The sequence below is a fragment of the Microtus pennsylvanicus genome, chromosome 7, assembly GCF_037038515.1.
Source record: "Microtus pennsylvanicus isolate mMicPen1 chromosome 7, mMicPen1.hap1, whole genome shotgun sequence".
NCBI lineage: Eukaryota > Metazoa > Chordata > Mammalia > Rodentia > Cricetidae > Microtus > Microtus pennsylvanicus.
In genome coordinates, this window is record NC_134585.1 from 107,483,111 (window position 1) to 107,545,719 (window position 62,609).

The 62,609-nt window shown below is 49.1% G+C and overlaps 1 protein-coding gene across 4 annotated transcripts; it reads left to right on the forward strand.

The window, feature by feature from the left end:
• The first annotated feature begins 10,160 nt into the window (after positions 1–10,160).
• Positions 10,161–59,097, forward strand: Slc6a17 (solute carrier family 6 member 17). 4 transcript variants are annotated; one of them, XM_075981644.1, is made up of 12 exons: positions 10,161–10,299; positions 28,024–28,395; positions 33,449–33,606; positions 35,032–35,158; positions 35,812–35,993; positions 37,435–37,545; positions 49,021–49,262; positions 49,520–49,712; positions 51,821–52,013; positions 52,597–52,756; positions 54,510–54,672; positions 55,143–59,097. In XM_075981644.1, exons 2-12 carry the CDS (start codon positions 28,110–28,112, stop codon positions 55,509–55,511), a joined length of 2,184 nt encoding a protein of 727 aa, XP_075837759.1. In that variant the 5' UTR covers positions 10,161–10,299; positions 28,024–28,109; the 3' UTR covers positions 55,512–59,097. The 4 variants fall into 4 exon arrangements, with proteins under 4 accessions (XP_075837759.1, XP_075837760.1, XP_075837761.1 ...); XM_075981645.1 differs by having other exon boundaries at positions 10,210–10,299; positions 28,015–28,395; XM_075981646.1 differs by lacking the exon at positions 10,161–10,299 and adding an exon at positions 10,486–10,758.
• Positions 59,098–62,609: the final 3,512 nt, after the last annotated feature.

The following is a 62,609-nucleotide window of genomic DNA, read 5'->3' on the forward strand; positions in this document are numbered from 1 at the left end:
TTGATATTTAGAGACCATGTAGTCAATCAATCAATCAATCAATCAATCAATCAATCAATCAATCACTCTCTCTGACTCTCTGTCTGTCTGTCTGTCTGTCTGTCTGTTTCAGGCCCATTCACTCGCTTGCTCTTGTTCTCTCCGTAGTCTGGAACTCACAATCCTGGCTCTGCCTCCCGTGTGCTAAGTTTATAGATGTGGGATGTCATGCCTAAATTCGAAGGATAAACTTCTGGCAAGCCTTCCAGCCGTACCATTGCTTGTTCATGTCTTCACCTTCCCTACTATCTCCAGCATCTCCTTCCTTCTATCTGTTTGGGTCTGCTTTGTGTTTTTTTTCCCTGGGGTTTGAAATGGTTGCTTGACTCATTGATTTTTCAGCCTTTCTTCCTTGCTAATAGACCTATCGGAGGCTATAAGATCTCTCCAGGTCCTGCTCATGATGTGCAACTGTGGCTTAGGTTTTTACATTCATCAATATTGGCCCATCTATAATTTATGGTGATATAAGGAGCGAGGTAAGGATTCAGATTTATTTTTGCTTCAGATGGCCAAACCAATATAATTTATTAAAATACATTTCTGCCCATTTTAAATACAATCTTTACTGTAGCTCAAAACTTCTTACCTGAGATTTTCTGAGCTTTATTGCTGCTTCCTGTGTTTCTCTTGATTTGGACTACATCCATTTCAATAGTTTTAGAATATACTCTCGCTTGTGGGCTAATTCTTTGCATATCTCCATTTTCATAATTACTTGGCTAATTTTGTTTTTTTTTCTCTCTCTGAACCTCAGGATCAACTTGTCAAGAAAAAAATTGTTATTTGTTGTAGTTTTTTTTTAATCAGTTGGAGAGAATAAACATGCTTACTATGTTTTGTCTTCGAGAAACATTTCCTCCACAGACCACAGTCTTTTGTTGTTGTTTATGGTTTTGAGACATTTTTAATATGTAGCGGGGGTTGGTCTCACGCTTTCAGCCCTGCCTCACCAGCTCCCCAGGGGCTGAGATTACAGTTATGGCTCATTCAACCATTACCACTTCCTTCCTTATATTCAAGCCATCTTTTGGAACCTCTTGGTTTTTATTTGGACTCTTTTTCATATTGATTCTCTACGTATCTTTAATTTATACTCCTGTTTTTCTTTTTAATTGCTGTTGCTACGGTAACAGAATCATTTCTTGAGCTCTCTGCCTGGTGGCTGTGGATCGGAAGGTTATGCACTTTTAGTTTGCTAATTTTTGTAACCAAACGTTGCCGAATGGTTTTCATTAGTTTTTTTTTTTAGTTAGGTTACTTTTCAAATGAAGCTTTTAGCCTTCAAGGGGAGCATGCACTATGTATTTTAAAACTCCTGGAGCAAATGGCTATTTAATGATTTAATGGTTTGTAACATTAAATGTTAAGTTGCCCAGAGCAGTGCTTGGTGCATCTTAAGCGCTCCTTCTGACAGCAGCTGTGGCAGACTGCCTTGAGTTTGTGCACTTCCCTGACCCTTACAGCATCCAGGCGAGCTCAGGGCACAGAGTACCGTTTCCATTTCTTCCCCATTTTTTACATGCCCATGCACATGAGTGTGTGTGTGTGATTGTGTGCACGTGTGTGTGTGTGTGCATGTGGACGCGTGTGTGTGCTCACGCGTGCATGTGCGTGTGTGTGTGCGCGCATGCATGTGCATGTGTGTGTGCGTGTGTATGTGTGTGCGTGTGTATGTGTATGTGGATGCGTGTGTGTGTGTGCTCGCGCGTGCATGTGCACGTGTGTGTGCGCGTGCATGTGCACGCGTGTGTGTAAAGTGCCTGAGTGCTCCTGTGTGTGTACAGAGGACATTGGGTGTCCTGTCCTGTCACTGTCCACCTTATTCCTTTGGGAACTTGGAGATCACTATTTTTACCTAGGCTGGCTGGCCAGGTATCCTTCGATCTTCCGTTCCTCTAACCCCTGGCGCTGGCTACAGGTACACGCATGCCTAGCTTTTATGTGGGTGCCCTGGAACTCAGCTCTCATGCTTTCGCCCCATGGTCTTACCCACCAAGCAATCTCCCCATCCCATTTCCATTCCTTTTTTTCAGATAAAGAGTATGACGTTCATAGAAACTGAACAATCTATCAGAGGTTGTTTGGGTAGTGTGCAGGTAGTGCCAGCATCAGAACCTCATTTTACCTAGCTCTGCACTGCAGTCCAGGGCCACAGAGCAGATCCTTTCCTGCAGTGAGATGTGTGCCTACAATCCTGCCCTAGCGTATTTGTTCCCAAAGGTCTGCTCTGGGTTTGGTTCTGGATGGTGACGGTGGCGTGGTGAGCTGGGATGCCCATCCTGCCCAGAAAGGACTCTCTGAAATCAGGTTCTCTAGGGGTCTTGTTTCCTGCCATTGACTTCCAAGACACAAAGGAATCAGACAACGCAGCCTGCGTGGTACATCTTGTTCCTGTGAAGGGCTGTGCATTCATATCTCCACCACCAGCACGATGGCCTTGTGTTGCCATGGGAGATAAGGAACAAAGCCATTCAGCGGCTCCTCTGAGTCACGGGCGGAGGAACCTGAGGTGGCAGGCAGGAAATAGAGGCCTCCATTAGTTCTCTCTGTGTGTCATCCTCCGCTCTCTTTCTCTGGTCTCAATTCCATTCCCATTTCTTTGCCATTTCCCCCCAAACCTGTTTGTCACTGGAGTCCATTTTAGGAATCTTCCTCAGGTCTCAAGGCGAGGCTATTATGAAACACACAAAGTCAATGATGAAGAACTTCCTAGAAGCTACCATGAGTGGACTCTTCTGAAAAAGAAGGATATTTCTGAAGACGTCTGGGGTAACCACCTCACAACTAAACCTAGCTACGTCCTTGCCATGATGCCTTTTTCCATGCTATTAAACTTTCAATAGCTCACTATTGTTTTTTGATACTATATCAAAATACTCCCTGTTATAGTTTGACTGTCATTGGCCCCTATAAGCTCAAAGGGAGTGCTACTATTAGGAGGTGTGGCTTTGTTGGAGTAGGTATGGCCTTCCAGCAAGGGCAGTAAGTCACTGTAGGGTGGACTTTGAGGTCTCATAAATAGTCAAGCCATGCCCAGTGCCTCGGTCTACTTATTGTAGCCTTCTGATCAAGATGTAGCCAGCACTATGTCTGCCTGCACACTGCCATACTTCCCACCATGATTATGGACTGGACTGCTGAACTGTAAGTAGCCACCTCAATTAAATGTTTTACTTTATAAGAGTTGCCATTGTCGTGGTGTCTCTTCATAGCCATAGATATCCTAAGACATCCCTCTTGTGCCTGTGAATGCACTCGTGTGTGGTGTATGTGTATGTGGTACATACACACGTGTACATGCTGATACACTCATACAGAATCAGAGGAAAAGGTTCAGTGTACTATTGTACCAGTCTTTTTTCTATTTCTTTGAGATAGGGCATCTCGCTGATAGCTAAGCTAAGGGCCAACACAGTCCAGCAGTAATCTTCTGGTCCCCATGCCCACGGTTCTGGGCTTACAGGCATATATAGCTTTACATTGTTGCTAAGGATTTGAACTCAGGATCTCCTGCTTATGTAGCAAGATCTCATACCCAGTGGGCTATCTCCCTATTTCCTAAGTAGAAGCTGCTAGGCCTGACATGTCCCATTTCTATATTAGAGAACTAAATTCATCTTCTAGCTTTTCCCCCTGCTTGTTCCTTAAGCCTAGAAATGTAAATGGCCTCAGTGGACCCACACCTGCCTGTGAGATCAAGGACAAAGCTGCTGTGGAGGAATCCATTTGTATACTGTAAAGATTTGTCACTCAAATTGGTTTAATAAAAAGATGACTGGCCAGTAGCCAGGCAGGAAGTATAGATGGGACAACCCAACTAAGGATGCTGGGATGAAGAAGGACAGAGTCAGAGGAGATGCCAGCAGATGCGGAGGAAACAGGACATGTAGAAAATGAGGTAAGAAGCCAGGAGCTGCATGGTAGGACTTAGATAAGAAATATGGATTAGTTTAAAATGTAAGAGTTAGCTAGTAATAAGCCTGAGCTGTCGGCTGAACATTTACAATGAATATTAAGTCTCCGTGTCTTTTATTTGGGAACTGGTGGGCAAGGAAGAAAAGTCGACTTACACAAAGTAAATTCCTTATTGCCCTCATTTGTGCTTACTCCTATAAAGAGACACCTAGGAGGGTTTGTTCTACCCCTGCCTTCCCCTGAAAACCATAATTCTGCTAATAAGGCTCAACCTTCAGTAGCTATGTGCTGTGGTTTGCATCTGGAATATCCCTCCATCCCGTAGCCTAAGAGTTAAAAGCCTGGTCCCCAGCCTAGCACTACTGGAAAGTGATAGAAATTATGAGATGGAATCTAATTGAAGAATTCCAGGTCATTTGGGTGTGCCCTTGGAGGGATCTTTGAAACCCTACCTATCCTACCCCCACGCAGCATGAGGTACATGGTTCTACTCTGCCACATTTTCCTGTCTGGATGCCATACCACAGGCACAAGACAATGAGGCCAATGGACCATGGGCTAGAACCTCTCCACAACTGAGCTGCAATAGAGGCTTTGTCTGGACAAATGGATTATCTCACATATTTGTTATGCTGACAGTCAGGTGACTTGGCACTGTTTTATCAGCCATTTCACACTGTTATCTCTTTCTTTATCTCAATGTAAGTTAAGACTCTAGGTTTCCGTGTTTATTTTCACGATCCAGGCTGCTGCCAGCTGATATGGGCAGGGAGGAATCTTTTGCAGTGGTATCGATAACTGCAGACTCAAAATTGAGAATAAGAGGTGTTCTTTCCCTGTCCCTCCCCCAAAGAAAATAGTCCAGACATGAAGCTATTAAAGAGAGTCCTTAAGAATGGTGATAAAGATGCAGAACTCTTCACAGTTGATGGCTTCCGGTGGGGATCAAGGGTGGGTAGGAGGACTCCGTTCTCTTTAAGGGGATGGGAGTTTGACCATGCTCCAGTGAGTATATGGGTAACACAAGCTGTATTTGCTTTTTCTTTCTTGGGGGTGGGGTGGGAGAGTGGAACACACTGGGAAGCAAGAGTGTTCAGGGTGCATTGTATTAAATTTCCAAATAATTAATAAAACATGATGTTATGTGTGTGTGTGTGCGAGAGAGAGACAGAGAGAAATAAACCATTTCTTGCCCCTCCCCCAAAGACTCTAGGTTTCTATTTTCTATAATCTTAGAAATAATCTCCATTATTGAAAATTTCAGAGCGCGGTGGTGGCACTATGGGAATAACTTACACATCTTTGCTTGGGAGGTGGGACCAAGTTCCCTTAAGAAATACCAGGATTTCTTAGAGGAAATCTCAATGTCTATTTCTAGGTTCTACCTTAAAGAGAAGAAAAAAGAAAAGCCTCTAGGAGTGTTTTTTTTCTTTTTGTATAAATAATGAAATATTTATTTATATTAGCACTACTGGGAAGTGATAGAAATTATGAGGTGGGATCTAATTGAAATTAGAATGCAATATGAATGAAAATAAATCAATTAGATTTCTTCTAAAACACAGACCAAGAATTGACTGGAACACCCCTGCCCCAACCACTGGGTGTTAACAAATATCCTGTTTCTTGCAATGGAAGCATTGCTTTCCTTGATCTAGGTGAAGTTCAGCACTCTCTTCTCACCACACAGGCTGCTTTGGGACGTTTACTAGGTTCTGGCCTATTACAGAGGGAAGCACCCCAACCACCTCCCGGGTGTTCTTGACTGGTGCATCAGCCATTCCTCTGAGATATGCCAGAAACTGAGCGCCTTGCATGGCAGAGAGATGTTCCCCATGTGTCGTTGATTTGCACTTGAAACCCAGAGCGTACTATGTGACAACAGGAGGAGGTAAGCGCTGAGCCATAGGAAGACCTGCCATCCCCAAGGCTGGTCCAAGCGGCCATGTGAGGAGGAGCAGCTGCCACTCTGTGCTGTCTCTGCTCATGGAAGTCCCCTCCCCTTTTGGTGGTGGTGTCCTCTTGTGGACAGGCTGAGCTCTTTCCCCTCTCAGAGCTCCATTCTGTGTACACAGGGTCACAGGAAGAAGAGCACCCCCCACTTCTAGAGCCTACCATGTCCTCCCTGCATCACCATCCCCGTTTCCATCTCATCTCCGTTGCTGAAGCTGCAGCACCTCACACGGATGGAAGCCTGACCAGGCACCCGCTGCTGTTAGAAATGTATTGCCACATCTTTAAATACCTCATCACGGTGTGACAAAGTCTACAGAGGGAATGTACCCACCTGAGAGGCTGGCATTATTCTTCTGCACAGTCAGAAGGGTGTGCAGGATTCTGTTGGGTGAGTGGACAGGAAGCAAGGGGAGAGGAGGAGGGGCTACCACGGATTCCTGGCAGAGGGGGCAGATGGGCCGAAGCTTGAGCCAGGAAAGCGTGGGAAGAGTGGAGAGAGCAGAGAGAAGGCTGATGGAGCTAGTGGGCTGCAGGGAAGTCAGGGAGGGAGGAGTGGCAGATGAAGCTGGAGACAAGCAAGGGCCTCACGGCACCGCAGGCTTGAGAAGGGCACCAGAACATTGCACTTCTGAAAAGATTTCTCTTGTAGTCAGGTGTGGTGGCTCTCACCTTTAATCCCAGTGCTCAGGATCTCTGAGTTTGAGGCCAACCTGGTCTACATAGTGAGTTCTAGGACAGCCAGGGCTACACAGAGAAACCGTATCTTGGGAAGACATTTAAAAATTCCTCTTGTATGGGGCAAAGGGATGAACCTGGTATTTGAGTCAGGAGATTCTGAAGGTCCAGGTGGTATAGTTTGAACTAAGATTGCGACAATACAATGAGAGAGAAGTGACCAGACACTCACGGTCTTTAGGAGCTAAGACCTCCAGGATTTAATGCTGCCTATCATGAAGAGATAAGAAGGAGGGGCTTGCAAAGTGATGGCTGGTTTTCTGTGAGGGAGACTTGGAGGTGGAACGGAAAGAAAAATGTTGACTGTTTTGCAGGCTGGGTCTCTGGATAAGGAGGTGACTCTGAGACCTGTCTGGACCGGTGGAGTGAGTGAGTGTGCAGGGCACAGGAGACTCTGGAATGAAGATGGCAGCAGGAGAGAGGGTGGTTTAGGAGAACGATCTTGAGGGACAAAGGGACAGGGATCTGGGAAGCCCAATATATAAAGGTCAGCAGAAGAACTACAGGGATGACCAGAGGCCAGAGGGAGATAAAGACGGGGACTTAAAGAAGGAGAGAAGTCCAAGGAAGTACTATAGAGGATAAGAACGGGAGGACTGGGAAAATGTCCTGCAGATTTAGTGAATCAGAGGTCATTGCTGACATCCATCTTGACGTCATGAGAGTGCAGGGTGGGTTAAGAAGTGAAGGGGAGAGGAGAAAATGGAAACAGAGCATTTGGAAGAAGAAAGTTGGGGCGACTTATAAAGGAGATATCTGAACATGCATCAAAGCCACTGAGAAAGCCCCAGAATCTAGGGTGGTCAATGTCTGAGGCTGTTAAGAAGGTGTGGGCCAAGGGACCCAGGGGCTAAGTAGGACCTGGATTCTGACAGTAGGAGAGGCTCCCCTGGTCTCGCAGGGACTGGAGGGAGGAAGTGCAGATACTCAGGGGGGTGTAGGCAAGGCTGACCCACAGTCCTGGGTGAGAGTCAAGGAACCTCTGAGAGACCAAGGAGGTAATGGGTAGACAAGAAGGGAGGTTGAGAGAATAGAAAATTGAGGTGGCCTTGACTGGAGAGAGGAGAGATGGCTCATAAAGCCACACAGAGGTGCTGGGAAACGAGAAGGCCATTCAAGGCTGGTGACCATGAAATCAGAAGGAGATGGGTCTTTTTTAATATTTACTTATTATGTATACAATATTCTGTCTGTGTGTATGCCTGCAGGCCAGAAGAGGGCATTACAGATGGTTGTGAGCCACCATGTGGTTGCTGGGAATTGAACTCAGGACCTTTGGAAGGGCAGGCAATGCTCTTAACCTCTGAGCCATCTCTCCAGCCGGGGAGATGGATTCTTACTGGAACTTCTTTTCCCAGAGAAATTTGCATAAAGAAACCAAGTACTAATTTCACTCAAGATTAGGGCTGTCGTCAGGTGGACGTGATACAGGGCCTTCGTACCTGATAGATATGCTCTTCTCAGTATGCCTCAGATCCAGGGTCTCTTCACCTTTGCTCCCAAATCTCCTCTTCCTAGGTCATCTTAGTGACAATACAGTCACCCAATAACAGTCATTTATCAAGGGTATGTGATATCAGATCATTTAAAATAATGTGACCATCAGAACCGCATAAAACACGGATTTTCTTGCAGTGTGTACCTGTTTTACAAATGTGGAAACTGAGGCTCATTAGGTTATAGATCTTACTCAAGGTATATAAATAATGGCAGTCTAGATTAAAAACTTAGGTTCACCAGACTCAAAAGTTCTTTTCCTATCACTACACCAACTCTATAGCCCTCCCCTCAGAACCATCTACATCTGAGGCTTCCCTTCCTCTCACCCCTCTCAACACATGAGGGTCACACCGAACTTGTTCACCCCATCACAGCTCTTGGGCCTCCTGCTTTCTCCTTTCCTGCACCTCCATCCTGCAGGTTTCCTGGCTAAGTGCACCCGGGATGTAAGTTCCATAAGGGCAGGGATCATGATGGGACTTGTCTGTTATGTCCGCAGGACCATAACAGTTTCCAGCAAACAGTAGGCTTGCTAAATACTTGTTGACTAATAGAACCATCGATTGGGAGAGATTATTCTCAATGGGCATCTTGCATTTCCATGTGTCTCATGGGCAGAGGCACGGATGACCTCTTGTTCCAATCTAGTTCAGTGGATCTTTGCACAGTGAATTGCCTCAGAAAACAAAGATAGTGCAGGGCAGTTTTGTTTGCTGTCCTTTATGATAAAAAATTCTATCGGTGCAAATCACCAGCGGGTTTTCTTGTAGTCTATTATAAAACATTAGGCTTCGCTAAACTTGAGACTCCTTCCATAGGACTTGTGGATTAGGAGAAGCTGACGTGAATATGAAGCGTGTGCTATTTGCTGTGTCCCAAGTAATACAAGTCCATTGTCTCTAGCCCTGGAGTTCTTGTCTTCTACCAGCGTCCAGAAGACTGTGTCAGGACAACTGGTTAGATTGTAAGTGCAGACTCTCAGTTCCTTCCGAGTTCTTGCTTTTGGTCTTTATCAACTTTAGCTGGGATAATTAAGACAACGCCACCTTCTCCATCCCTCCCAAACAGGTACCTGCCTGTGATATGCTAAAGACTCCCCAAACAGCACTTCCAGCCAGCCAGATCCTGTCCCCATGACTACCTTCACCTCTCCTCACCCTCCAGCCCTGCTCCAGCTCAGCAACCACCTGTCTGCACACATTCTTCGCTCATGCGTTTGCCCTGGTCACACTGTTCCCTCCACAATGGTTGCCCTTTCCCCTTTCGTCTATACCCTATTTAAGGCCAGCATACTTTAACAACTTTTTGGTACCCACCCACAATATCCCTCTCTCTCATCGCCCCCACTCCACTCGTTTGTCAGGGTTCTGGGAAACTGTATTGTGCAGGGGTTGGTCTTGGTAGGATGGTGGACTGAGAGGCGACATTCACATGGGATGCAAAGAATAACCACCTAGTAGAATTGAAATCCTGAAAGAGGGTCAAGAAGAGGTGAGTATGTAAAGACAGGTGAGGTCCCAGGCTCAGGTAGGCCTATGGCCATGGGGGCCCATTTTCCCGAGGGTAGATGCCCTAAGAAGAGCATTGAGGTCTTAAGAGGCAGCTCCTGGCAACCCTTCTGCTCCCTGCCCACCCCTCTGCTTGTGTCGGCCATCAGAGCCTCGCTCACAGCCCAGGAGCCTCGCATTGACGCGGGACCGCGCGTGAGTCAAGCCTGCGTCACGGCGCCCCGCCGCCAGGGTGGCCTTTCGGAAAGCGAGGGAACAGTGCGCGCCGCGCTCCGCCCAGCTCCGTTCCGCTCCGCAGAGCCAGTGCGGACAGGGCGCGGGGAGGGCGGCAGTCTGTCGGGGCCTTCGCAGCCACGCGCTCCCTCCGCCGCGGCATCTGGGCCCCGGGGTGGCTCCCCAGAGCCCCGAGCGAGCGAAGAGCGGGAGCAGGGTTAGGACTGACGGCAAGGGAGGGAACGAGGAGCCAGCTGAGCCGCGTGCGCCGGCGCGCGCAGCTCCGGGTCCCCCCAGCCCCGGACCGGGCCTGTCGCCGCCTGACTCCAGTTGCCCTCGGGAAGGACGGTGCACCCACGACCCGTCGGGGACCACGGTCACTCGGCGGTAATCCAGGGGCCGAATCTACGCGACGGTCCACGCGGGACAGGTGAGTGGCCGTCTGATTCCCGCCTGGCGTACCTAGGCCAGCCACGGCAACTTTGCCTGCTGCGGCCCCGCCCCAGCCTGGAAGGCCGGAGGCCCCTGGTGCGTGGCGGCGCTCCACCCGGTCCGCCCGACCCAGCGCTAGCGCGGGGGCTCCTCCTGGCGCTCCAGCCGCCGTTGCCTGGCGACAGAGCCCCGGGGCGGCGATGATCTGGCGCGGCAAGGGTGCTCAGCAGCTCCTGCACAGGTTGGACTTGGGCTTCAGCTTCTGGAGCTCAGGATGCCCCAGAACTCCGGAGGTAACAGGACAGCTGCAGAGGCGAGCACCAGCGGAGGACCAGCGAGGCCAGCTCGGTGGGTCCTTGTGCCTGGAGTGCGCCCAGGGCGCAGCTCCACCAGGAGGCTCCGGAGCAGCTGGGGACCCCAGCCCCAGCCACTCGGTCTCGGGCCCGTGACCTTGACGGTAACATTGGCTAGAGAAGCAGTACTTTCGTGCCGAGATAAATATTTAATTTCCAGTTCCGGGGCTGCTCCTCAGTGAATTCGGAGTTAGAATGGAAGAGCTCCTTCCTCCCCCGAGGAAAGCGCATCTGAGGACCTATGGATAGAAATAGGAGGCGTGCACTGGGGGCCACAGTCTAGAGGGGCCTGCTGTCGGAAGAGAGGCTTTTGCCACATTTATACCTGTGCAGACGGTGCTCTGAAGGGATGTTCTCAGTATGCCAAGGCTGCTCCCCCAGGGGCGCGGCCGCCTTGGAAGGAAGCCCAGTGCTTCAGCTATCTCTTCAGCTCTGTCACGGGTTCAGGTTCAGAAGTTCTGAGGCTACTCGGACCCAGTTGCTGTCAAGTGGACTTTATTCTCTGAAAATTTCCCTCCGTCCCTCTTCCTACCCTCCCTTTCTCGGTCCCCCCCCCCGTCCCTCCTCCCTTCTCTTTCTCTGTCCCTTTCTCCCACCCCTTTCGCTCCCCCCTTTAGAAATAGTTTAATGGGCCATATGAATAAGGAGATTTTAAAGTAGAGCTACTTTGGAAGGCAGTTTAGCTGTGAAGAAGAGGCAAGCTGGGTTGGGTTGGGTTGGAGCTATGGGGATGAAGAAGAAAGATCGCCATTGCCACTGTTAACAAGAACTTCCGGGGACTGGGAAAATCCTGGAATGGCTCTATAGTATCCGTCAAACTTTGGTGGGTTTCACACTGTGTGGAGCATAAGCATCTTGTGCCTTCTGCGCTTCTCGCATTGTATCCTATCCAGTAAAGTAGATCCATCTCCTGGAAGGAAGGACTTTCAGGTCACACCTGGCTGCCCTTGGCTACGGACAAGGCCATCAGAGGTTGTAGCTCCTGTGGTGCCTTCTTCTCTAATGGAGCAGCTGTGGCCAAGTAGGTGGTTGAGTTGAATAGAGGATTTCTGCAGCTTAGCCTTCGGTGACTCAGTGCAGGAGGTGAATCGTGCCCACCAGCTGATCGGAGTTTGCTTAGCCTGAGTCACACAGAGTCGTGTGTCAGCTGTTTGTGGGATCAGTGCAGTTCTTTAGCAGCTCTCGTGAGGGGACTGGCCTGAGCGCCAAGTGACTTAGGGGTGGGTGAATCTTCAGAGTAGATCTCAGTTTGCCTGCTGTTAACATGGGCCTGTTGAATTCTGTCCCCATGGGGATGGCCAGCAGGGTCAGGCTGCAGAGGAGTCACTGTGTTTGTTGTCACGGTCTGGCCAGTCACTGCATCACGGAACATCTGTTTCCACAGTTGTTAAGGAGGATGCTGTTGGTACCATTTTACCCGGTCTCACTCTGTGACCGGTGCTAGACATAGCAGGTGCTGCCAGATATTGGGTTCCCACCTCTTCCGCTGTGGATCTCAACCAGAGATGATTTCCCCCTCTCGATGCTGTGCTCCTAAGCATGTGTGTGTGTGTGTGTGTGTGTGTGTGTGTGTGTGTGTGTGCATATGAAGGTGGCCAGATCCTGCATGATTGAACCCACAGCTCAGCTTGAAGTGAACCTGTTTTTAAGTCCCTCCTGGATGGGAAAGCTAGGATGAGAACCAGGCTATTGTGAGATAAGTAATGTGACCGTTTATTTACAACAGCTCCTAGATGGCTCCAACAGAGAGACCTGGACTCACTGGTATTGTTTATGACTGTGGCCTGTCCCCAAGCTGGGGTACCTGCTGAGTAGATTTCAGGGGTTCTTTCTCCTTGAATGGGTCTTGCCATCTCCCTACTCACCTGTCCTATCTATAACAGATCTGGAAGCTTCAAAAGAAATGCTCAGAGCTGATGTTGGCCTTTTCCTATAAAGGAAGGAGAAGAATGGGTCTCCTACTTTTCTGAGGGATTCTGGACTTCTTGTCCTCCCCTTATAAAGGGTCTAGATCTAAGGCTGACCTAAGATGCATTCACTTAAAAAGTCAGGATTTCCTCAAGGTAACAAGAAAAAATGGGAGCTGACTTGTGGAACTACAGTTGGCTACTGGAAGAGAGAGAGTTGACATTGTCTGTCCACTCTGAAGTCAATGCCTTCCCTATTTTGTCTGGACACCTATTCCATGACCAATAGAAACAGACACGAGGACTCCAGAGCAGCATCCTCCTGCTCTCCCACCCCTCGGGCTCTCCTGTCCAATTCTGCTGCAGTAGGACGATTCATCATTAATCCGTCTAAAACCGCTAAGATAAGCAGCAGAAGAGTTTTAAAAAGAAGGTGGATTGGACGCTTCCCTTCCCCCCACAGACAAAGTCTAAATTATCACTGACTTCCAGGCTATGCTGCAAGAAATCTTGACAGCCAAACATCCAAGAACCAGGGTGGGAAACGAAACAAAACCCTTGCACCTCAGACCTTGTGCCAGCCTCCTCTGAGGAGCACTCTAGGCTGCTAGAGGTCGGAAGCACAATCCTGAATTGCTGGTACGCTATCCCAGGCACAGTGAGGCAGTGCTCTGAGAGAAATGCCCCCTGCATCCCCAGGCCCTTCTGGTACCTCTCCCCCTCTTCCCTCTCTCCATTCCTCCCACCCCTACCTTTTCCCACCCAGATAGTGTCTCAGGTAGCTCACCCTGTAGCTGAGAATGACCTTGAACTCCTGACCCTTCTGCCTCCCAAGTGCTAGGATTGTAAGCTTTTAGCAGGGGAAAACGCAGCTCTGGACTGCAGCACTTCGTGCCGTGGCTGGCATGCACAGCGAATACCCAGCTTTTTATTGAGGCCTCTGTGCTGTGCTGAGTACTCACAAGGCCATCTCCTTCAATCATCCCCACGGTCCCAGGAGATGGATATTGCTATCTGTAGTTTATAGATGTGGATTTTGAGGTTCAGAGAGGTTAACTAATTTGCTCAAGGTCATTCAGATTAGTGAGTGGCAACCTGAGACTTGGCACTTGCTTCTGTCAGACTTCAAATTCCAGGCTCTTAACCACTTTGTGATGTGTTTCCAACAGCAAGTTCTTAGTAAGTGTGGCCAACAGCGTAGGCATTTATCAAAATGAAGCTTTATTAAAATCTGTGGGCTCTGATCTTCAAACTAGTACCCAAGGGAAAGAAGAGTCAGATTTCTGTCAGCGGGAAACTGGTATAAAATGACCAGACCCATATTGCCAAGGTTTAAGGGCTATGACATTTGGTTCCAGGAGAGTCAGAGTTCAGAAAAAGACCTTAGGCTCTATCTAGGTGCTTTCTGTGCTGGTCCTGTCTTTCTCTTCCTGACTTGACAGCTCCAGATTTCACTCCCTTGAAGTTTGTCCACTCAGGGCTTGTGCCTGGAGCCAGGAAAAATGAGGTGGAGCAGGTCGGACGCTGCCCTGAGAATCTCTGCATCCGCAGAATCAAGGACAGCCGGGTGCTGCTGAGAGCTCTGGTGTGTCAGGTTTCCCGGCTGGACAGTGTGTGCCAGGGATTTACAGTCTCTGATGAGGCCCAGACCCCAGAGCCAAGCTGCTGGCACAGCACGGTCGGTTATTTACCGTAGTTGCTGGCAGGGGCTGGTGAAGGGGGTCTGCTGGCTTCCTGGTCTCACATTCCATGGAGGCTCGCCTCTTCTCAGGCCTCTACCCCTGTTTCCTGGGCTGTTCTAGGACGACTGGCATGTGGCTCCTCTTGTCTGTCTGTCTTTCCCAGAGGTCTATATTGTCCTAGCCTGCCTCCCACCCCCAGACCACCAGAGAGAGATCTCGAAGGGGAAGTTTCTGTAAATAAGGAAGGATAACTGAAATGTAAAGCATGAACGGTAGGTACCCTGCCCCAGCAGACAGAAGTTATCCAGAAGCCTTTGCTTCAGGGGCAGCCATTTTGTGGTAATGCAGTCTGCTGATACTTGTTCTTTCTCTCCTCTTTTCCTGAGTAGTTTTCTTTTTTTAATACCAAGGTATTCATCGATGTGCAAATTCAGTTATTTAAAAACACATAACTAAATATCACTGTGCACAGGAAGCTCCTATGTGAGAACATACTCAGAGGCTGTATGAATTATTACTGAGTCATGAAGGAATTCTTATCTCAGAACCAGGTAGGTTTTGTTGGAGAATGGTTCTGGGTCCAGTGAGTCTTAGGCTGCCTCTGTCCACAACTTGGAGTTGAGGTGTAAAGACCCCTTTCTTCTTTAGTTCTTGTGGGATGGGAGTGAGACCTACTAAGGGCCAGAGGAACTCCAGATCTAAGCCCTGGCAGGACGCTTTCGAGCTTACCCAGCAGTTTATCTGAAGACAGCAGGTCGCCTCACCCCACTCCGTCATTTATACTTATTGGTTTAGCTAGAATTTCTTATGTGCTACTAATTTGCCACCTATTCTTTTGTTCACAAATAGAATTCACTGGTCCATTCTCCCAAAACCCTGCCAATTATATTTTTCTCTCTGCGACTGGAGACCCCTGTGGTTTAATGGCCCGCAGGGGCTGTAAGCAGAGCAGAAGGGGCTATTCACAAAAGATGTGACTGTCACCCAGTAGGGTGGTCCCAGCAGGTGCTGCCAGATGGGAAGCCAGTGAGGATGTAGATTACCTCTTCTTGTGGAATCTAAGGGAAGGGGGACTGGAGTTTTTTCCTGCTGAGCTGTTGGGCTGGTTCCCAGAATGGCTGGTGGGAGCTGTCCACGGTCCTGCCACACCCGGAAGCCAGCTGCCTACTGGTAATCTGGGACTTCCTTTAACAGCCAGGAAGACTCTGCTTGACCTCTCGACCCAAGAGTTGTATGCTGTTAGTTTCAGAGAAGGACCCAAGGGAGTAAGGAAGCTCTTGACCTCAGGGAGAGGCCATGGTCCGTCCAGTTGTTCCACTTGGCCTGTGGCGGTGCCCCGTTCTGCATGGCCGCAGGACACACTACAGGTCTTCCCAATCAGTGCTAGAGGGTGCCTGTGATCCAGAAACCACGAAGCCCATCTCTCTGGAAATCGCTTGGGGATGACCCAGGGTTGTGAAGCCTCCTTCATTTTCTGCAATGTTCCAGACCAGTATTAATCTTTCTGGGTACCACTATTTGTAAACAGTTGGGAAACACCAGCACACGAGAAGGAGTCTTCACTACAGAGCTTGGTAGGTCGCCATTTAAAGCTCAGCTCTTGCACTTAATGGCTGGGTAACCGTGTACACAATGGTTAGAGTTTCTCTGCCTCAGAATCTTCTCCTATCAAATGATGGTGGTGCTTTCCTCGTCATTGCGAGCATAGTAGGTCTTTGCTGTGCCTTGTCCCCTGGAAGGAACAGTTTCTTGCCCAGCTGTCCACCAAGCTGCACAGAGAGCTAAGGAAAGAGATCCAACTCTTCTTGTTCCCAGGAAGGAGACGCCATGTGGGGACTGTAATTAAGGGTTTCTGATTACTATTGCTTCAAGTGCTCTTCAGAACTCTGCTGGCTAACTCAGGTAATTGGACACTCTGATCCTTCTGTGTGTCTTTGAAACCAGAGAAAATAACAAGTTTAAGAAAATCCAGGTCAGAAGATTCGGACAGATGCAAGGAGACCCATCTGCCACCATCCTGAGTCCCCATGGGTAGGAAAAGAAGAGATCAAGGCCTTCAGCTAGTCACTTTTGTTTTCATGTCTAATTTTAACCTTTTTCGTTCTTAAATTTGGTGTACACATGGACCTCATGTCTGGGGCCTGGAGTTTCCTTCACCAACCTGGCTTCCTGTGTTCCTCTCTTCAAAAGTTACGCCTCTTGCAATAGCTTGGTCCAGGTTATACCATCTTTCGTCTCCCTTCCCAGTTTCTCCAGTTGTTGAGTTACAATCAGCTATTGGTCCTTCTGAAAACATTCATGTCAGATCCTATCTCAACTCACGAATCTCTGAGATCTTTCTTCCAGCCTCAAAGAAAGCACAGATTGTTTCCCATGACTGTGGGTCCTGCCTGCTCCAAACAGTCTCTATCTTCCTGCCTCAGCCCCTCCCAACTTCCCTTACTCAGGGTGCTCTGGTCATAAAGGTTTCTGTTGCTTACATTTGCCAAACACCCTGGTCCTATCTCAGAGCCTCTGTGCCTTCTGGTTCCGCTCTCCTGAATGCATTCCCAGGATATCAGAATGGCTCGTTCTCTCTCTGTTTAGGCCCTTGTGTTATCCTATCCGAGTGTGCTGACTTAACGCCTCTGTAGCTCATAGCATCCCTGCCCCAACTCTATTTTCTCATACTTTGCATTATGTATCATGTATTTATTTGCCTCCCAGCATGAGAATATAAATCTCACAGAGCAGGAACATAATTTCCTCTGTTCTCTGCTGTCCTAGAACAGGGCCTGACACACAGTGTATATTTATTGAAAGAAATAAAGGAAACAAAGAAAACGAAAAAAAATTAACGTATTTTCAGTAGTGCCTCTAACTTACAGAACTCTGGGCTCCACCCCTCCAGCCCAAGAGTACAGTGGGAAGTCATTTTAGTAATGAGAACTTGCATGTCCCCAGCAGCTCACCATGTCTGTGGGACCCTGTGCAGCTCACTATGTCTGTGGGCCCCCGGTGTGCTGTTCCACATTTATTTCAGGGCATCATAGGATTGCAGGTGTATGTTCCTGTGGATTGAGCCAAATTCCTACATTTTCTGTACTAAAGGAGGCAGCTGGTATTGGCTTTTGGAGGGTGGGGGCTCAAATGACCACAGTCCTTACATTTTTATACACATGAATCAGTTTTCATCCCCTACTTTTCCAGGTCCAGAAGGTGGGATCAAAAGAGGCTACATACTTTCCCAGAGGTTCACTGGCAGATGGCAGAGCAGGACACATAGCAAGCTTGCCTGCCTCTAAACCCCATGTCTTCCTATGATGGCAGCCGGGCTGGAGTCAGACCCTGGAGTCAGCCTATGGCCGTGCAGATCCAGTGGCCTCCGCTTTCTGACCATGCACTAGTTGCCCTCTTCCATCAGTTCCAAAATGCATGTTTATGCTCACTGATACATCTTAAAAGCAGTCCGTAATGTGTAATCAATGTCCATTTCAAAATGGCAGCTGGTGTGTGGCAGGGGTGACCTACTTCCCTTGGCCCGAGATCAAAGACTCTTGAGCTCTGTGAAACATAGGCCGTTCCTCATAGCCTGCACTTCTTCATCAATGGCATTTTCCTGTTAGAATTATGGAGGGATTAAGGGGGACAGTGAGTGAAGGGTGTTAGCACCGTGGCTTGCACAGCGGTGGAACTGAAGCCGTGTGACCTGTGTGCCGCACATTGCTATGGCTACACCCTGCTGTGTTTCCAGAAGCCCCCAGAAAAGAACTCAGCACCCAATTCCGTCAGAGCGGACTCACGCAGAGGCACCGTGCGGCCCATCCAACATACTGAGCGTGCATTTTCCCCTCTTGTGAAATGGTAAACAGAACCAAACGATCTTATTTGCGCTGACCACGCCCACGTCCTCCAGTGCCAGTTCCTCCCCCTCTGGACCATCTGCCTCTTTTCCTGCTTCTTTTCTGTCTTGACTAAGAAAACAAAATATTAGCCACAAAGAACACACCCAGCAGACATGACAGGAAGGTGATGAGGGGCATCGACTCCTTGGCCTCATTTATTGTTGGGAATCATCCCCTGCCCCAGACCCCTGGCACATGGTGCCCATCCACACTTACTCCTGAGATGAGGAAGAATCCCATTTGTGAGGTGGTGAAGTTGGGATATAAATACTGGCTCCTCTGAAAGCAGAAAAAGCCAGTGGATCATGGTCAGACTTCTTGATACACCTCAAGTTTTAAATTACCACCAGAGGACATCTTTGGGGCATGACATCAGAATATTGCATCAGAAAATGGAAAAATATCTAAACTAGGAAACTAAACTCAGGCTGGAAAAAATTAAGGGGCTTTCAATATGCAGGTTCATTTTTTCATAGCATATTTATTGGGCATGCATGAATAGAAAAAAAAAACATCAGAATTTAGTGTTGCCAAATAGGAGACCAAAATACAAACGCTACAAGCCGGCGAAATGAATGATCAGACAACCACCATTCCTTGTGTTTGACTTCTCAAGGAGTTTCTGCTCCTTTTCCTGCTGCCCATGTGGTAGCCAGATGCAGTTGGTAGGTAAGTGATGCTCTCTATTTTACAGATGAATAAGAAACAGAAACCTGGCTTCTATGTGCTGGGTCCTCCCCACATGCTCAGAGAGCTGCATTGGTGACTACTCTGGCAGAGCCCTGCAGTCTTCTGGTCCTGCTTGGTGTCTCCCTGGACAGCTCTGCTCATTCTTCACTCTTCCCATTTGTTTTAAAAGCAGTGGTTGAGGGCTGGAGAGATGGCTCAGAGGTTAAGAGAGCATTGCCTGTTCTACCAAAGGTCCTGAGTTCAATTCCCAGCAACCGCATGATGGCTCACAACCATCTGTAATGGGGTCTGGTGCCCTCTTCTGGCCTGCAGGCATAGAGACAGAATATTGTATACATAATAAATAAACAAATAAATAAATAAATATTTTTTTAAAAAGCAGTGGTTGAAATTTCAACATGGAAAGAAGGTTGTTCTTGGAGGGTGGGAAAGGAAGTTCACCCCTGGAAATTTTTCCTGGGTAGCCTGTGTATAACAGGGAGTAGCTGCACAAGAAATAAGGAAGGTGGACAAAAAGCTGAGCCCTTGCTTCCTGCCTCGAGGAATGTCCTGTTTGGGAAAGGAATGGGGCATGTGAACAGCCGACTACCCCAGGAGCCAAGGTAGTCTCACAGAGTATGCGGAGAAGGGACGAGGAAGCACAATTGTGCTTACTCAAAGAATTATAAAAGGTGTTGCTACGGTAAGGTGAAGAGGTGGACCTAGAAGGCTCCTGGAGGTTGAGAACATGGAAGGGTTGCTGTAGAGGGGCGAATTGAAGGACAATATTTATGTGGACATGGAGGAAATCAAATGACTTAAGAAGAGCTATAGGGCTGGGCATGGTGGTGCACACCTTTAATCCTGGCACTTGGGAGGCAGAAGCAAACGGGCTATGGATTCTCTTTAGAGGGCAGTGAATCTGAGTGAGATGGTATTTCTAGCAGTTGCTTCTGAAGGTCACACGTAAGGGCCAGCAAGATGGCTTAGTGGGGACAGTTATTTGCTGCTAAGACCTGGGGTGGACAGAGAGCGCCAGCTCCCACAAGTCATCCTCAGACCTGCACATGCATGCACACATACACAAACACACACACTAACACAAAAATATATGTATGTGTGTGTGTATATAAACAAAAATGTAAATGTTCCTAAGCAAACAAAGGACCTGAAGAAGAGCAGGGTGGTGAGGTCAGGACAGAGATGGACATTCCTGCAAGACTTCATGAAAATTGGATGGAGTGAGAGGAACTCAAAACAGGACTGGGAGTCCCTGCAGGCATGTCCTGGGAGAGGAAGTCCAAGGAAAGCTGCCTCAAAACCATGCAGGGCATATCAGCTTACCTTTGGTGACTGTCAGAAATTTGGAGAAAAGAATTATAAATAATTTGGAGGAGGCATTCCGTCTGAAGACTTGTAGAAACAGGATACCCCATTCGGTCTGAGGATTTCATAGAGATGGAGTTTCTCTGTGGCTTTGGAGCCTGTCCTGGAGCAAGTTCTTGTAGACCAACTTGGCCTCGAGCTCACACAGATCTGCCCGCCTTTGCCTCTGAGAGCTGGGATTAAAGGCATGCGCCACCACTGCCCGGCGAAGAGTACCTTCTTGTGCCAAAGACACTGAAAAATAAATAAATAAAATAAATAAATAATTTGGAGGACAGTTTGTGTCTCTGATAGCAGTCCAACCTGTGTTGAGCTGTGTGGAAGCCCAGAGGCACTGAGGTAATTAGGAAAACTGAGGTCATATGGAGCTCAGGAAGCCACTAAGCATTCTCTGAGGGAAAAGGGTCTAGCCACATTTTCTTTTTCACCACCAGATATTCCTGATCTGGACCTTGGCCTCGAGGCCCAAAGGGTAGAGTTCTCAATTCCCGCTTAGCGTCTGCCTCCGTGTGAAGGGTTTTCTTCAGAATGACTGGGTCACAGGATGCTTTCCAGAGCCATAAACTTTAGAGAGCAGAACTGGGCACACCCCAGACTGGAAAATGTGTGCACTGTAGTGTGAATAGTTGGGCGAACTGCCTGCTTTCCCAAAGATGGCATCATGTTCACTGCTTCTCCAGGGAGCTCATATTTTCAGTGACCTGGTCCAACCTTTCTGAACAAGAGACACCCCAGATCCAGAGGAGCTAATCTAGCATTCCAGAAGAGCCTTTTTTTTCTGTCTTTAGTGGCGTTGGGGTAGGGGGCTCTGGGTGTGGTGCTGCTCACAGGGTGAGAACAGCCATGCCCTGCCCACGGCTGATTACCAAGTTGTTGTGCCTGAACATTTGTTGTGGGACCATTAATTAGAGCTCTGGCAGGAGATATTTCTACCTGTCTGCCTCCTAGTCTCACTATATTTTTTCCCTCTCCTTTAAAGAAGATGCACAGTTCATGGCTCAGTCCTGCTTTTCTCACATGAGCTATTCTGAGCGCTGAGCTGCACGGGTTGCTAAGTGACGAGCTGGCACTGAAGACTCGCTCTGCTCTCGAGCCCCTCTGTGTTGTGCTTTAAGTCATTGAGGCGTTCCGTTCAGAGTACCGTGCAACTTCGCCGTCTGATGTGCTGCTCCTGAAAGACATTACAGCCTACCCCAGCTACTACAGGGCGATAACTGGAGTATGGTGTGGTTGGTTGTCAACACCTCCTTACTACACTCCAGCAGGATCTCAGCTGGTGGAGAGGGGCAGGACAGACAGACCGCAGAGCCTGCTGCACCCAGGGCCTGGGTGGTCATGTTTTGCTCAGACCCACCTGCAGGAGCAGCACTCTGGATGTATGCTGGAAGGCTGCACAGATTCCTGATTCTTGCACACAGGGAAACTGAGGTCCTGTGAAGTTAGGGTGCTGGCTACGTATCTGACTCATGGCTGGTATTAAGGGATGTAAAGGCAGAGAAAAGAGAGGTTGCTTTCTTAGGGTTCTAGCATCCTGGTGTTTGTCCAAGGCTGTTTTAGGGCCATTGGGTAGGTAACTGTGGATCCCCACACCCTGATCTGAAATCTGGCATTTAGTCATAGACCAAGCCAGTGCATGGTCTCCAGGCTTGTGGGTTGGTGTGAGGGCTTGGGTTAAGAAGCATCATTTCAAGCTGCTGGTACCACCTTCCTTTTAAAGAAGCTCTACAGGGCTGCTGAGATGGTCTAGGAGGTAAAGAAAACTGTTGCCAAGCTTGAAGACCTGAGTTCAATCCACCCACATGGTGGAAGGAAGAACCAACTCCCACAAATTGTTCTCCGATCTTCATGTGTGTGCTGTGCCGTACATATACATGTACACATATGTGCTGAGGGATAATGCCCTTGTACACTGTAAAGATTTGTCACTTGCATTGGTTTAATAAAATGCTGATTGGCCAGTAGCCAGGCAGGAAGTATAGGGGAGGCAACCAGACTAGAGAATTCTGGGAAGAGGCAAGACAGTGTCAGTCACCAGCGAGATACAGAGGAAGCAAGATAAGAATGCTGCACTGAGAAAAGGTACAAAGCCACGTGGCTAAACTTAGACAAGAATTATGGGTTAATTTAAGTTGTAAGAGCTAGTTAATAATAAGCCTGAGCTAATAGGTCAAACAGTTTATAATTAATATAAGCCTTTGTGTGTTTCTTTGGGACTGAATGGCTGAGGGACCTGGAGGGACAGAAACTTATGTTACACACATGTTGTTGGATTTTTTTTTTTACTCTAGCCCCTCATTAGAACACCAAAATGTAGGAACTTTTTTTGTTTGCTTGTTTGTTTTATTCTTTTGGCTCCCAAATAAATCACACATGGAGTCTTATTCTTTCTTATAACTGCTTGGCCTTAACTTGCCTGGTTTCTAGCTAGGTTTTTTTTATCTTAAATCATCACATCTATCTTTTGCCTCTGGGCTTTTATCTTTTTTTATTTCTGTATACCTTTCTTTACTTCTTTCTCCGTGACTTGCTGTGTAACTGGTGGCTGGCTCCTGATATCCTCCTCTCCTTGTTCTATCTTGCTCCTTCTTGTTCTCTTGCCCTTTCTTCTTCTCCACCCAGATTTATTCTTCTATTTATTCTCTCTGCATGCCAGCTCCACCTATCCTTTCTCCTGCCTTGCCATTGGCTGTTCATCTCTTTATTAGACCATCGTGTGTTTTAGACAGGCAAAGAATCACAGCTTCACAGAGTTAAACAAATTCAACATAAAAGAATGCAATACATCTTTGCACCCTTAAAACAAATGTTTCACAGCATAAACAAAGGTAACACATTTTAAAATAACATTTTACAACACACATAAATAAATAAATGCAATAAAAATTTAAAACATGTCAAAGATGGCGAATAGCCTGGAGAATGAACAGGTAGAGGAGTAGACCTGTGAGGTGTGACCCTTTTCTGGGTGCTCTCATGTGTAAATGACGTGTGTGCAGTTTACTGCTTGCTTTCCTGAGCTGGAGTGGAGCTCAAAAGAGAGCCCACGGAGAGAAGCATTTGTGAGAATTTCTTTGAGTCTCGGCATTGTGAGGGACACTTTAGAATATACATGTGACAGATGAGGGAACCGAAACCTGGGCAGTTGATACCTAGTGATGCTGGGATTTGAACCCAAGCCCAACATAATCAACACTCCATACTATACCAGCATGGTGCACAAAAATGTTTAATGGCTTCAAATGATTGCAAATGCTATATATGAGCTATGAGCTATTTTTATTACTAATACTTATCTTTTGTATATAATGTTGCTGAGGTTTTGGATCTAAACCACCTGGAGCTGATGGTGTTTACTTGGCTCTTTTGGGCTCCAGGGTGTGATGGGTGGGGTGCTGGTGAGAAGCCTTAGGAGGGTCTCATTCTTGCTACGAAGAATGAGCATTTTTGGGGTGTGGATGTAGCTCAGTGGCAGCACTCACAAGGCCCCGGGTTAGACCATCAGCAACACAAAAGAAAAAAAGGTGGCCATTTCAACCAGCTGCCACCTCTCGCACCCTCTGCTCATTCTGGTTTTTTTTCTTTTTTACTTTTTCTTTTCTTTTCTTTTCTTTTTTTTTTTGAGACAGAGTTTCTCTGTGTAGCCCTGACTATCCTGGAACTTGCTTTGTGTACCAGGCTGGCCTGAAACTCAGAGAGATCCATGTGACTCTGCCTCCTGAGTGTTGGGATTAAAGGCATGCGCCACCACCACCACCCCGCCACTCCGGTTCTTTCTGTGGAGAAAGGAGAATCATGTAAGCAAATATAAATGAGCTCTTACATAGTTGAACATGCAAAGATGAATACTGCCAGACCTTCAGGCTGCAGCTGTTGGTGTCTGGGCCCTAGCTCTGTACTGGGCACTTGCTTGTGTTCTTGCTTTCTAGGAGAGGGAGCCTGTCATTAAATAGAGCCATTTTCATCACGAGGGAATTGGCCCGTGGGTAGCTAATGGGTCTTTTCCAGGAGCACAGGGCTAGTATGTGTTCAACACTTCATGGAGAATGCCCATCCAAGTCCTTACTACCCATCATACTTCCTCACCCTGGCCAATTGGGTCACACTGCTGTTCTTGAATTACTCACAGAGCTTCCTTTCATAAGTGTGTGTGGGCATGCACACGTATGTGCATACATGAGTGAGTGCGTGTGCACGTGTGTGTGTGTGAGATTCATCTCTGCTAGTGCTCTCTCCTGTCATTTGGGCCTCTGCTCCAGATGATGCCCTTCCTGACTTCTTTCCTCCCTGGCATGAAGGCAGCTGGTGCCATTTGCCCATGCTGTTTCTCTTTGCAGCGCACATCACCCCTGGCCATTACATTTGATATTTATTTCTTTAGTACCTGGCCCTCCAAAAGAAAGGGGGTCTGTCATGCTCACTGCAGCATCACATTCTCCAGAACAGATCCTGGGATGCCTGCTTTCTTCCTGCAACCCCTCCCCCCAGATCAACAGCGGTGATCCTGGCAGGATACCCTGTTAGGGTGTCAGGAGGACCTGAGTACTCTGAGTAATTTATTTCCTCTCTATGAGCCTTAGTTTACACACACACACACACACACACACACACACGCACATATATGTATATCTGTATACCCAATGTCATGTTGGGTCATCACCTGGAAGTATCCCTGGATTCAGAACTTCCTTGTTGTGGCTACAGCCCAGCAGTGCAGCTGCTCGTAACATGAGCTTGCATCCTGCAGTAATACAGGGGTCCCTGGGCGCCTTCCGTAGATTGGAGGACACTCTGAGTGACTTCAGGAGGAGGAAAGCCATACTGAGTGTGGTCCTGTGGCCGCTGGTCAAGCAGCTCTTTCTTCCCAACTGTGCGCTGCCTCTGTCCTTGAGTGTTCCTAGCTGAAAGTGGTGGCCCTTTTTTTTCACATTAGCGACTAGAGCTGCTACTCTTCAGGTATTTAGGGGAAACGTGCTCTAGCTGGTTAGCATCGAGATGGATCCTGCAGCTGGTGGGGATCTCCCCTGGCTTTTCCCACTTCGAGCCTAATGATCAGACCTAATGCGCTGCAGAACGTTCCGGAACTCCTGTGTGAGAAAGACAACTGGAGGAAACTCTAAGCCAAGGCATCCCAGATTGCAATCTCCAGACCCCACAACCAGTATCCCTGGCTCTAATCTGCAGTAAAAGCTTTCAAGGTTAGTTGCAGGGGAGGAGTAAGTTCCCAGACAAGGAGCGCAGTGTGAATTCCTTAAGCTTCCTCCAGCTGAGTGCCGTGGGGTCCATGGGGGCACTCTCCCTGACATGCCAGGCACAGGCCTCCCTATGACATAACTTCTTCATTGTGTAGCATGGCCTATATGGCAGCGGGGAAGAGAGCCCTGAGGGCTGAAGAGCCCACAGATACACAAGTGCCACCTTGGGCACCCTCTAGGGGCATGGAAAAGGGGCACAGAAGTCTCAGCTTGGTTACCTAGGTACTCTCTCATGCTGCAGAGGACACCCATGAAAAGTGGGGCACAAATTCCTTGGCCTGTCTCCCCAGGGCTTATCCTGTGCTGTGAGGCAAACCATAAAAGAGAGAGATACAATGCAATTTTCAACTAGCCCACTGTGCCAACTTGGGGCATTTTCCAGGATGCAATGGAATATTCAGCTAGCCCACTGTGGAGTCTCAACAGAATGTCTTATTAGGAATTCTGAGGCTGACTCTGCCCCGGTTCCTCCAAAGCCCAAGACCTTGATGTCTTGTTCCTGGGGTGGAGAGGGCAGTTGCAAAACATTCACTGCTGTTCTTGAACAAAGAGTGCAGGTCAGTGTCACCTGCTGCTGTGCTCCACAGCCTGGCCTGGGGAGAGCTAGCCAGTCTCACAGACTAGCATGGATGCCCTCACCCCTGTCGTCATAAGGCCTCACAGGTTTATCACACATGCAGCAGGGCTGGGTTAGTCAGGTCCTGGCTGGAGTTAGCCAGGACGGTTGCATCAACCACAAAAGAATCCTTGTGCCCTTCTGCCACACAGTGACCTTGCCTGTGCTTTTCAGGGGGCACAGACACACGAGAAGAATAGCAAGCCTGGCTACCAGAGACAGCTTGTTCCCTTAATAAAGTGATTACAGAGCTGGCTAATTTACATCCCTAGAAAGATGCAGGGCAACGGTAGGCTGGTGTGTGTGTGTGTTTTATTTTAAATTCTCCAGCCTCTTCTTAATGAGGAGGTGCCTTGAAATATAACAGAGTGCTGGGTTCTTCAAAGCGCTTATTTTCATGGTGCTTTCTTTCTGTAAGGGAAAGTGTAAAAGACAAATGAGGGGTGGTGGAGGAGGGGAGGGCTTTGCCGCCCCCGCCCATGTTGTGCAGACGTTATCTGCCATAAAGCTGTCGCTTGAAGGATGGAGAACCAGCTCTTGGCTGCAGTGGCCCTCAGATAATGTCAGCGCTGAGCAATGACCCAGGATTTGTTGGCACCAAGCAAACATTTCTAGGGCTCTGGTGCCAGAATCCATAGCGGAGCCTGGGCAGCTTTCCTGGCAGGGAAATGAGAGGAACTTGGTAGCTACTGTCCAGGATCCCCATAGTGAGACTCAGGGAACCTTCTGAATCCTAGGGAGGCTCTCATTTCTACCGAACTCCTGGTGACTCCTTGGCCCATGGATTATGTTTGACAAAGAAGAGTTTAGAGAAGTCAGACACTGAGTTTCTGTGTGTATAGTTATTGTCTCATGGCTGTAGCCAAAGATCTGACAGGAAGCAACTCAAGAGAAAAAGGCCTTTGTCTTAGTTAGGATTCCTATTGCTGTGGAGAGACCATGACCACAGCAGCTCTTATAAAGGAAAGGCATTGAATTGAGGTGGCTTACATTTACAGAGGTTAGTCTATTATCATCACAGTGTGACGTGGCGACATGTAGGCAGATATAGAAGGAGCTGAGGGTCATATGTCTTGACCTGCAGACAACAGGAAGTGGTCTGAGTCACTGAGCATGGCTTGAGCATATATGCGGCTTCAAAGTTTGCCTCTACAATGACACACTTCCTTCAACATGGGCATACCTACTCCAACAAAGCCACGCAGCCTAATAACACTCCTCCCTGTGGAGCTTATGGGACCAAATACATTAAAACTACCATGGACTTCTTTTGCCTTATAAATTAAGGAAACACAGTCAGTGGCGGGAAAAAGCATGGTGGTGAGGGCAGTGGCAGGTGGGCACATGAGACTGCTTGCTCCTCTCTGCACAGACTAGGAAGCTTGGAAAGGGAAGGCTGACTTATTGGCTCCCTTTTACCCTTTTTACTCCATCTGGGACCTCGGCCAATGGGGTAGCCTGGCACACATTCAGGGTGCATAGTACCCCCTTGCTTCATCCTCTCTGGAAACACCCTCTTAAAACACTCAACGGTGTTCCTTAATTCAGCAAGTTAACAGTTGAAATTAACTACCACCCCAGGGTCCCACCAAGTGGTTTTGGCTAATAGAACACAACAGAGGTAGGTGTGAGTCACAACCACACTACCTCAGAAGGGGAAGAGTGTGGGAATCTCCAGAGGTCTTGACCACTCTAGGCTATGATGATGAAAGATGAAGGTCATGATAGAGGACCTGTATTTGGGTTTTGCAGGTTTTGCCCCATTAGGTTTCCAGCACCTTCTAGTGATACCCAGGTAACACCTATGGGAAAACAGCTCCCCAGTGATCATCCTGCTGGGGACAAAGTTGAGCTCAACACTTGGAAACTGGGGGCTTATATCCCTGTACTTGATTTGGGTTCTGTCTGTCTACTCTGGGCTCCCTATTTCTGGCATTGCCCACCAATCCTCTGCTGTTTATCAGCTTCCACAGGCCTTTGGATGAGAAAGAGCTGACAGGAGCCGAATCCCACCTTCTCTGTGTGCTGGGGAACAGGGCTACACAGCCCGGTGGCACCCATGCCGAAGAACAGCAAGGTGACCCAGCGCGAACACAGCAATGAGCATGTCACTGAGTCCGTGGCTGACTTGCTGGCCCTCGAGGAGCCTGTGGACTATAAGCAGAGTGTACTGAATATGGCCGGCGAGACAGGTGGCAAGCAGAAGGCAGCGGAGGAGGAGCTGGATGCAGAGGACCGGCCGGCCTGGAATAGCAAGCTGCAGTACATCCTGGCCCAGATTGGCTTTTCTGTGGGTCTTGGCAACATCTGGAGGTTCCCCTACCTGTGCCAGAAAAATGGAGGAGGTAAGAGGTAACCGTGATTGATCAATGGTACCTGGAAAATGGGTTGGGCTGGGGTAGAAAGGACCACGCCTTTGCTGAGGCAGACCTGGAGTCCTTAGAGATAGGAGTGCAGAATTCCAGAACAAGAGTCATTGAGTCACACAGTGGCTCATAGGTATAAAAAGGCTGGAGGTTATAAGAATGGGGTTCTGGCTCCAGACTGCCATGGTTCAGATCCCATTCTAGCATAGCCAGTGAGGCCTGGGCCCTAGTACAAGCTGCTGGACCTCTGCTTGTCAGTGCTTACCCTGTAAATTGAACATAAGAGTGCTTCCTGTCTACTCTTGGTAGTTGGAAGGATTAAGTGAATTTTATATACTACCTTGGTAAAGAACAACTGTTGGCTGTTACTATCAAACACTTAGAGACAGGAAGCACTGTTGTAAGCGATTAATGGCTTAACTCCTCCTCTTTGAGCATCTTGGAACAACCAAGCGCCAGCTTCACATGGGTCATCCATCCATCCCTCCCAGCGACCTTGTTTAAGGAGAAGGTCATTGTCTTTACTTTAGAGACTATAAAACCGAGGCACAGATAGGTTGGGTAATTTTCCCAGGTCATGTGACATGAAGGCTTAATGCTGTGGGGTTCCACCTGGTGGGTGTGGCCTGTGCACATTACACCACATGGGCTGGCTGTAGAGGAGCTTCACACTGCACCTGGTTACAAATTCCTTTGGCGCATGTGGCGTCCTAGAAAATTGTCGTCGGTGCTGACAAAGCCCAGAGCAGACAGATATCCCTAGGCACTGGCTGTCTCTCCAGAGTGTGGACGTTTATCAGAATTTTCCAGAGGCAGGCTGGCTTGAAATGATGGGAAGATTACAGAAAATAAAGAAAACCTTGGTGGGCTCATGTTTTCGTTTCTTTTCTGTTGTGATGAAACACTGACTAAAAGCAACTTCAGTGAGGACACAGGCCGCCACCGAGGGAAATGGGGCAGGAAGTCAAGCAAGAACTCAAGGAATCACTGAGAAACAGTACCTGCTGCCCTGCTCACAGTATGGCGCCTTGTTTGCTTTCTTTTATAGCCCAGACCAGCTTCCCAGGGAATGGTGCCGCCCATAGTGGGCGGAGCTCTTCTGGATCAATTACTAATGAAGGAAATCCCTGAAAGACACGACCAGAGGCCAGTCTGATCTGGGAAATCCCTCAGCCAAGATTCTCTTCTCACATGACTGTAGTGAAGCTGACAGTTAGTGCTAACACAGAGAGCTAACAACTGCATTTCCAAGGCCACGCCTGTGTTCCCGAGAAACCTATCCTTTCTATGAAAGCTATGAAGGGAACTGCATAGCTCCTGAGTCCCCTGCCCTGGGACCACCACACTCCAGCCTGTTGGATAGCTACAGCTTCCTAGGCATTTTGGCTCAGCTTCTTCCTGCCGGCAAGTTCCTACCATTGTAGCCTCTCCCAAAATTTCTGCTCCATTCAGAGAGGGACACCTCACCTTTGTATCGGTTACTTTTCTCTTTACTGGAACAAAATAGCTAACAGAAGACACTTGAGGGAGGAAGGACTCAGTTTGTCTGAGGGTTTCGGGGGAGCTCAGCCTGTGAGGGTGGTAATGCGAATGAGTATCTGTGTCAGAGGAAGTGTGTTGGGGAGCTCATCACAAGGCAGAGCAGCAGGAAACAGGATAATACAGAATCAGAGACAGGCTATACCTCTCAAAGTCCCACTCAGGGACCCACCTCTGCCAGCCAGACCTCCTGAAGATTGTACCACAGCACTTCCTGTTCAGAGTACCTCATTCCTTCTTCACAACATCCTTTAGAGAGTGGAGAAGTATGGAGTGACATTTTTGTAAATAAAAAATGGACACACATCAGCTATCTCCTTGGCTTCGTCTAATACTTTCATTCTGTCTGCATCTATGACAAAATAAAAGCAAAGAGATATCAAATAATTTGTCCAAAGTTGCAAAGTAGGTGTCAGAGCCAGGATTCCAGGTTTGATAATCTGATCACAGAGTCTGTTCGCAGATTCTTTTCTATCCATATTTCAATTGACTGGAGGCCAAAAAAAATGAGCTCTTGAGCCCCAGAAATAAATGGGCTGTGGCAAAAGCAAGGCACGGTGTATAGAGAGAGACCTGGTGAAGTGCAGAGAGTCACCCTGAGTGGTGCTCCCAGCTGCTCAGCCCTGAGACTCCTCAGAGACACTGCTGCCTCCAGGTCCTGTTTTCCGAGGTAGAAGAGGGTGCCTCGTGAACTCAGTGATGATTGGCACACAAGAATGCCTTTGATTAACTATGAGTTCAGCTCACCTGAGTGTCCTGGCCTTGAGCCCCCTGGCTAGACTAAACTCCATGTGGCTGTGACCTGCAGTCAGGACTCGGACAGAAGGAAAGCCAGTCCACCTTTTGGCCGCAGATCACTTTTAGAGGATCTCCCCAGCTGTAGGAAGAGGAGAGAAACGTACATAGGAGATAGCAGTGTGCTCTGACACCCCGACACTCATCTCCCTGTGCATCGTGTCCCTCCTGAGGACCCTGAGGCAAAGTAAAACACCAGCAAGGCTCCTCCTTGTCATCTTCCTGCAATAAGTTGCTTCTGTTGCTACTGTTTCTCTCCACCAAAGACCAAGCCAGACTAGAGGTCCATACCCATGGCTTTTTAGGGCATTTGATGGGGCTGCTGGTGAGTGACAGGCTGAATGAGTGAGTACATAGGTAGGTGCCTGCGCATGCATGTGTGCGTGTGTGCATGTGTGCATGCGTGCGTGCATGTGTGTGCGTGTGTGCATGCGTGCGTGCATGTGTGTGCGTGTGCGCGTGTGTGCATGTGTGCATGTATGTGCGCGTGTGTGCGTGTGTGCATGTATGTGCGTGTGCATGTGTGTGCGTGTGTGTGCATGTGTGTGCGTGTGTGCATGTGTGTGCATGTGTGCATGTGTGCCTGTGTGCATTTGTGTGCGTGTGTGCATGTGTGCATGTATGTGCATATGTGTGCATGTGTGTGCATGTGTGTGCGTGCATGTGTGTGCAGGTGTGTGCATTTGTGTGTGCGCATGTGTGCGCGTGTGTGCATTGTGCGTGTGTGCCTGTGTGCATTTGTGTACATGCGTGTGCATTTGTGTGTGTGCATGTGTGCGTGTGTGCATGTGTGTGTGCATGTGTGTGCATTTGTGTGTGTGTGTGTGCGTGCGTGCGTGCATGTTAAAATGATATTGCTCTGTGAGACTCGGTGCGAAGCTTCTCTTGAAGGCTCTCCCCATGAGTTCCGTCAGCAGATGTGTGCTCAGGTGGCCTCCTGTGGTGTGACCAATCCAGAATGTGCCTGCTGACACTGCCTAAATGAATCTGAGGAACTTGCCTCCCGCGAGGTCTCCCAGGATGGCATCTGGGTCTTCTGTTCCTCCTGCATCCCCCAAAGCCTGAATCTGGCATGGAGGAGATCCATGGTAAACAACTTCTGCTGCTGATGGACAGATTTTGTGTCCAGTAGTTGCCTGATCTCCAGGGTTCGTTGGCAGATTAGGGCGTGCACTTGAGAAGGGTAAGTTGCAGGGGTCAGTGTAGCACGAACTCTGGTTGTTCTTAATAATCAAAACTCAGAGTCAGATATTGGGGGTAAAGGCTGAAGGATCAGAGAAGCAAAGGAGCCAGCCATTAGAGAACCTTTACCTCAACCAATGTTCAGACCGAAGTGGCGATCCTGTCTCTACAGATTCTCAGACTGACTGCTGTCTCTGAAACCTCAGACTGCATGCTCAGACTGAATCCTCAAACTGCAGCAGAGCTCTTCTCTCCTCGTGCCTCATATTCCTCTCTCCGCCCAGCCATATCACTCCTGTCTCCACCTCCCTAGTGCCGGGATTAAAGGCGTGTGATCCCAAGTGCTGGGATCACCTTTTTTTTTTTTTAGACAGATTCAATCTCATGTAGCCCAGGATGGCCTTGAACCCATAGAGATCCATCTGCCTCTGTCTCCCTAGTCCTGGGATTAAAGTTTGTGCAATCACTGCCTGACATCTATGACTAACTAGTGGCTTAGCTCTGCACTCTGATCTTCAGGCAAGCTTTATTTGTTAGATCATAAACCAAATACCACTACAGGATAGAGCAGTGTAGCCGGGGCTTTCAGAGACTCCTCTCTTGAGCGGGTTTCCCTAAAGGTGCTAGGTAACCCGGAAGACAGGAACAAGCTAGACAGTTTGACAGGCGGGGCCTGACTGATAGTGTTGCCAACGGGGCTATGTTCTTGGCACAACTCTTGGTGGGGTGCACTCGTCCATGTCCAGCCGTGGCCTTAATTCTCTTGCTAAATGCCCTGTCACTTGGAATTGAGATCGTGTCTGCAGCTAGGTTTAAGACAGCAAGATTAATTTGTTATCTGTAATCTTTAGCAAGATCATTCCATCCTTTATGATTCCCTTATCACGCTTTCCTGAACAACTAATTTCTCTTCCATTCCTCCCAATTGGCTGTGGATTAATGGTGATGCTGATCAGATCCTCTCCCTGGAGAGCGTCCAAGCTCGGCTTCTCTCGAGTTGCTCAGTCTGCTGTGTCAGCATTTGTCTCAGATGCCGGCAGGCCGGACCACAGAGTAGGAGGGAGGGTAGGTGGGAGTGAGGCTTTGGGAATGAGTGAGCGGGACCCATGACATCTGGGAGGGTTGTGGACAGGTGTCCACAGAGTGCTGCGTGAGGCCAGTGTCTGTGACTTGACACGTGGCTCTCTGAGAGGCAATGAGGTATCTGCTTCTGAATCCAGCCTTGCGAGTGGAAGGTAGTGGTGTCCGTATGCTCTCTTGTGTCCCATCCCGAGTCAGAGGATCAAGGAGAGGAAAAGTCTGAATGGGCCAGCGTTGGAGATAAAAATCACAGCCTTGAGCAGCAACGTTCACAGGGAAGCTCCAGATGGCCTAAGCTGTGCCTGAGTCTGTTGGATATGTCACCTTTCCCTTCCATTGTTGTCCCTGCCCACACACTATGTCTGAGACTGTTGGGCACGGCTGCCACCCCTTCCCTCACTGTCCTTCTGATCCGCACCTTCTCTTATCCTTGCAGGTGCCTACCTGGTACCATACCTGGTGCTGCTGATCATCATTGGCATCCCTCTCTTCTTTCTGGAGCTGGCTGTGGGCCAGAGGATCCGCCGTGGCAGCATCGGTGTGTGGCATTACGTGTGCCCGCGCCTGGGGGGCATCGGCTTCTCCAGCTGTATTGTGAGTTCAGAGCTGGGGGCTGGCACTGGGCAGGAGGCAGAGGGTCCACTTTGGGATAGTGTGGAAGAGGTCACCAGGTTTACAGGCCAGAGTCCTGGGCCGACACAAGGGGAGAGAGAGGGTTCATCAACAGATTCTTCACAGATGGTGTCTCAGGGCCATAGTCACCACATTTCCTAAACTGGCAGTTGATGCCACTGCCAGAAACCATATGTGACATTCACAAATGAGGCAAAGGAGGGAAAACGGGGCACGTTCACAAGGATATCTCAGTCCTTATCATCCGGGAACAGATGGACCATCCAGGTCCCCACCACTTACCACTTCCTCATGGACTCCTCTCCCTTTTCTGTGTAGCTGTCGATGAAATCTTGCAGAGAGCTATATACAACTAAAGTAACTGAGCATCCCTTAAAGGTGAAACCTGCAGGTGCCCATTCTCATACTTGAGATAAAAATTGGAATTTGTTTCTGGAAGGGACTGAGGGTTCTGTCAAACATGGTAGGAGGATTATCCTGTTGTCAGACCAGGCATCACCTTCCCGTGGCCAGCTCCAGTGTAAACACCAGGCTGGCCATGTTTGGACATGCACGAGGAGGGGAACCCTCTACCTGGGCTGGAAACAACACAGTTAAGGAAAGGGCTGCTTCTCTGCATGTTTATTTCAGCGCAGCCCCCTTCCTCGTTTTCTCTTTGTGTATGTGAACATGTGCTCCTCCACATAGTTGCTCGTGTGAAATGGGAGAGACCAGGAGCTCTCTGCATTCACACTAACAAGCAATCTGAATCGTCTGGGACAGCCAGGCCTCTGGAAGGGCCCTCGGAGCATCCGGAGCAGATGCAGCCAAACCCTGCCTGTTAAACATTGCTAGATCCCGCCTAGTTTAATAAAACTCTGCCAAGCTTACTGCTTTGTCTCTAGAAGCTAGAAGCAGGCTGCTCGCTGTTCCGAAGGAAGAGCAGCACCTGAGAAGAGGGAAGAGGTGGAAAAACCAGTGATCCACACCGTCTCAAAAAGTGCCACCGTCTGGGCCTAAAAGGACCGTTACTGTGGTGTGTCTCCGTGGTCCTGGAGGGCATCTCTGATTAGAATCCCGAGTCATCAGGAAATGATGGGGGAAGGGCTTCAAGTATCTCACAGGAATTTCAAACTGGAAAGAATTAACATTTTAAGAGTTTATTGCTTAAAGGAGAAAATTTTAATATCCCAGGAATTCCTTTGTGGACTGTTTGAGTACCAGATGAATGGAGGAGGACTGGGAGCAGACCCCCAACCCCTGCTCCATCTCTGCATCTCCCCCCCCCCGCGCCCTGCCCACATCCTCCATCAGGGCTGGTTTTGAGCTGCTGGGCCTTGGATGGAGTGCAGGGAGGGGTGGCTTTACCTGCAGCCTCCGTGATCTTACCCTGGTCCTTGCCCTCAGGTCTGCCTCTTCGTTGGGCTGTACTACAATGTCATCATTGGGTGGAGCGTCTTCTACTTCTTCAAGTCCTTCCAGTACCCGCTGCCCTGGAGCGAATGCCCTGTCATCAGGAATGGGACTGTGGCAGGCAAGTGTGGGGACCCTGGAGGAACCCCAGCTGTGGTCTCCAGCCAGCACTGTCCCGGGAAGGAGTCTAAACTGTTTAGTACCAAGATTTGGGGTTTAATCGGTTCAGTGAGTCACCTTGGAGAAAGCACTTCACACCCCAATACTTTTTTTTCTCCTTCTCTTGAGGAAATGATCTACTGATCTCTTGCTGGCCTAGCACACAGAGGTCTCAGGGACTGAATTTTGTTTAGTTATTATGAACTACTCTGTTTCCCCAATAGCATATGTCTAAGAACAGCTGTGACTTGTGTGCCTCACTCCATAGACGGGAAAACAGATCCCGTAGCCCCTGTTCCCACGCTCATGCTGTCCTTCTAACCAGTCACCTGACATCTGGATTTCCAGCCTCTGTCTCAGGGCCTTCCCCCAAGAACCTTTAAACAAATTTGGCACTTGTGGGCAGAAGATGGTAGAGGTGGGAATTCAGCCTTGTGATTGTGGCTCAAAGGCTCGTAGGTCCCACCAGAAACTCAGGATTCCTCGGGTTCCTCCAGATCATTGCACAGTCGTCCCCCAGCTACCCACTCACCCACTGCTGCCTGGGCAGGGTCCACCACAGGAGATGGCCATAGGGCTGGAAGCTGAGGCCTGTGGCCTTTCCTGTGGTTTCAGTGGTGGAGCCCGAGTGTGAGAAGAGCTCAGCCACTACATACTTCTGGTACCGAGAGGCCTTGGACATCTCCAACTCCATCTCAGAGAGTGGGGGCCTCAACTGGAAGATGACACTCTGCCTCCTTGTGGCCTGGAGCATCGTGGGCATGGCTGTAGTCAAGGGTATCCAGTCCTCTGGAAAGGTGAGCTGGAAAAAGGCAACAGAGACCCAGAGAGCAGGAGCTCGGATCCCAGGCCACCTGGGAAGACTACTTGAGTGACAGCATTAGCCTCATGGGAAGGGTGGGAGCATTACCACCACAGATAGCCCAAGGATAGGCTTGCTGGGTAGTTGTTACTGGGGCCCCATCTGTTTTGGTGCTTATAGCTTAGGCCTGCCCTGCAAACACCAAGGAGCTAGAGGTACTGACCTTGATATCTAGATGGTGCATCTTCAGGTTCCTAAGCAAAAGCCCTTGCATTGGGCAGTCTAAGCAGTTTTTGATGAAACTCTGCCCTGTGCTGTCTGCCGATAAAGGGCTGTTAGAGCCGCAGAGAGCTTGGGGCCCCCAAACAGTTCAGCCAGTGAAAGTCATAACAGTCCAGCCCTGTCTTTCTTTCCCAGCATTTCCAATCCTTATTATTTATGACCTCGCAGAATTCATGGGCTGCCAGGGATGGAAAGACTGACAGACATCTGATAGAGATGTCTCCTCCACTCATTTTATAGAGAAGGAAACTGAGGTCTGTACTGGGGTAAGAGCCCCCTCTAAGGTCTTACAGCTAGTCTGTCCAGGTCCAGGGCTTGAGCTGAGGCTCTTGGTTCTTTGTCAGACTTGATGAGTCAGGATGCTGAGTTGCAGAAAGATGGTACCATCTCAGCCACCAGCCTCCTCCCTCTCTGGGGACCGGAATGGTAGCTGACACTTCATGACATTTATCAGGGCTGTCACATCTGCATATCCCTGGCTCTCACCACCGTTATGAGTTAAGAATATTGCAGCCCTTTAGAGATGGGGAGATGGATGCATACTAAGCAGGTAGCCTGAGGCCCCAGGATTGGTTGATGGTAGCTGCAGGATCAGTACTCATGCAGATAGCTCTTAGCCTTTCTGTTGCCCTGTCCTAAGTGCCCCAGGGTTGGTTTCACTGCAGCCGAGGCCCCATGATCAAATTCTTTGTGTGTGACTCTGTGCCAGGAGCACGGGGCTGTAGAGAGGTGCATGACATATATGAACTAGCAAGAAGCACATGGTTCAGGTTCGGGATGCGTAGGGGCTACTCTCTCTTCTGATGGGCTCTGTTGGGAAACAGTGTCAAGGCCCCCTAAATGTCTTCTGCTATAGAACTTCTGAGGACAGTGGAGATCCTGGAACTGTCTACTAGGAATATGAGACTTAGGAGTACAAACTGCTGGTTTGGTCCTGCCAGCTCTTGAAAGGCAGACTAGCTCCAGGCACAGCCATGCTGATTCCAGCTTGTTCTGCTCCTGCTTGGGCCAGATGGATGGTGGGTTTGGCTCAGTGCCTGGGGGCTCCAGGCTCTGAGTTCTGCTGCCTGATATCAGAGGAGGCTCATGGGCCCCAGCTGTGAGCAGGGAAGGGGGGCTCTGCCTGACGGGGGGGGGCTCTGTCTTCTCTGCAGGTAATGTATTTCAGCTCCCTCTTCCCCTACGTGGTGTTGGCCTGCTTCCTGGTTCGGGGGCTGCTGCTGCGAGGGGCGATTGACGGCATCCTGCACATGTTCACCCCGAAGGTAAGGCTCTGTGGTGTCCACATGGGGGGAACCCTGGCAGCTCCACTGGGCCTGCTCCGCTGCGTGCAACTTTACACCCAAACCCAACTGTCTGGCAGGTGGTTCTGCCAGCCTGTTCAGAGAAGCCCAAGAAAGGGGTCTAGGCTCCGTCCTCATGTTTCAAGGAGAGGGACATTACTTCAATTTGGGTGAAGTCAGAAAAGGCTCCAGAAAAGAGGTGGCATCTGAAGTGAGCCTTGCAGAGCAGGAAGGGCTTCAGCAAGTATCAGTATGATTTATTAATCAAAGGAGACCGCACCAGGTATGCCTGCAGTGATGGCATATCCATTTAAATATGAGGGATGGGGCTTCAGTCATTCATTTTAGGGGTGTCTTTATTTTGTGGGTGTGTGATAATAGGAGCCAAGAAGGTGAACTCACCTCAGGAATTCTGGTTTGAACCCAAATCAAGGAAACAAGGAGCCTACACAGGCACCTTCCTAGTCCTGTCACTAGCCCGTGAAGGGACTGCGAGGGATGTGCTGAGAAACAGGTGTTCTGCATATGCACACCTAGCCTTCAGGAGGTGGTCTGTCCCCACCTCATGACCGTGACCATTTAGACCACTGGGCACAACTCCATGAGTAGGCTATGGGGGAATGATAATTTCAAATTGTCCTAAACAATGTATGTCAGTGCCTCCAGTTGATGGGGCCGAGAATTTCACCTCCAGATCCCTCTGAGCTAGCCCGTGGGCTCCAGGTCAGATGGGACCAGATGAGCTTGAAGCCTCAGGACTCAATAGTGCCACCATACATATGTATACACATGCACATACACGCTCCCTTCCACGGGGAGTTCACACAGGGTGATTAAGAAAGCCCCAGATTCTATGGAGTTTGAAGTCCCCAGGTCCCATTGACTCTCCTGCCCTGCTATTGTGAGTGGGCTCCTGGTGTGTGGAGGATGGCCATGGTTAGGACCTGTAACTGCACAAACTGGCCTTAGACTGAACAACCAAGACTTCTACAAACATGCTCACAAAGACTCACCTTCTAAAGCAGGAGTTATGTCTCCCAAAGCAGTCGGCTTCCTCTGGGGTAAGTGATCACAGGAAGGCCATCAACCTCTGTGAATTACTTCAGCAGTCGCCCTGGTCACACAATGAGTTTCTAGTGTCCCCTTGAGTCTTTGCGTTGTACTTCGCTGAGCTATATGAGCATGTTATATGCTCTGATGATGCACATGAACACGGAGCTTCACAAACACCCCCAGATAGGCTGCTGATGGACTTAAGAATCATTGGTATGACATCCAAAGCTAGTGGCCCAGACTCACCGGACTTGGCCACCAGCCCCAGCACAAACAATACTTCAGTTCACCTCATGGGATTCAGACACCATTGCAATGTCTCTTTAATTCTGAAATATCTCAAGCTTATAATTATATATCTAGTAATATAATGGATATTTTTAAAAAAGAAAACATTACAGATGCCTTTGCAGTGCCCTCTGACTTCACAGTTATTTCCTTTCTCAAAGGCAGCCATTGACAGTCTGCTCTTGCTGCTATAACAAAATACCTTAGACTAAGAGATTTATAAGCAGAAGAAATGTATTGCTTACAATTCTAGAACTGGGAGGACCAAGCTGAAGGCACTAGAAGATTCCATGGTGGAAGGGCAAAGGAAGCAGCTTGAGCCTCTATATAAAGGCACAGATTCCATTCAGAAGAGCGGATTCCTCATGATTTAATCACTCCCAGGAAACGACTCCTGAATATTACTTTGTAGTATGCAAATTAGCGGGTTACAGAAACTGTTATCCTGAATTGGAGATTTATCCCACTAATGCATTCTTTGAGATTTTATACATAGGCCTATTTCCACAAACAGTACACAGCAATTCTACATATCCTTAAAGTTTACATATCTTCACATGTATCCTTCAATGACTCGCTTTTGATTTTGCATGACACTATTCTTTTTATTATTATTATTATACTGACATGTAGGCTATAGCACATCTATTTTCAGTGTGGTATAATATTTTACCACAGAACTAACCTAAAAATGTCTACTTGGTAGACATTTAAGTTGTTGCCAGTTTTTCCTATTACCGATTAGGATATGTTCTGGTTAGTTTTCTTATTGCTGTGATAAACAGCATGACCGAAAACAACTTAAGGAGGAGAGGGTTGACTTCATCTTACACTTCCAATTCCCAGTCTGTCATTGAGGAAAGTCAGAGCCGGAGCTCAGGCAGAAGCTGTGGAACTCTCAGAGTCTAGTATATAGCTCAGATCTCTCTGCCTGGGGACGGTGCTGCCCACAGTGGGCTGGGCTCTTCCACATCAATCATTAAGCAAGACAGTCTCTTGCAGCCAAGTCCACGGGCCAATCTGATCTGAATGATGTCTCAGTTGAGATTTCCTCTTCCTAGTTGTGTCAAGTTGACAATAAAACTAACTAGCACAGGCTGTACTAAACAGTATTACCCGAGTCTTTGTACAATTTTCTCTAGAGTTAAATACAGTAAAAATTGAAATTGTTGTCTCAAAAGGTATGCAAATCTTCAGCCAAAAATACTTTCCAAGTGATTGTATCCATGGGCACGCACACCAGGTATATAACTCCCCATTTGACAGGCTTCAGTTTTGCCCATCCAATAGATGGATATAGCTTAAGTACTCATAGAACAACAGAGCCACTCCCTTTCTCAAACCATTTCCTGGATGTTCCAGAAGCCATGTGAAGCTACCTTGGCATTTTCAGAATCTTCTGAGATGTAAAATTAAACCTAGAAAACCATAAAGGACCCAAGTCCCCAAGAACCAGCATGATGTAACTCATGGCTTATCTGACTTGCTAGTCTCCAGGTCACACCTTTGTGACCCATCTTGACATTGTCCACTGAGCAGTGTGTTGTGTAGCTCCTGCACCTGACTCTGAAGGCTTGTATTGGGCAAGGAGGGGTGGCTAAGAAGACTTGGACACTCTCCTACCAAGGGCACTCAGGCAGCCTGTGCTGTTTGCCTGGAGATCTGTTAACAGATGCCCCCAGATTGTTCTGTGCAGCAAAACATGAATTCACTCTCAGCAACAGCCATCTGATAGTCTGTCAGGCTGAGGACCATTGCAGAGAGGTGGCTGTTGTAGCTCAGGACTGGGAGATACGAGATCTCTGGGGTCATTTAAAGTTCTTGGCGCCATAGAGTACCACCAGCCAGAGTCCAGAGCTGCCCAGGATGAACACGGTTTCATTCATTCCTATGAATTACAATATTAACAATATCCCAAGAGGCCATGCCGCTCGAATCCCTGAACAAAGTTCAAGAAAATTTTGACCAAGGCATCTCAGACTCTTTTTTATACTTTGCTGGATGATGTGAGAGGTCCTTCTTCCTCCCCAGACTTCTTTAAACATCAGAAAATATCCAGGCTATAGGACCTATCCTTTCTGTCCCTGTCTGCGAGCAGAGAGCTAGTGGATCTGATGTGCTTTGTGACCAGGATGCTATGATGACTCTCTAGTGGCCCTGATGAGATAGTAACTGGTATTAATAGCTAATTAACAACTTGAATTTCCCAGACAGCTTCCCCTTATCATTTCTTTCATCCAAGACAAAACCAGGTCAACATGGGGTGCCATACAATTCTCATGTAATTTGCCCAACATATAATGGTGAATTATGGGGAGTTTTTTTGTCATATAAACTCCCAAACAGCCGGAATTATGAACATTCATGTCCTTTCCCAACAAATGTAGTCATATATAAGCAAAATGGTTAGTACTCAGTATTGCTTGCTACAGCATTTGTTTTAGTAGCAAAAGACTGGCATGCTCCAAATGCCCAAATGTCTATCATTCATGCTTGCATTCATCCAGCAAAGGCTCGCTAGAGCCAAACACTGTTCTAAGACAGATATTCAGCCCATGAATACAACAGACAAATCCCCCAGCCCTCAGAATGGGTGATGGAAGATGCAGAACTGTTACAGAACAGTGTGGTGAGGGGAAGAACAAAGCAGAGAACAAAGAATTGGAGCTTCTAGAACAGAATGCATTTTATTTTATTTTATGTGTGGTCAAGGAGTGCCTCACTGAGGAAGAGCATTTGAATAGTGACCCTAAGGTACTGAGGGTTCAGGCTACACGCAGGTGTGGAGATCCATTCTAGACAGAGAGATAATGAGTGAAAGGGGCTTGAGCTGGAGCAGCTTGTGAATTCTAGGAAGTGTGCAAGAAAAAAAGGAGGGGAGAGAGGCAGGACTGTGGTCTGACTAGGGCTATGGGGGTCCGGGAGGCCATAAAGACACTTGGACATTTCCTCTGTGTAAACTCTGGCCAGTGGGAGGTTATGGGCAGAGGGATGAGATGCTATGGCCACCTTGAGCCTCTTAGAGAAGACTGCCATGGGGAGTCCAAGGGGAGAAGAGGGAGATTTGCTGTGTGGGTCACTGGATGAGACGAACCAGTGAGCCAAGTGCTGATGGAAGGCTGAGAGTTGGTTAAGTTGAAGAAATGCTTAGGAAACAGGCTCAAGAGGGTTTGCCGTGGCTTGGATATGAGGTGTGGGAGGAGCCAAGAGTGACCCCAAGATCTTTCGCCTGAGCAGCCAGAAGGATGGAGATGACATTTACAGAGATGGGAAGGATGGTGGGAGACGCAGAACTTAGGAGGAACACCCAGACTATTGTTTTGGATGTGGCAGTTTTAAAATGTCGGCTAGATAGGCAAGTGAAGACGTGGTGTGGTAATTTGGTCCATAAATCTGGAAGTAACAGGTGAGGGAGCAAATTTGGGAGTTCTGAATAGTGGATGGAAGCTATGTCTTGGTTTATAATGACTGGAGAGCAAGCTCAGTCAGAAAGGAGGACTTGGCTCGGGTTGAGGGAAGGATAGCAGGTAAGGGAGGCAGAAGAGAAGAGGAAGCACACATATCCACGCCCCCAGGCAGAGTCAGGGAAATTCTTGAGCAAAGCTGAGATGGGCAGATGATGAAGACAGGAAATAACCAATCATCTGACAATGGAAGAGTCATTGGTGACCTTCATAAGAGATGCTTTGGTAGAACATTGGGGACAAACTCTAATAGTAGTGAATGCGAGGTGATGAATCAGAGACAAGTGGGAGAGGGCGTTTGTATTCAGTAGTTTCGCCATAAAAGGAAACAAAAATGAGAAATACGAGAGTAAGTGGAGAGGGCCCTGGGGTCAAGGATATTATCCCAGAATTTATATAGTGATGAAAATAATTCACCGAACACTGACAGGCTAGAATTGATTCAGGGGCTTAAAAAAAGAGTCTAGTGTTTCCGCATGATGCAATAATTCTACCCTTAGACGTTTATCCAAGAAAACTTCAATGTAAATTCACACAAAGTTGGAACATGAATATTCATAGCAGCGTGGTTTATAATAGCCCCAAAGCAGAAGCAACCAAAATGTCAATCAGCTGAGGAATGGACAAACAAAATGTGGTAGATGCATAAAATGGAATGGTATCCAGCCGTAGAAAGGAAGGATGTACCAGAGCTGTGATAATGGCACAGTCGGTAAAGTGTGTGCCATGCAAGCATGAGACATGAATTTGATCCCTAAAATAAAAGAGCCAGGCGTGGTAGCATGTACCTGGAATCCCTGCTCTGTGGATGTGGACATGGGAAAATCCTTAGGACTTGATGCTCAGCTAATTTAGCTTCTACTAGCCATCCATGTTCAATGAAGTGGTAATCCAGGGAGAAACCCATCTCAACAATAAATGGTGGCGAGCAACTGAGGAAGAGACGCAAGGTTAACCTCTGACCTCCAGTAGTGTACACACAGATCTAGACAACCTTACGCCTATGAACACGTGTGCAAAACACACAAGAATAAAGTACTGACACATGCCGCGGCACGGAAGGTCCTGGAAAATATTAAGCAAATCAAAGGATTCAAACTTGAGAGGCCACATCGTGTGGAATTCCAAGCACAGGAAGTGTCCAGAATAGACAAATCCATAGAGACAGGGCACTAGTGGTCACTGAGGGCTGCACTTGAGGGGAGATCATGAGGAGCAACTGTTAGTTGCTTCTCTTAAGGGCAAGGAAGAGGCTCCAAACTGATAGTGGTACAGATTGCTCAATACTGGTATGCTAAACGTTGTTGAACTGTACACTTTAAAAAGATCCAGATGACATCAGGGAGAGGCCCAGTGTCTTTGGGGGAAGAGTTGATGTTAGCTGCATCCACACTCACCAAGGGAGAGGGCAGCCCTTGGCACCGTGCTGGCAGGAAGACGCTAAAAGCCGCCTGGTAGATGTGGCTCCGGAGTGGGTGTGACCTCAGTAGCACGGGCCACCCCAGCTCTCAGCAATCTGAGGTGCGGCTTTTTGCAAACGAACATTCTGAGAGCACATTGCTTTCCTTGTCAGTGAGGTGCTTAAACAGTTGTGTTATACTCATCGTGTGTGTCAATTCATTTAAGCCTTCTAATGCCTCTCCGGGTAAGTGTTCTGATTACGGTTGCTTTCCAAAGAGGCGAATTAACCATGGAGTGAGACAATAGAGCAGCGCGCTAGGCATTGTAACATGAGATGCCTGTCTCATGTGCTGGTGTCTGTCTGAACCTCTGGAATAATACTCAGAAAGCCAAAATCACAGTTACTTATTTCTGGGGAAGGAAACTAGACTTCTGAGATTAAGTGGTAAAGAAAAGGAGCCTGTAGCATGATTAATAAAAACCCAGAGACGGAAACTGGGTTTCAACCTGAAGGTTAGAAAAGCAAACAGCCACTGGTCTTACCTCTCTACCTAAGTCTGAAATGGCGATTCTGCCTCCAGGAATCTCAGAATGAGACTGTATCTGAGAGCTATCTCCTCCCATTTTATATTCCTCTCTAGTGTTGGGATTAAAGGCTTGCACCACTACTGCCTGATTTCTATGGCAAACTAGTGTGGCTACTGGGATTAAAGGTGTGTATCACCACTGACTGGTCTTTAAGGCTGACCAGTGTGGCTATTTTACTCTCTGAACTTCAGACAAGCTTTATCTATTAAAATACAAGTGAAATATCACTACAGGAGCCCAAAGGATCAAGAACATATATATATTAACTCTCAAGGAAAAGCAGAGAGGTCCCTGGAGGTTCCAAGATCCCAGTCAAACAGTCTGGTTGAGGGACTTTCTTGACTCCCGTTTGAGCAAAGACCTCTCGAAGAAGATGCCCAGCCTTGCGACCCCTGTAACCAGCTCACCACCCAGTTTCCACTAGGGAGGTTCCTTGACTCTTGAGGCCCATTTCTACAGCTGCAAGAGGGGGTGCAAGTGATACCCCTCTGCAGAGCTGTCAACAGAGCTCATAGGACCGCTCCTGGCAAGTGGGGTACACGTGGCAAGCACAGCTATTATTGTCTCTGTCCCTAGTGAAGGTGACACTGTTCTTAGGCAGTGGAAACTCTGCACTCCAGTGCCATCTGGTGTCTTGTAGCTCAGTCTGGCTCTGCCAGAGCAGGTGTTAGAGAAGCACCGAGAAGCAAGGTTGTGTGCTTCTGTCACGCGTGTGCTGCTGTCACGTGTCACTCAGGCCGGTGCTCAGCAGCTACTTGTGCATTCAGAAAACATCTTCTGTGCTGCAAAATACCTCGTTCCCTTGGCAGGAAGTGACTTAGACGCTGTGCGAAAGAAACAGCAGGAAGCCAGTGCTACATCACACTGGGCTCCAGGAAGGGAATGGGCTTCTCTCCAGAGCAGAAAATCCCTGCCCGCCTCTCCTCTTGTAGTCTCATCCCAATGTTTGGAAGGGACGTGGAGCATCCTGTCTCAACTGACCTACGCTGACACTTGCTGAAACTACATACTGTCATCCCGTGAAGCCTGACAAGAGCCTCCTTTAAAACCAAGTAACGTCAGGAGTTCTGTCCCGAAGCCTCCTGATGTAGTCCACTTCCAGATTAGCTTTGGGTATCTCCAGCAGCAAAAGCTCCCCCATTTAAGCTATGGACTAGGAGCAAGGGTGTGGGAGAACATTCACACAGGGCAGTCACCCCTCCAAGGGCGAGCCTTAGTGTTAGGTGATTTTTATGGATCCTCAAACCTCAATTTGTAGCTATCAGTCTCTTTCAAAATCATCTAGGGCTAAGGGTGGGGGTGGGATCGAGAAGAACGAGATTGGTCTCCTGTGATCGTGTTTTAAACTGGCAATGGCTATAGCAGGGGCTGGCTGCACTGCCCGTCTCTGCTTTTGTTTATCTTATAATATATAAAAAGAGCAATGATAGCTGTGGTCCTAATAAAAGAAACAGTTGTTTATAACCAAAATGATTGCATGTACCTGAACCCTGCCCTGTCCTTTGAGATGTCCCTCAAGCTATTAGACCAGAACCACTAGTCAGTTTGGGACTGGGCTGTCTCCCCTGGAATAGCTGCTTTTGTTTAAGAAATTTGCCCTGTACGGTGATGGGGCTTGACATATCACGGCATTCTCACTATAGCTTCAGGGAATGACAAGAATCCTAACAAAGTTCCATGCTTAGGTCTCAAAGACAGGTGAAACCCTCACAGTGGACATCAGGAAACACCGGTGATGGCCACACAACCATCATGAGGGAGTATATATAATCCCTCAGCCCATTTCTGGAGCCTTCTGGAGAGGGGTGTTTAAAGAATCATTTCTGGAGCCTTCTGGAGAGGGGTGTTTAAAGAGTCATTTCTCAGAATCCAGTGACTGTTCTCCTTTTCTCTAATCTCTGCTTTCCTATTAAACCCAGTACAGACCCCTGTTTCTTAATTTAAAAAAAAAAGGTGTTTTGGTTCCTGTAGAACTCACTTGGAGGGCAAACAACCTGCACAGATGCGAGCCTATTTATAGTCCTTATTGATTCACTTGGTGTGAAAATTCCTATTGTGCTGCTGACATCCCGAAGTGTTTGATTACAGAGTCCCGCCCCAAATCTTGCTGGGGAATGTTCATGTGGCTGTGTCTCACGGCACCATATTACTGTCCTAAATTAAAATCAGAAGCAAAGCCTCACTCAAGTCCCAAGGTTTTACATAGGAGCCCTGGACATGGGTACTTCTGCAAAAAAACAAAACAAAAAATCAAAACAAAGCAAAAGTCAAAACATTCATCCTGTATCAAAAGCCAGACTTCTGTATTAGAGGTGGAGCTGAGAAGCAGAACAGGATCCTGGCATGCAGGAGGCCCAGAGTTCCACCCCTTATAGTATACATTAACACACACACATGCACACACTCACGCACACACGCATGCACTCGTGCACACACGCACTCACACACAGTGAAAATGTGTTGGACATAGTGGTGTACACAGGAAAAGCATGAGTTCTCGGCAAGTCTGAAGTACACAGTGAGGCCCTTTCTCATAAGACAAACATCCGTTCAGAGCAGACCTTTGTCTATGCACACGCAGTGGCCCACAGGCGATCCCTTCCCTATTCCCAGGACCATTTGTCTTTCAGGCTCCTCCATGACCACTGATGCAGCCTCTGCCCTTCCGCACCTTCCCCTCTTGCTTTTCAGGGAAGGCAGGGCTGTCAAATTAAAAACGCCTCGAGCGGCAGGCAGAAACTGGAGGTGCCGACCTGCTTGCAGCCTGTCCTGTCCTTCTCCCTCTTTCATTTCTAGTGAGGACTTCAAAGGGCCCTTGTGGAAGACAGCTCCACTCTCCATTCCTACGTCCCTGCCCCCACCAAGTTTTCATCCGTTCATCAAGTCATAGCACCTGAAACAAAAAACGACAATATAGAAAAACAGCAACACTGATTTCACAGATGTTTTCTGATAATACCCGCTCTGCTGCCCAAGGCTGGCCCTTCCAAGAACTAGCTTATATGCCTGGACTCTACTCTTTCCCTAGGCTTCTTGCCTTCCCTCCCTCCACCTGGCTCCAGGACCTCTGGATCCCTGAGCAGCTAATTCTACCTGTGACCTCCTGCCGCTGGCACCCTCCCTGAGGATCTGTCACTGGGAATGTGAACTTGCCCTGTATGATGCACCACATCCAGGTCCTCCTACCCCCCCCCCACCATGGATCTACTGCTCCCTTGGAGGTGACTTTCTCTTTCCTGCATGAAACTCTAGAGATGGGTTTGGCCCCAGGACCTGTCCTCTTCTCGCTGTCTGTCTACAGGACAACCTCTGTCTCCAGCTGTGCTCCCTGCAGTAAACTGCATTATCTACCTGTTCAACAGTCCCCAGACCATTAAATTCAACCTCTCTAAACTGCCTTCTAGACCTGCTCAGCCCAGTGCCTTGGACCTCTCTTCCCTCAGCCCCCTCTCCAGGGAGACCACAAACATGGCCGGCCAGTCTAGCAAACCCAACTCCAGTTCCTCTTTCAGGTCTTCATTCTCCCTTTTAAATCTCTCCCTCAGCACCATCTGGCCGGAGGAAAGCCACTATCCCAGGCCACTTGAACCTCCAGAAGGTGCTTCCTTGCAGCTTCCTGGCTCCATACACCGATGACTGTTGTGTATGCATATCTAATAGCGGCCTTTTTTCTTCAGCTCCTTAGTGTATCCTGGATCAAGTGTTTTCCTAGAATGAATACCAAGATCTCTACAGGCCTTTGCCTCTTTGGGTTTCCTCAGCACCACCGTGCTACCCTACCCGAACTATCCCCCCTGCACTGCCCCTCCCCTGCAGCACTGTTGCATGGCATCTTCTGCTCACATCACCCCAGCTGTACCCCATGCTCCATCCCACCTAGATCACCTCTCCCGCCCACATATCCCAGCTGTACGCACGGCTCCATCCCACCTGTATCACCTCTCCTGTATGTATCATCCCACCTGTACTACCCCACTTGCTCGCCTCCCCTGCACCCCTACCTGTGCCAGACCATTTATACCACGTCACCAGTCCAGTCATAACCCCTCAGGCACTTCCATGTCCTTTATAAGCCACCCTATGCTCACACTGATTTCTCTTCCTCAATATTCTTATCTCTGCTGTCCCGGGTCAGACGGCCAGCTTGAGGATTCTCTCCCTGGGCAGCATCCTGACCCTCTTGTCACAACTGTTCTGAACACCGAGTGCCGACTGTCCCAGCCATGTTTGCAATTTAGCATCTGTTGGTGGGATCAGTTTACCAATGTCCATCTCTCCAGTTAGACCATAAACTCCAAGGATGCTGGAACCCTGCCTCGTTCATTCTCCTTAGCTCCTACCTTGAGGAATGAAGAGGGAAAGAAAATTTGAATTGAAAAAGACTTTGGGAATAGCTCCACGCCACCCAAATTCTCTTATAGTTCAGCCTCCTGTGTAAGCAAGCACTCAGCATTTTTAATTTTTGAGGTTGTCCTTTGCACCAGAGGAAGCTGAGGCGTGGAAGAGTTAGGGGAATTGCCTGGAATCTCCCGGCTACAACTGCTTAATACCAGGCCATGTTGCATCAGCTCTGGAGGCTGCGGAAAGGGTGGGGGATGGTGGGCACATGGGTAAAAAAAAAATCTCTTTGTTTCTGTCTTTGTCCCCATGGTCATCCCCATAGCTGGACAAGATGCTGGACCCCCAGGTGTGGCGGGAGGCAGCCACCCAGGTCTTCTTCGCCCTGGGGCTGGGCTTCGGAGGTGTCATCGCCTTTTCCAGCTACAACAAACAGGACAATAACTGCCACTTCGATGCTGCCTTGGTGTCCTTCATCAACTTCTTCACCTCGGTGTTGGCCACCCTCGTGGTGTTTGCTGTGCTGGGCTTCAAAGCCAACATCATGAATGAGAAGTGTGTGGTCGAGTAGGTGGCCTGACCCCTCTGGTCCCTTCTTTCTCTGCCTGCCTCACCCAAAGGTAGCAGGTGGACTGGGCAGGATGAGAGGCCCCTTTCATCCCATAAGGGATGAGGTCATCATCTTCCTCAGCCCTGGCCCACAAGAATAGGCTCCTGGATGTCTCTGTCAGTGGCCTATGGGTGCCCTGCCTGGGTTTCTGGGAGGGGTCTCTCAGGTCCCCACACTTCCCTTCTTACCCGGTCCTGCCCTCTTTGCAATGCAGGAATGCTGAGAAAATTCTAGGGTACCTCAACTCCAACGTCTTGAGCCGTGACCTCATTCCACCCCACGTCAACTTCTCACACCTGACCACCAAGGACTACTCCGAGATGTACAACGTCATCATGACTGTTAAGGAAAAACAGTTCTCAGCCCTGGGCCTGGATCCCTGCCTCCTGGAGGATGAACTTGACAAGGTACTGGAACAAACTGCCCTTCCTAGGACAAGCAGGAACCCGAAGATAAGCTCAGTGGCTGGAGCTTAGGCCTTGAAAGCCCATAGAGCAATGGTTCTCAACCTTTCTAATGCTGTGACCTTTTAATACAGTTCCTGATGTTGTGGTGACCCTCCAAACATAAAATTATTTCGTTGCTACACCATAACTGTAGTTTTGTTACATTTGTGAATTGCAATGTAAATATCTGATATGCAGGGTATCTTATATGTGACCCCTGTGAAAAGGTTGTTTAACCTCCAAAGGAGTCACTCCCCACGGGTTGAGAACCATGGCCGTAGAGTCATGCACTTACCAACACGTGAAGACTCACTACACATAGATGGAGAAAGGCTGGAAGCGTCAGCATGCCCAGAGGGAAGCTTATGATTAGATGGAGGGTCAAAGGAAACGCTGAAATCGCAGGAGCCCTTGTCTGTTTGAGTCGGGATCCCCATTTGTTGAGCAGGCTTCTTCTACACAGGACCCCGTGTAAACAATCCACTTAGAACAACAGCTGTGGACCAGGTAATTGCTAATTCCCTCCAGTTCCCATTTCCTTTGACCCCTACGACAGCTCTATGAGTTAAGTATGAATATTGTTCCCAGTTTTATCAATAAGGAGTCTGTAGGTTGTGGGAGAGATCAGGGTCTCACAGCTAGTAAGCCAGAAAACAAATCAGTGCTCTAGTTCCAGAGTCCTTGTTCGCCTCATCCCTTGAGACGCCTGCTCTCGTCAGTGCTCCCACTTCCACCGTCACAGTGAGACTTAGCTCCTGGGCTACGCAGAGGTGCTCCTCCCCATTAGTGCTCGGGCTGAGGTGGGGATAACTTTCTCACGTTTGCATTTGCACCTCTGGGCACTTTCAAAATGACCGTTCTGCTACAGTGGTACCAGCAAATCAACCAGACAGATCCACAGATCCCAGGCCTCTGGCTAGAGCCAAGGCTCATGTTGGGGATAGCAAGCCCCATTAGCCCCTGAGTTTCTTCACAAGACCAGAAGCTTTCCATAGAGGTGTCTGAGATCCATGCCAAAAGCTGCTCCATGGCTTGGAGCTGTAGTTGGTAGAGTGCCTGTCTAGCATCCTGGGTTTGATTCTGTGCCCTTAAATAAAAAGGATTAACAGAAGAAAAGCAAAAAGACAGCTTCACTAGTCCGGGGGCGCTGCATCCCACTATCTCTGGCTTCTCTCCCGTACTCAAGAGCAAAGGAGCCCAACTGGCAGCATCCTCTCCTTCCACCCCTTCTCACAGCCGTGACCTGATCTTCTGACAACGCTAGGAATACAGCAGGTTTTTTCAAGAGTAGCTAAATGACAACTGAGAACTCATAAGTTCCCTCCAGGTAACAGGACACTTGTGAGTGACATGAGCAGGCAGTGTGGCCCTTGTATTAAAGCAATGGCTCCGTACTTGGGCTGTCCACGAGACCCCTGACAGCTTTAGAAAACGTCACACCACCTTAACCTTCGCCCAGTGAAATCGTGGTCTCTGCAGGAGAACCTGACGGGTGGGTATTTAAAGACTCTAGTTGCTCCCATTGGACAGCTGAGCCTGGGTGTCTGCAATTCAGCAGTTCAGAACTAGGAGTGGTCACTGTGGCTGCAGCAAAGATGAAGTCTTAGAGGAGCAGGGTCCTACATTGTGTGTGTTTCTAGACGGGAGCATCTTCACCTGGACCACTGGGGTCCTGAAACAATCTGTAGAATTAGGTCCCCTAGGGAAACTCTCAGGGACTTTTTTTTTTTAACATTTTAGTTTAGTGTGGTTGCTTTGAGACAATCTTAATCTGTAGTCCAGGTAAGCCTGAACCTCAATGTGAAGTTCAGCTGGCCTTGAACTCTTGGCAATCCTCCTGCTTTAGCCCTCTGAGTGCTGGAATTATAGGTGTGAGTCACTACAGCTAACTCTCTCCAGAGACTCTGATGTTCACTATGGTTTGAGATCCTCTCTTTCAAGCTGAAAAGAGTTCAAGTAGCAATGGGGAGCCCTGTGAAAGAGGGAACGGTGATTCCTGTTCCTCCAGAGGGAAGGAGGCAGAGGACTTCTGGAGTAAGAGTAGCCCCCACTCTCTGCCCCACCCTCAGTCTGTGCAGGGCACAGGCCTGGCCTTCATCGCCTTCACTGAGGCCATGACACATTTCCCGGCCTCCCCCTTCTGGTCTGTCATGTTCTTCCTGATGCTCATCAACCTCGGCCTGGGCAGCATGATCGGGACGATGGCGGGAATCACCACACCTATCATCGATACCTTCAAGGTGCCCAAGGAGATCTTCACAGGTAACTAACTCCCTGTCACCCTGCCAGACACCAGCCCGGCATGTGCATGACAATCAGGTTCTGAATTGATTGGGCGGTTTGTCACCCCATCTGCAGAAGGCTTTTCTCCCAGATGATAGACAGTTGGACCTGGATGTGCCATTCAGGATCCCCGTCTACCTCTTCCCTGCATCCCTGGGGAGGAGGAGTGGCGTAGTGGCATCCTCCTTTCAAATGGGAAAACTAAGGTTTCCCGGGAAAGGATCGTAGGACTAATCAGTTGAATCATCTCAATTCAGTTCAGTATTTAAGTGAAGCAGCTGCCTTGGGCTTGGTGCTGTGCCCGGAGCAGGGAGCACGAGTGTGTGTGTGTGGCAGGGGGGGGGGAAGAAAGCAGAGTTGATGCCTTCCTCAAGAGTCCCCTGCCTGATGTAGGGGGAGCTCAGAACCTCAGCTTCCAGCGCTCTCCTACAGGGCAGGGCCCTGCCTGTGAATCATAGAGGGGGCAGGCTGCAGGCCTGCTTGGGAGCAGCATGCTGGGGGGTAGCCGGGTCCCCCCCACCCTGCACCTTTGCCCCCACACCGGCCTCTCGGCTCTCTGTAGTGGGCTGCTGTGTCTTTGCATTCTTCGTGGGGCTGTTGTTCGTCCAGCGCTCCGGAAACTATTTCGTCACCATGTTCGATGACTACTCGGCCACCCTGCCACTCACCGTCATCGTCATCCTTGAGAACATCGCTGTGGCCTGGATTTATGGGACCAAGAAGTAAGGAGGTCATAGAGAGTGATGGGGACAGGTGGAGGAGGGGGGTTCTTTCCCATGAGGACTTTTCGGGGGGAAACCTGCGTTCTCGAGGCTGCTTCTGAGAGGGGCAAGAGATTACAAACTATGGGAGCTAAAGGGCCCCTTGGCACCAGAAAACTGAGGCCTCTAAAGAGGCTGCTTGGTTAGTAAGAGACAGAGCCATGCTAAGGACCTTGGGATCCTAGGTTCCGATCCTGACGTCAGCCTAAACAATTAACTATTGCAGCCCCTTTGCCGAAGACCAGTCCAGAGATGGCTGCTTAGCTTGTGTAACACTTGGCTGGGATTCCAAGGCCCCCTGCCCTCCAAGTAGACTCCAGCAGCCTGATTTATAATTTTAAGGAATGGGTTTTGGCCTCAAGTTTTGGTTTTGCAGAGAAAGGGGGTTTAGCAGTAAGGTCAGATCTGGTTTCATGGCCTGACCCAAGGCAGATCTCCACTTACAGCCAGTTCTTATTTACGGTCAAATCTTCATTCTCGGGGACTCCCAGGACTGCCACCTTCCTACCCTCTTGGTGTTGACTGTGTCCACTCTCCTTGTCCTCAGAGAAGCCCAGGCCTTCCACTGCGTAGCTCAGCCTGACCCTCCTTGATGTCCAGATGGGTTTGGAATCCAGTGTGTCTCACAGGGGACATCTGCTTCCTGGGAGGGCACAGGAGGAGGAGGGGCAGAAAGCATAAGAGAAGGAGCGCCCAGGACAGGGGTGAAGACAAATGCCTATTATTCCGTCACCTGTGAGACCAAGGCGGGATTGCCATGAGTCTGAGGCCAGCCTGGGCTCACAGTAAACCCCTGTCTCGAAAGACAACAGAAGGGAAGGAAGGAGGAGCGAATTGACGGCGGGATGAGAAAAGGAAGGGACAGCGGACTCCGTGTTCGCCCCACGCGCTGGGGCTGGAAGGCTCTGCCAGAAGGGCTTGGACTGTGGTGCCGTGGACTCCTGTGCAGCTTGTGGAAGCCCCTGTGCCTGTTCTCACAGTGTCCCTTTCAAATGCATGCAATTAGCTATCCATAATTATATAGAAAACCAATGGTACTGAGAACGGATTAAGCATTGTTTAGTGTGGTTTAGTGTGTACTCTATTTGTACCACAACAATTCTGGAGATCTGGTTGTGGGTCTAGTAACAGCTGTCACTTAAAAACAGTGGTGGACATATGTGTTTCTGGATCTTCCATAGCAGGCGGTGATAAGAAAATGTCTGATTCAGTCACAAGTAGCGCTAACACTCTTGAGGTTGCTTGCACTTACAACAGAAGGAGTGGCCAGGTTCGGTTAGCGTGATTGAGGTAAAGATGCATTTTGTGTACCACCCAAAACTGTAGCCTGCCTGCCTCCTTGAATTCTAGCACATGGTCTAATTTAGAGACCTTAGGATTTTTAGAAGCTTCTTCTTTCCCATGCTAGGTGCATTACTGCCTCTTCTCCAGCAGGGGGAAGCGTGAGCACGGCAGGTGGGAGGCAGCAGCACCCTGAGAACTCAGCTTTCTATCCCCATCCACTGGTCCCTGGCCTGCCTAGTGAATCAAATCTCCGGTGTGAAGTAGGCAAAGCAGAGCCTCCTGGAGACCACTGGGGCTTCACACTGTGAACCCCGAAGACAAAGGCTAGCAGAACCCAGAAGGGATTGGTCAGAAACAAGTGACCGTAAGGGAAAGGGAAGGCACGGTGGCGAAGGTGCCTACTACTCTTGTCTTCTGCTCTGTCTGGCAGGTTCATGCAGGAGCTAACAGAGATGCTGGGCTTCCGACCCTATCGCTTCTATTTCTACATGTGGAAGTTCGTGTCCCCATTGTTCATGGCTGTTCTCACCACAGCCAGCATCATTCAGCTGGGGGTGTCGCCCCCAGGCTACAGTGCCTGGATCAAAGAGGAGGTGAGTGGTGGCCCCGCAAACCCCAGAACCACTTGCATCTTCTCAGGCCTTTACTGTAACAGACAATCGGAACAAACCTGTCTAGGACAGCAGCTCCGTGACAGGTCTTGCCAGGTGCCCTGTCTTCCTAACGTACAGTCTGTATGACAGCCCTAAGGAGTGGCGTTATTCCTCTAACATAAACGGAGAAACTGGAGTTGGGCAAAATCAGCATACTCCTCGGGTGTTCTAAGGCAGTGTCTTTTCGTGTCTATGGTGTAGAATTGCCTGCCCTTTCTACAGATGTAGACACTGAGCCCCCCCTTTAGCCAAGGTGATCTACTGGGGATGCCATCTCTACTGCTAGTTGGTCAGGGTGGAGGGAGGGGAGGAGGGGAGGCCATAGGCAAGGGTGGGAAAAAATCAGCCTGTAGGCTTGGGAGGGGCATTGCCTGGCGCCCTGCAGCACCCTTCCTGCTCTCAACCCTTAGGCTGCAGAGCGCTACCTGTACTTCCCCAACTGGGCCATGGCACTGCTGATCACCCTCATCGCTGTGGCAACCCTGCCCATCCCCGTGGTGTTCATCTTGCGGCACTTCCACCTGCTCTCCGACGGCTCCAACACCCTCTCTGTGTCCTACAAGAAGGGCCGCATGATGAAGGACATTTCCAATCTGGAGGAGAACGATGAGACCCGCTTCATCCTCAGCAAGGTGCCCAGCGAGGCTCCCTCCCCCATGCCCACCCACCGCTCCTATCTGGGGCCCGGCAGCACATCGCCCCTGGAGAGCAGCGGCAATCCCAATGGACGTTATGGAAGCGGCTACCTCCTGGCCAGCACCCCTGAGTCAGAGCTGTGACCACTGCGCCATTCTGCCCACCTCCCCTCAATACCCAACCTGCCCACTTGGCTGGGCCTAGTCTCTTCCTCCGTGGTAGCTGCCAGACCCAGGCTAGTCCACGGAGAGTTGATCTGCCCGGCCTTGTTTCCCACCCAAGTCCCAGCAAACTCCCTACCTATGAGCAGGGGACTGGGGACAATTCCATCCCCTCATCCAGGCCTCCACCCCATGTAACTTTTTGAGAACTCTTGCCAAGTTGCAGCCATGTAACCACAACAACCCCAGTATGGGGGAACTTCAAGTGGGCACTTTAGGACTCGCCACCCCCTCTCTCTGTGAAACCTACCACTTGCAGTTCTCAGGTCTTGGGGAGGCTCGCTTTGCGCTGTTGGTATTGGTGGTAGTGGGGAGAGGCTTCAGGGCCGAGGGCACAGGAGGTAGACTTTAGCCCAGTCTGCCGTACGAACAGAACACATCATCCTGTCAGCCCAGCATGGCTGCTCCTGAGCTAAGATGGGGATAGGGACACGTGTGTCAGGAAACTCCTCAGTTGTGTCTTACGAGATAGGCGGTACCCTCTGGCTTGAGCGAGAACCTGAGCATTGAAAGGAATGCTCCACGGCCAGCTCATGGAATCTTTGAAATGACTCTGTTTCTCCTGCCAGGGGCGGACCGGGTATGTTCCTGATTCTGCCTGGAAGCATGGTGAAGGGAGGGGTCACCTTAACTAGGGTTTAGCCATTTTTTTGATCTCCATTATCCAGCCTGGCGCCAGGGGTGGTGGTCTTGGCCTCTGTCCCAGGGAGAAAAGGGGCAGCGCCAGGCGAGGTTTGCAGAGCACAACCTAGGTTTGGAGCACAAGTGAAACACTCTCTTCCGCTCTCACCCGGAGCTCGCTTTCCTCTTTCGTGGCAGCTTCTCTCCTGGAATGGGGGTTCCTGGAGTTCAGGGCCATGTCACCAGGAACCCTCGTTTCTAGGGAAAGACAGGTCACTTCACTGCCCCTTCGGGCTGCCACTCGCTCTCCCTGTTGCACAAGCACAGCCACCAGTGTGCACCTCGTGTGAAGACACCTTGGAAACTTTCCCAAACTCCCCCAGTCTGTTCAGAGATATGGCACAGGCAATTCTGGGCAGGATGGCAGTGGCAAAGCAAAGAGCCTCTGGTTTTAGGCCCTGAAGGAAGGTACAGCCTCTGGCAGTGTCCCTGTCCTTCTATCAAAGCTCCCCTGGGAGAGGGACTGTTTCAGAGCAGCCTGTAAGGACTCAGAAACTGACCTGAGAATCAGGGTATCTCTCTGCAGTATGACCTCAGAGAGATGGTGTATGGATATATATATCCATATATATGTGTGTGTGAATGTGTATATATATATATGTATGACTGGCAGACTAGGTTGGATGGATGGATGGGTGGATATATATGTATATACACACATACATAAATGTATATATATGTGTGTATGTGTGTGTATATATGTGTATATGTATATATATATTTCAAAGTTTTGGTGGACAGGAACTGACCTGGGTAACTTCCAGAGGTTCCTGGGGTCATTTTCTTGGCCCTGACTTCCCTCTGTACTGAGAGGGGCAGACTAGGCCCAGGTGCCCACCTTCTACCCTATGCCTACTGGTTACCTCCCTTCCTAGCCTGAGAGGTCCATCCCCTCAGCCTGCCATCTCTCTCTTTCCTCAGTTCCTCACCGCCTTCTCTCCCTTCTAGCTTTCTCAGTTCCACCTGTCCTAGTATCTGAGGTGAGAGGGAGTCCGAATCTCCCTGAAGAGATGCGCTTTGGGGGTGCGGCATCCCGTCATCGCCCCCCCTCGCCTGACAACACCTTCTCCCTGGCCCTGTGCCTAGTCCCGAGCAGAATTAGAAAACAGGAAGTGCAGGCCCCAGCGGACTCCACTATCTGTACTCCTCTCTATGCTATTTCTATTGTGCATTCAATCTGTCCGTGTGGGTGTCCTTGCTGTGAAATGACAAACCCCATATTATACTGCGGCTGGTGGGCTATTTTCATCCTCAGTGCTGTACAGATCTATTTTCATTGTATATTTGATATATTTTTAATTTTGTAGCGTGGCTGGGCCAGGCCCCAGCCTGTGAGCCTGCAGTGAGTGGGGGGAGGGGAACCGAGCCGAGGCTGCTTGCTTGTGCGTTGTGGGCTCTGTAGTGTTTGTCGTAGCCTTTAGCTGTAGGCCGGAACCTGTCCTGGTTGCATCTTTGCTGTGAGTTGGACGTAGGTCCTAGAGCACATGCTCCCTTTCTTCGTGAGTGTGTGTGTGTGTGTGTGAGAGATAGAGAGAGAGACATTGGTAGGTGTGAGTGCGTAAGGTGCTGATCTGTGATACCCCCACCCCCACCCACCCACCCAGTGTTCACCACCTTCTGAAGACCTGGGTCTTCCTCTCAGCTCTATGGGGAGGCCTCAGGACAGACACTTCAGAGAGCACTAGCTATGGGGAAAGGCTTGCTTCCCACAGGTGACTCATGTCTCATGTCCTTCCATGGAAGGACGGCCTTGGGTGGCAGGGGAGCCCCATTTATTTTCTAGCCAACCTTCTGTTGTTCACCCTGGAGGCACTCGGTCTTCAGCAGACAGCGCTGGGTTTCTTCGGACAGCTGTCCGAGGGAGGCGTCTCTCTGCCTTTCTGTCCTGCGTTTGACCTTGAAAGAGTCCTGAATACCCAGAAAGCAACAGCTGCTCCTTAGACCTCTGCTGGCTCCTCAGGAGAGATGAGGTGAAGTCTCCTGACACTGAAGATCCAGCCCCAGCTTCCTTGGAGGACCTGGCAGTGAGGGCCAGGGTCCCCACTGCCGCTGGTTAGTGCTGCCCAAACAGTGCCCACCAGGAGACAAGGGGTTTCGGGGGGGGGGGCTGTGAGTCAATTGAGTTGGGGCAGGGCAGAGGTACACCTAAGGGTTCCCTGTTCTGCCTGTCCCCCAGCCCCAATCACCAGCCTCTTGCTCAGGGAGCCCTTGGGCCCCTCTTCCGGGAGACAGTGTGAAGCCTGAGGCCCAGTTTGGGTGGTGGGGGAGACGTGAGGCACCCAAGGGAAAGCAGGTGAGGTTGGCATCTGCCATCAAGCAATAAATCTTCAGGGCTGCCGCTTTTTAAGTGCCAGGAAATGCCCTCCAGAGGCAGCCTGTGTGAGCCCTGAGGCTGAGCCAGCCCCACACAGGCCTGCAAGTATTAACAGGTAGGGACTGCCCTTCTTCCTTTCCTTATCGCACCCCTCCCCCAACCAGAGTAGGCCCCACTGTGAAAAGGGAATGGGAGCGAGGCGGGTCGCAATACACCTGTGACTCTGTACCCTGCTGGTCCCTCCCCTTAGGTCTGAAAGGGCAGGGAACTGGTGGAGGAGGGCCCAGGGTCATTTCTCATGAGAAGTCCTGCTTTAAACAGACCTAAACACATATCAGGCAGTCTCTTCAGGGCCAGGCACAGGTTCAGAGCAGTTAGAATCCATGTGTCCTGGACTGGTCAGAGCCCTGAGTCAGGATACTCAGCCCAGAAGAGGGGATGAGGCAATGCCACCCCAGGGCCCCTCCTTCGTCTCCCCTACCCTGGTGTACAATAAAGTGTCTGTTCTTACCACTCTCTCTTGCCTTTCTTACACGGGTGCGGGGAGCTGAGGGGAGCTTTGGGACAAAAGTGTGATTTTATTCTCATGGATGCTGGCTGAGAAATTTGAGGATGGATATCCAGTTTCCTGGGAGCTTCCCTAGGTATTGACGATGTGCGCACTGTTCTTGGCCTTACTATGTCTCAGCGACTGTACAGCTAAGTTTTTTTCTCTGAGGGAAATGTTTGGAACCTACATTTTTTTTTCTGGCGAGGAAAATGAGGCTCTGTCTAATATGAGAATGTGCTGCTCAGTGTCCTCTTCCAGGACTTTTCAGGGGTCATTCCTCTGCCTGGCTTCAGGGAAAAGCAACATATGTACACTCTGCAAGGGTGCAGTACCAGAGGTCTATGGGGAACACAAAAGGCAGGGGCCTGACTTGGTCCTTAGGGAAGTGGGCTGGTTCCAGAAAGCCGTGCTCTAAGTGCTGAGAGTCCCCCCCCACACACACACACACTGCAAATGCTGTCCTTTGGAATCTTCAGCGGAAGCTACAGGTGAAGTATAAGGTGTGATACCCCAAGTTTTGTTATATAAGCACCCACTGAATGCAGGACCGTGAAGAACAGAGAGAGCTGGTGGCGGAGAAGCCCCTTTCTTGCCTCCACTAGGAGCACAGTCTCGGGAAGAACCTCACTCTCTTCCAGCCCCATCCTGGTCTGGATCAACGCTGCCCACCATGCCTTCTCTGTCTCATTCAGCAGGGCCCTCCAAAGGGACCTTCCATTTCCTGTCCCTGTCTCCCGTTGTTCCACGAGCAGCCACCAGGTGGCAGGAACCCCTTTCTGTCCACGTTTTAGCCTGGGAAACCTCCTCTTCAACTGTCACGGACTCTGCAGAGTATTCATAATAAACATTAAGAATGCACCATGGGGCAGACTCCATGTTAGCCAGAGACACCCCCACAACAGGCAAATCAGCACCCAGTGCCCTGATTTGACCAAGGAGGCACCTCTTTTGTCCCATCAAATCCCCCTACTTATCTCTCAGACAAGGGAATGTCCCAGTGTTGGACAAATCATTCTATATACAGGTACTCAGATTTCTGGGAAATTTGGTTGAAATGGCAGCTATCCCTCCAGGAGGGGTACACGGACCCTAAGACACTATATAAGGGCTTCACGGCAGTGGAGCTCTGAAGCCAAGTCCTCAAAGTAAAGTTTAAGTGTCAGGATGGTCTTGTTTTTCCTGAGAGACATTAGGCAAGTTACTTAATCTCTCTGAGCCTACCTTTTCTAATTTGGAAGAGGGGAGGGGGAAGAAGAAGAGGGGGAGAGAATAGTTTGAAGGAGATAACACACCCTGAATCAATAATCTTTTGCCGTACTCCGAGTCAGTCCAAATTTTAAAATAACCATCATACCATACCTCATGATTTTGTGAATGGGGAATTCCAGTATGGATTAGGCCTGTAGATCAGTGGGGACTAAGGGGTATTCAGTTCATGGAAGAGCTGGTCTGGAAGTCCCAAGGGAGCCTTTCCTCACATGCATCAAATATCTAATTCCTGCGTAGAAATGGGTAGGAGTGGGGTTCAGCTGGGCTTGCTGATCAGAGTGACTTTCTGCAACTGACCTTTCTGACACAGTTCATTTCTGGGACCAGATTCTCACCTGATGGCTCACAGTGCCTGGGGAGACCATTTCAAGAGCAAAAAATAAAAAATAAATAATAAAAATAAAAACAATGGAAGCTCAGCTGGAAGCTGCCTATTTCTTGAGGCCTGGGCTTGGGGATATTTCACCTCCACCATGTTCTATGGGCCTTGGCAGCTGTTCATAGAGCACCCAGACCTCACTGTAGATTAGAAATGGGAGGACACCCATATAACAAGCCCACTCTGGGGCATCGGATGTCTCCATTATCCATCGCGGGCATGTCTGTGGATGCTTTTCCTGAAAGGATCTCAGTATGAAGTGCAGAACTGAGACACACAGGGAATCTCTCCTAATGAGGTGAGCAGCTAAATTTCGGGGCCTGAATGGAGGCAGTGAGCAGCAAGAAGATGATAAGGGCATGCTGAAGAACACGAGGGAGTTTCTGCCCCATTTTCACCCCAGGGGCAGGCAGTGTGAAGTTGTTCCAATCATGAGTCTCTCACCAACCTTGGGCAGACCACTTAACCTTCTGAGCCCTGTATGACAATAAAATCTCTTCCTTGAGATGCTGGAAGAAATAAACGGACTCCTGAGGTACCAGTTGGAACCTAGCAGAGAAGTTTTTTTCCATAGGGGGTTCTAACACATGATAAGTAAGCACAGCTCTCTTCTCGATTCCAAACCTGGGTGAGTGCATCTACCCGTGCAATAAACTAGCATCCTAGGACCATTGTTAAAAGACAGTCTCAGCCTAACTCAGGAAGAAGCCAAGGAAGGAAAAAAGAGAATGTCCCTTTCCAGGGAAGTGGGAGCTCACTAATCCCACCAGGGTTGTGTTTGCTCCTTAGCCACAGCCAGACACAGAGCCTCATCCAGCCCATAGGCATGGGCTAAAGAACGCTATAAGCTCCAGGAATGTGGAGGCTCATTTGTTGGTGAATTTTCAAAGGATTCTTTAACCCTTCTCCCATCAAGAAGTTTCTCTACCTTTCCTCTTGAATTTGGGCAAGCAAATCCCCCCTCTGACCAGCAGAAAATGGAGGAAATAATACTATGTGACTTGCAAGGAAGGCTGCATCAACAAGGAGAGTTCCACTTCCTCGCGGTGTTCTAGGGATAATGGTTCCTGGGGGAGCTCGCTGCTTTGTGAAGTTAGCCCTGGTACCAGAGACTACAAGGCTAGAAGCCATGAGGGATAATGGTTCCTGGGGGAGCTCGCTGCTTTGTAAGGTTAGCCCTGGTACCTCACAGAGACAATAGGGCTAGAAGCCGTGTGTTTATGCTTCTATTGACAGCTTCAGCTGAGCTCTTAGCTGATGGCCGTGTCAACCACCAGCCATGGGAGTGTGTCGTATTGAACACTCGGCTCAGGAGCCTCATGGATTTGCAGTACCAGTGGACGTGTGGTTGCAGTTGCATGAGTTCCAAGCACTGCTCAATGGAGCCCTTCCTACCTTTATGGCCCATAAACAAGAATGAATGAAAGAAAATGACTGTTAAACTTACATTTTAGGTCAATTTGTTTCACAGTGAAAATAACCAGGAAGTGAATCTGAGGGCTTCTCTGACCAAATCACCTCATATAACAGTTGAGGATATAGAAGCCAGGGGTAAGAATTCCTACAACCAAGCAGAGGGGAAACCGCGGCCAAAGCCTGCTTTCCCAATCCAACCCAGTGGATGGTTTCCCACGCTGCAAGGCCCTGATGGGAGGGACCCCAACTGTCTCCTGCTTCTAACCTTCCTCCTCTGATCCCTTGCATCGGGCATGGCACAGGTATTCAGAGTGCCTAGAATTGTACTAACCACTGAGAATCTGCACAAAGGCTCGGATCAGGCAGGGTTCCTTGTCTTGTACAATCACAATGAGACTTGGTGTGTCCACC

Bases quoted from the DNA above. Each gene is read 5' to 3' on its own strand.
- Slc6a17 (XM_075981644.1), top strand. From the start codon at position 28,110: ATGCCGAAGAACAGCAAGGTGACCCAGCGCGAACACAGCAATGAGCAT. The intron at 35,994-37,434 runs GTGAGCTGGAAA...TCTTCTCTGCAG, and splicing joins GTATCCAGTCCTCTGGAAAG to GTAATGTATTTCAGCTCCCT. The intron at 49,713-51,820 runs GTACTGGAACAA...CCCCACCCTCAG, and splicing joins TGGAGGATGAACTTGACAAG to TCTGTGCAGGGCACAGGCCT.